General features: G+C 36.5%; 3 protein-coding genes across 4 annotated transcripts in view; 1 reads left to right on the plus strand and 2 right to left on the minus strand.

The window, feature by feature from the left end:
* The window catches only part of LOC138314411 (F-box/LRR-repeat protein 18-like), a 13,491-nt gene extending 11,228 nt beyond the window's left edge, over positions 1-2,263 (minus strand). The window contains exons 1-2 of the mRNA XM_069254727.1: positions 2,105-2,263; positions 1-321 (exon numbers count right to left, since the gene is read on the minus strand). The exon at positions 1-321 is cut by the window's left edge and continues 616 nt beyond it. Of these exons, the coding sequence (XP_069110828.1) occupies positions 1-321; positions 2,105-2,250 (467 nt within the window). The 5' untranslated portion in view covers positions 2,251-2,263. The remainder of the gene's footprint in view (positions 322-2,104) is intronic.
* Positions 2,264-10,492: 8,229 nt separating this feature from the next.
* On the plus strand, positions 10,493-48,427 carry LOC138316430 (uncharacterized). The gene is made up of 8 exons (XM_069258124.1): positions 10,493-10,792; positions 11,693-11,971; positions 19,715-19,770; positions 28,788-29,077; positions 39,548-39,615; positions 44,288-44,384; positions 46,898-47,062; positions 48,006-48,427. Exons 1-8 carry the CDS (start codon positions 10,493-10,495, stop codon positions 48,260-48,262), a joined length of 1,512 nt encoding a protein of 503 aa, XP_069114225.1. The 3' UTR covers positions 48,263-48,427.
* Positions 48,428-53,350: 4,923 nt separating this feature from the next.
* On the minus strand, positions 53,351-60,621 carry LOC138314412 (uncharacterized). 2 transcript variants are annotated; one of them, XM_069254729.1, is made up of 3 exons: positions 60,361-60,418; positions 55,499-55,576; positions 53,351-54,982 (listed from the first exon to the last, which is right to left on the minus strand). In XM_069254729.1, the coding sequence occupies exon 3, from the start codon at positions 54,926-54,928 to the stop codon at positions 53,465-53,467; it is 1,464 nt and encodes a 487-aa protein (XP_069110830.1). In that variant the 5' UTR covers positions 54,929-54,982; positions 55,499-55,576; positions 60,361-60,418; the 3' UTR covers positions 53,351-53,464. The 2 variants fall into 2 exon arrangements, with proteins under 2 accessions (XP_069110830.1, XP_069110829.1); XM_069254728.1 differs by lacking the exon at positions 60,361-60,418 and adding an exon at positions 60,521-60,621 and having other exon boundaries at positions 53,352-54,982.
* Between the last annotated feature and the right edge of the window lie 327 nt (positions 60,622-60,948).

Consider the following 60,948-nt stretch of genomic DNA (forward strand, 5'->3'; position numbering starts at 1 on the left):
ATACCCATCATTGTATGTCTGGCGGCATTATTGCTCTCTAATTCCGTATCAAACTCGTCCATGTTGGTGACAGTAAAGGCAAATGTGACTAGATTTGGAAGACCACAGAGAATTTTAACAAGCTTCTTGGCTGTTAAACTGATATCTAGGATGTATAGTTCCCGGAGATTTGAACATCTTTTCAGTGCATTTGAGACACTTCGACCTGACAGCCAATAACAGTGACTAAGGTTCAAACGGTGAATAAGAGGACCGCCGGCTTGAATGTATGATTCAAATGCCTCTTCACTTGTCCTGTAACATTCTTCAAAGTTGGAGTTCCTGTAATGATCAAATTAATGTGATAAATTATTTGCATGTTTTTCAATGATTACATTAAAAGGAATTTAGCTGTGCAACAAATGCACATCATGTTTCAGGAGGGGAGAACCAGAAAAAAAATGTGATCTGCAAGTTTTTCTCCTGAAGTTAGAGAAAACTTAAAAAGATAATAACATAAACAATTAACTTTATTTCCATTGATCATAGTGCTTGAAATGGTCCAACTGCAAAATACATTTAATTCATTTCAAAGTAAGGATTATTATTGATTGAGTTTAATTCCCACATTCTAATTTGCATATCTATGAATGATGGATACTTTTAAGTGAGTTAATCAATCTATAAAACATTGTACATGTTATTGCAGTGGACCAGGATTGGACAGGGTTGATCATCAGAATATCATAATATGATTAAAATTGGATTGTAGTGTACTGCGCAAGATCATGTGCCGTGTTTACTTCCAGTTTCAACATGGGGTAAGGACAATATGTTTTGTCTATTTTTGGTAAACTAAATACCATTTATTTTTGGAAGGTACTGAAAAACAAATGTTTGTTACTTGCTGTCACCATGATATAACAATAAATAAATATTTAACAAATTATTTATAGGCTATGAAACACTATGAAATGTGCCGGCATTGTATGATAATTTCCACAAAAAATGTCTGCGAAGGCTAGAACTAGTACTTGTGAATTGGCAAGAACTGCTTGTCTGCCAGTAGTGTTTGAAAGTCCCAAATCTCTGTCTGGCCACGGCTACTACATTTTCTCCTCTCAATCCTGTCACAATGTAATTGAACATTTCAAATTTTAGAACAGTAGGCCTACATGGCATAATTTATGTATATCACCTTCTGATCTATATATATAGCTAGCTACTGATGTAGCCAAAAAATATATTGTCTTCAGACTGATTTTTTAATCAGAAGAGGATATATTTTCCGCTACAATAGTAGCTATTTTGCTGATCATGATCATTGATATGCATAATAGAATAATTACTTAGGGTGTAATGATTAATCGCGATACAGATGAAGTGTGATATTTTTCTTGACAATACAATTTCACGATACATCCATCTTGTTTTCGATACTATACGATACATTCAAATCACAGGGCCTTGTTACTATTGATGATACATATAAGATAGGTCACGTCTATTTACATAATGTATGTAAATAGACGTGACCTATCTTATATATATCATCAATAGTAACGAGGCCCTGTGTTCAAATGATAGCACAATTACGATGATCAGTCGTTTAGAATTATTAATCTACAAATAATAATAAGAACTGATGGATCAGTTTCAAAAACTTTTCATAGAAAGGATCTTAGTATTATGATAAATATATTTGTGAGTATTAAAATTAAATACGTTTCATTTTTTACATTTATGTTTTAATGAAAACTCAATGTTATACTTTGATTAAACATAGCAAATAGTAAGATTGTAGCTTATTTGTAAAGATAAGTATATTGTATCGTAAAGTTATCGCATCGCAACCAAATTCAAAATTTACATATCGTATCGAGACATCAGTGTATCGTTACACTAATAATTACGGTACAACTAATCAACACATTACATGCCACTTAATTGTAACTGAGTAGTTTATGACCACAGAAGAGTATTAACTACAATGTCATTAAGATGTGTCGCATTCGGTTATCACTAAGTGCTCTTATCGGCTGTGGTAGCTGCCTGGTAGCTGCAGTCGCCTTTGTTTTGTCAAAGAAAACTTTATGGTATCAAGAAATAGATATATATATAATACCAGACAAGGCTCCTGTCGGAAGAGAGACGTCTCAGCATGCGATTGACATTTCGGATGGCACATAAATCATCACAGGACAGAAAGGAAAGAATATGAAGCATCATGCTATCGGGTAGAATCTCAAAAGCAGACACCTGGTCCGCCATCTTTAAAGTTGGAAGGTGCCATTCGATATTATCTACATATTTGTATTAGACTGTATAAAGTCTAGACGAGTTCCGAACAGTCAATGTGTCGACTAATATATGAGCGCGATACGGTAAGTGAAATCCGGCTAAGCAAAAATGCTTTTTGATCTGTCTTAGTTTTTGACTTAATAAACACATGTGTATATGCGAAACTGCAAAGAAACTACATGTATAACAGATCGAGGATAAGTCACTTCCGGACGATGAGTTTAAATTTGGTCGATTACGTCGAGAGCGATTTTGTGTTTGTCGGGTTATGGGGCAACTGAAGTTGGTTTTGGGGGTTCAGTTGGCATTTCTTGAAGCTTGACACTATACACCAAAATGTTCAGTGGTTATATACGTATACATAAGGGGAAAATGCCTTTCAAAAAGTTATGAAAAACATATTATATTATATCACTACGGAATCGACCAAAAGAAAAAAAAAGAATAAAAAAAATAAGGAAGAAAATGGATGCCTGACTACCGTATTTTGTGTTGTCGCCTTGTCGAGTTGTCGCGGTCTCAAACTGCGACAACCCGAGATTTAACAGTTAAAATGTCGACTAGTCGCGTTTTCGAACCGCGACAAGTCGACAACACGACAAGACGACAAGTCGACAACACGACAAGTCGACATTTCAAACACGCTAATTAGCGCGTACAGAATCTCGTGTTGTCGCGGTAAAATGTCGACTTGTCGTATTGTCGAGTTGTCGAGTCGTCGACTTGTCGTGTTGTCGCCTTGTCGTGTTGTCGACTTGTCGTGTTGTCGAGTTGTCGACTTGTCGCCTTCCTGTTACACATGCGCAAACAATGGATAACACTCGCCATATTGGATTGCTAATGAAAATAATTGTGTGCATGTGTTTGTACCTAGATGAAGAAATTTGATAGCAATTTCTTTACCGAGAGTTGTCAAAGTATTTTTCTCTGAACTATTAATTTGTTTATTATATGATAATCGTGTAATAATGGTCTGGTCACGCCGTCTGATTAGTACGCAGTAATCGTCATCTGTTAATTTTAAGGTCACTTGAACCGCTAAGGCCTAATATATATAGTTCGAAGGCCCGTTAATCCGAAAATTAGAAAATATTGCAATTTTATGGTGGCATATTTCTGCCATCGATTTCCCGACATCGTTAAGGCATTAAGTCGACATCATATCGGAATATGTCGACATAAACAGAAGAATATGTCGACTTACCACATGTACATGCCCACATAATGAATCCAAGATATTTATGTAGAAAGTCGGTAACTCGGCGATTAATCGTGTTTATGCTCGGGTGTGACACCGACTTGTCAGTTATTGATGTCGACATCTAAACTAAAAGATGTCGACATCTGGTCTTGAAAGTGGAAATCAAAGGCCACCCTTTCATAGAGCACTGTGTATATGCAGCAAAAGCCATACAGCAGAGATCGACGTTGATTTTGTTAATTCAAGTTTTTATTCATTTGATTTCAAAAAAAAAAAAAATGTGATCCTGCACATCCCGGCCATGAAACTGTAGCCTGCGTGTACGTAGCTGTTAGCCCGAGCTAAGGAAGTGTACAACGAATTATTAATATATATAACCGTGGGTTGAAAATTCGTTTCAAAGCTGTGTGTGTGTTTTGTTGATTGGCATTCGTACCAAGTCCATGTAGTACATACCGTACTATACTATATTAAAAGAATGAATGAAAATAAAAATAAAAAAATAAAATAAAAAAAAAGATTTTTTTATGTTGTATTTTCTTGTGAATCCCGAAAAAAACCAGTTACGTAATTTAAAAGCCATAAAGGTCACAGTACAGGTACACAATACACGTTGGGAAACCAGCTTTACTTGTTAGCTTGGCCTACAATATAAACTTATATAAAGGCACAACGAATTTTTGTTACGGTCTTAATGGTCAGATTCAAACTTTGGGCTAAAAATCCTCCAGGGACGCGGTTTTAAACTCCCAACTCGCGATACATCTGCATCTATTTTTCGTAGTAAAAACATGCGTTCTTTGTAGTCAAACGTAGTAAAAAAAGTCACGTGCTTATACCTCATTCATGCCATTGGCCGGAATATACAATTGTATTATGGGTAACTAGTGATCACGTGATTTTGTGTTTACTTCCAAATATGGTGATAGTTTGCTTGCCATTTCTTCGGAGAAATTGATTTATTTGAAAATATTTAGACTCCAAAATATTATTAATATTGCATGCTTATCATTTGACTTGCACATATGCACTGTTTTACTATAAATAATGAACTGAAATGAGTTGTAAAACTGCCATTTTCACGTTTTGTAAATAAATGATATAATACGAATTGACCAATTCAATAGGTCTAACCGTCTAATCTAAAATCAGCGAAGATCGGCTACTCCCGGCTAAATTCGTAGAATTCTAAATTTATATTTATATATATTATTACCTGCTTTAGGTCTCAGAACATATACATATAACACAGAGAAAATAAGGCCAAAGTATGTATAAATACCAGGTCAGAGAAATCACTATATTTGGAAGTAAACACACACTCATGTGATCACTAGTTACCCACTAATACAATTCCATATTTATTTCGGCCAATGGCATGAATGAGGTATAATCACGTGACTTGTTTTACTACGTTTTACTACAAAGAACGCGTGTTTTGTACAATTATGGGGAAAATCCTCCGCGGATCGTGGTTTCATTTCCACCATTTGAAATTGTTAGCAATACTATCATATCATAGTTTATTTTCCATATTATTTCCAAACAAATAGTTATAAGCTTCCGCATAGCCCACTTAGCTTTTTGGGAATCTAATACATATGTACACATATACTAAGAAACACGGGCTTATGTGCTTACATGGCAGGTCTCAAGGCCCTCTACCAATATTGTGAATTTCATGGCCCTGGGGTCTCGGAATTTTCCCCAGGGGAAAGGGTCTTTACCATATATAGTTTATATAGGAGACTCGGAATTCAGGTGACTGTAAGACATTCTCAACTCTCATCCATTTGTAAAAAATTCAAATTTTAACAAACTTCTTCTCCACAACACGGTTTTTCTCATTTTACAGCAAGTACAAAAACAACAACAATCAAATTACAATCATGAATATTTTGTATTGATATTATTTTTTTTTTTTGCAAATTTTCAGCAAAACAAACATGTTTCAAATTAAATTAATACACATATTTGATTAATATATTTGATCTGCATTCATTATTGAATTTAAAAAAAAAATGAAAAAAAAAACTTTATAACATAGCATAGCATAGTTTGTCATTTTAATCAAGGGAGATAAATCCGATTTGAAGGATTTTCCACAAAGTGGAAAAGTTAAAGCCGCATAATCCGTATCTTTCAGGGTCCGTAAATCAACAAAAGAAAATTAGGGTACATATATTATAAAAATTATAAAAAGTTATCAACTTTCCCCTAATTACACACCCAAAAAGTCCCGAGTTCAAAAGAAATTAATGATTAAAAATTCGATATCCAGAGTGTTTGAATAATTCACTTTCCATGCATTATTCAACCAAAATTTAGACTGGTACATTTCCTGGTCAACATCAATTATAATTTCAACACAAATTTATTCGATGATGTTTCAAGTAATTGTCGAGTATATATACATGAACTTTGTCATCTGCCATGGCACAACATGTAATCTTCAATTTATCAATGTTTCACAATCAAATTCTACTCTAAGCCTTCTGTTTCAAATGGTGGAAATGAAACCACGATCCGATGGGGATTTTCCCAATAATGGCACAAAACACGCGTTCTTTGTAGTCAAACGTAGTAAAACAAGTCACGTGATTATACCTCATTCATGCCATTGGCCGAAATAAATATGGAATTGTATTAGTGGGTAACTAGTGATCACATGAGTGTGTGTTTACTTCCAAATAGAGTGATTTCTCTGACCTGGTATTTATACATAATTAGGCCTTTTGAAGAAGATCTTATTTTCTCTGTGTTATATGTACATGTATATGTTCTGAAACCTAAAGCAGGTAATAATATATATAAATATAAATTTAGAATTCTACGAATTTAGCCGGGAGTAGCCGATCTTCGCTGATCCTAGATTAGACGGTTAGACCTATTGAATTGGTCATTTCGCATTATATCATTTATTTACAAAACGTGAAAATGACAGTTTTATAACTCATTTCAGATCATTATTTATAGTAAAATAATACATATGTGTAAGTCAAAATGATATGCATGCAATATAAATAACATTTTGGAGTCTACATATTTTCAAATAAATCAATTTCTCCGAAGAAATGGCAAGCAAACTATCACCATATTTGGAAGTAAACACACAATCACGTGATCACTAGTTACCCATAATACAATTGTATATTCCGGCCAATGGCATGAATGAGGTATAAGCACGTGACTTTTTTTACTACGTTTTTACTACAAAAAATAGATGCAGATATATCCCGAGTTTGGAGCTAAAACCGCGTCCCGCGGGAGGATTTTTAGCCCAAAGGTTGAATCTGGCCATTAAGACCGTAACAAAAATTCGTTGTGCCTTTATATAAGTGTATCGAGGGATGTAAATATTTATGTATATATATGGACAGGGCAAGCTAACAAGTAAAGCTGGTTTCCAAATGGGTATTGCGTATCTGTACTGTGACCTTTTTGGCTTTTAAATTACGTAACTGGTATTTTTCGTGATTCAAAAAAATGAAATCTTGAAAAAATAATTGTAATATAGTATAGTACGGTATGTACCACATGGACTTAGTACGAATGCTAATCCACAAAGCACACACACAGCTTTTAAACGAATTTTCAACCCACGGTTATATATATTAATAAATGATTATGGCCAAGAGGATGGAAATTCGTTGTACAAAGCAGAGTCCTTTTGCACTCTAACTTCCTCAGCTCGGACTAACAGCTTGTACGTACACGCAGGCTACAGCTGCATGGCCGGGATATGCAGGATCACAATTTTTAATTTTGTAATCAAATATATAAAAACTTTTCTGAATTAACAAAATCAACGTCGAACTCTGCTGTATGGCGCCTTGCTGCATATACACAGTGCCCTATGAAAGGATGGCCTTTGAATTCCACTTTCATGACCAGATGTCGACATCTTTTAGTTAAGATGTCGACATCAATAACTGACAAGTCGGTGTCACACCCGAGCATAAACACGATTAATCGCAGAGTTACCGACTTTCTACATAATTATCTTGGAATCATTATGTGGGGAGGTTCATGTGGTAAGTCGACATATTCTTCTGTTTATGTCGACATCTTCCGATATGATGTCGACTTAATGCCTTAATTATGTCGACATCATTAAGTCGTAAGTCGGCAACTCGATGGCAGAAATATGCCACCAATATGGTCTATGGTACAAGCACTGACTTCAGTTTTCTATATTCAAAGATAGTGGCTATTTCAAATGATTTGCGCATGAGTAACAGGAAGGCGACAAGTCGACAACTCGACAACACGACAACTCGACAACACGACAAGTCGACATTTTACCGCGACAACACGATATTCTGTACGCGCTAATTAGCGTGTTTGAAATGTCGACTTGTCGTGTTGTCGACTTGTCGTCTTGTCGTGTTGTCGACTTGTCGCGGTTCGAAAACGCGACAAGTCGACATTTTAACTGTTAAATCTCGGGTTGTCGCAGTTTGAGACCGCGACAACTAGACAAGGCGACAACACGACAAGGCGACAACACAACAACACGAGATGGCCGTAATCAGCCACCATTGAAATAGCCACTATCTTTGAATATAGAAAACTGAAGTCAGTGCTTGTATATGGAAGCAGGAAGCGTACCGGTATATTGGTCACCTGTTGTAAAGTTAATAACTATAGCTAGAAGTAGCATTGTAGACAAGGCTGTGTACCATAGTGTGGTGGCACTATTTCTGCCGGAGGGCTGAAGTTGGTTGCGAGTTCCTAGTTCCTAGTTCCGTTTAATAAACGGAACTAGGAACCAGACCCGAGTTCCGTTTAACTTAAACGGAACTAGGAACCAGACCCGAGTTCCGTTTAAGCTTATACGGAACTAGGAACCAGACCCGAGTTCCGTTTAACATACATACTGGCCAACGAGCGGAGTTCCGTTTATTAGGATTCCTATCTCTAACTGCATGTTCAATTACCTATTATATACAGGAATCGAACTTATAGCTTCCATGAATAATACAGCATAGAATTAATCTCCTAAACACAAGTTTCCTTAAACGGATCTGACACCTAGACTCCAGTTCAGTTTAACTTAAACGGAACTAGGAACCAGACCCGAGTTCCGTTTAAGCTTATACGGAACTAGGAACCAGACCCGAGTTCCGTTTAACAAACATACTGGCCAACGAGCGGAGTTCCGTTTATTAGGATTCCAATCTCTAACTGCATGTTCAATTACTTATTATATACAGGAATCGAACTTAGAGCTTCCATGAATAATACAGCACAGAATTAATCTCCTTAACACAGGTTTCCTTAAACGGATCTGACACCTAGACTCCAGTTCCGTTTAACTTAAACGGAACTAGGAACCAGACCCGAGTTCCGTTTAAGCTTATACGGAACAGGAACCAGACCCGAGTTCCGTTTAACTTAAACGGAACATGGAACCAGGCCCTAAACGGAACTAGAAACCAGACCTGAGTTCCGTTTAACACAAATATACTGGTCAATGAGTCGATTTCCGTTTATTAGGATTTCTGCATCGTATAAGATATTAAATTCAAATGATATAAAGGAATCTAGCTCTGAGCTTTCAGGAATGATACAACAGAGATTTAATCTATAACACAGATTTTATTAAACGGATCTGACACCTAGACCCCAGTTACGTTTTGCTTAAACGGAACTAGGAACCAGACCCTAGCTCCGTTTAACACAAATACTGGTCAACCAGCCGGATTCCGCTTATTAAAATTTCTACCTGTAATAAGATGTTTAATTACCATTATAATTCTGAAATCGAACGTAAAGCTTCCATGAATAATACAACACTTAATTAATCTATATAACAGAATTTCTTTAGCGGGTTTGACACCTAGACCCCAGTTCCGTTAACTAAATCGGAACTAGGAACCAGACCCGAGTTCCGTTTAACACAAATACTGGTCAACCAACCGGGTTCCATTTATTAGAATTTCTACCTCTGTACGTCCGTCCGTCCGTCCGTCCGCCTGTCCTTTTTTAGTTCTTTTTTTTGTTACCAAGAAGTCTTAAATTGCAGATGTAGGTTACCTTAGTGCACTTGTTCTGCATATTTACATTTTTGGGCCAATCGGTCAATATGATGGCCGACAGAGAAACACCTTTGATTTTGGTAGTTGAAGATATTTATCTCTATTAAGCACCAAAGGGATCTGTCTGAAATTTCAGAGGTTGGTTTCCCCTAGGTTCCTAGTTGCGTATAAGGCATTTTTGAACCGATCTATCAACAAGATAGCCCCAAATGGGCCATACAACTCAATCAAACAAAATCAACAAGATGGCCAAGAGGCAGCCATCTTGGATTTTAATATTTATTGTTTAAAAAGCAGAAAAAATATTCCTCTTTCGTCAGACATACATCATTCTTTGGTACGCGCCAAGAATCCTCTAAGATATCTTGTAATATATACTGTCATCAATCATTTCGAAATCAGAGCTTCAATTGTACATTTCATTGTCAAGATATTACTTTCCCTAATCGCAAAGCATCTTGAGCTTTGCCTATTTTGACGTGTCAGTGTTCTAGTATTTAACAGTAATCGTCTTCGGAACCTTTAGGAACATATAATCACAGAAAAAACTCAATATAGCGTAGAAACGGAGTCGAAAAACCATGCCCGAGTTCCGTTTAAGATCATACGAATCTAGGAATTAGACCCGAGTTCCTTTTAACCCAACGCAATCAAATTCCATATTCAGTTCACGTGCTTTTACTGACCAATGAGTTCGTTTATTATGATTCCCACGTGTAATAAGATGTTTAACTGGACATTTTCATTGGACAATATGACGGGTGTTTATCTAACAAGGAAAAGTGGTCAATGGCATTCATATCTTAACTCGAGTTATGAAGAAGAATTTTTCCTCATCTCGCACGCTTAAGTTAGCCCTGTTGCACCTCAGTTTTGGTCAAAGGTTCAAGCCTCTGGTTATGCAATACACGATAGACTGCCGTCCTCTTTGCCTGCTAAGCTTGAGTGTTGAACTCTGGAAACTTGGTCAATGAACCAGGTAGTGTTCGGCTCCAAGGAGCACCACACGATGGAGAGGCTGTTGCGTCTCTCCATCCAGAATGTCATATATAAACTTGAAAACTTCTGCCCTGAACAGGACATTGAGAGGATTGGCTTCTTTGAAGGTGTCATTACTCGTCAATGTCAGACGTGGTCCCTTCTGCCTTTTTTGAAGAGAATTCAGACGTTGAAGGCCATTACCTCACAGAGGTCAGCACCACCAAAAAAGAAAGCTAGAAATTCTGCTCCCACTGTTATATGCGACCGAAGTCAAAGCCTTATTTCAATGGTAACATTGGGAAGGGTAGGAAGAGTACAAATCATTGGGACAAGACGAAAAGTTCCTGATTCGTCTCTCCGTCCTTGATCGTTCCATACGAAAGGTCTGTTCTTGAGAATTCAGCCAGTCTCAGATTCAAGTCCTCCTCTCGTAAATTAGGGTTTGAGTAAGGCAACAATTCTCCATCTGTGAAGGTCTCGATATTCCTCGTTTTCATCTTCCTGTAGGAGATCGTCAGTCCACCTTCTTTCTAGAGTCAATGGAAGGATATCACCCAGGACCCTTGAGCCTTTTCTGTAGTGAAGGAGCGGTTTGGCATTCCATACTTGCGGCATCCGCACTTTGTGTCAAAGTATGTATTTTTTCCCTCCTTCGGGGGATCCGGAGATGGCAGATTCCATCCGGGAGGTACTAAGGACCATGCTTTTAAAGGGCGCGGTCGAGGAGGTGCCTATTATGGACTACACACTCGGCTTCTATTTCAGAATAATTCTGATCCGCAAGAGGTTTGGAGCTTGGTGTCCCATCAACTGCTGCTGGTTGTAGTGTGATTTCTGCACTCTAGGGAAGACATGTTCACAACTATGTCGACGAATTCCTAATGATCCATCTAGTTCGGGAATCTTTGGATCGGAACACCCGTCTGGTCATGAAACTTTTGCTTAGAGTTGGTTTAGTTCCTTAAAGAGTATGAGGTTCCCCTTCTTAAAACATTGTCTTCTTGGGAAACCGTTTCCACGCGGTTCATGGTATTGTCATTCCAACTTTGAAGAAATTCGAGAAGGCCAGAGATATTCCTCTGACCTTCATCGGCTGGCCCCTCGTTGGTATCTAAATATTCTGTGTTATCTCAACTCATGGGGTTTGCTCGGTGGTGTACTCTGAAAGGCAATTACAAATGTATTTCAGGGGGTTTCGTTGTCGTCCATGCCAGCTCCCACCGTTAACATGTTCACGGATGCGTTCATGGAAGTGTTAGGGGCTTACCTCGACATCCATTGCCAGTCGATGGAGTGGTCTGGGGAACATGCAGAAGATGATGGCTCTTCTGTTTTCTCTGCAGACATTTTAGAAGATTCTGCATTCCAATACAGTTTGAATGGCTACGGACAACTCTACAGTGGTCGCTTATCTGGAGAGAAAGGGACACCAGCTCACGTCCTTTGTGCCCTCGCTATCAGTATTTCCGTATTATTCCTATCTATAAGGAAATGCAGTTAACAATTTTAGTCAAGCATCTTCCAGGAAGCGCAAATGTTCTGGCGGATAATCTCCAGGCGGCGCCAGCTGGTTATGACAGAACGGCATCTATATCCCTCGACCTTTTTGCCTCTTTTCTCAATAATCAGTTGTCAACCTTTGTCTCTCCGTGGCAAACCAAATGGCTTGGGCCATGGACGCAGGGTTCTACAGAAGTTTCCGGAGCATTATTGCTCCTTCTTTCCGATAGCGCCACTGTTGCCGCGTCAACCCTGGTTTTCGGAGCTCTTGTCGTTTCTGGTGGCTCGTCCTCTGGTTCTCTCACCAAAAACAAATGTCTTTCGTTAGCATCGGCCCCAGACGTTACCTTCACGCTTGGACGTGATTTCAGGAGTCCTCGCTCAGACAGGCTTTTCTTCGGATATGTCAGCTCGCATCGCCCGATCAATTTGGTCTTTCTCCTCTGCCGCCTTCCAGTCACGCTGGAAGATCTTCTTTGATTGGCGTCAGGAAGATTGATCCGGTCATGGCCTCTGCCCAGCTGATTGCGAGTTTCCTTCTCTATCTTGTTTAGGGAGCACAATCATGTACTATTGCAGGCTATCACACAGCTATTGCCAGTGTACTTTCTTTCCGTGGTAAACCAGAAGTAGGATCTTCATTTCTTTGTCTGTCTTTATTCGGGGGTTCAATCTGGACAGGCCTAACGTACAGTAGTTAGCTCCACAGTGGAACCTAGAACTCGTTTTAGAGTCATAAATGGGGGCTTCGGCTTCTAATGGGCCTTTAGGATCGGACTACATAAAGTTTTTAACTTTTAACTTTTAAGACTGTCTTTCTGCTTGCTGTTGCCTCAGGCCACATGAGAAGTGATACTTATGCATTGTCTTTTCGCTCTTCGAATATTTCATGGGCAAGAGCTAGCTCTGCCGTTACCCTTTTCACTGATCCTGAAATTTGGGCAAAGAATTGGGAACCAGGTTTTTCGCCCCATTCCATTAGAATTCCTTTCCTGTCAGTCTCTATTGAGTCTGGGGAGAATTATCAGATGCTTTGTTCCTATCGGGACCTTAAAACAGGGTCAGCAGGATATCTCCTTCCAGTCCATCTCCACATTGATATGTCAGGTGATCAAGATTGCTTATGAGCCGTCTAATGATCAATCTCATGCGGAATGCAAGGTGAGGGCTCATGACGTTAGAGCCCTTGCGACTTCTTTGGCTCTCCGCAATAGGTCCTTGTACCAGGACATCAATGTCTTTTGCCGTTTGGCGTGGTCAGTCTACTTTCACCTCCGGTCCTTCCACTCTGATGGACTGTTTTCTGTCTGTGACTGTTCCTCCTCAGTAGACATTAAATGCATTTATGGTCTTTTAACCTTATGCGAGCAGGTTTCACAATGGTGCACCTCTTTCCACGGGGAGGTATATCCGTTTTTACCTTTGTTCATTCAACCCTGTTTTATATTCTCTGCCTGGGGCCTGTCCCCTACATTTACCATTTGACTGGGCTGCCTGGCTTCGGACTCGCCATTACGGTAAGAAAGACAAATTCGCATACTAAAGTTATAGTAGCGTATTACTGTAAAGAAATTGAGGTTTTTCAATGTAAAACCAGTTTACATGATGTAAAACTAACAATGACTTTATGGGGTTCCACTCTTCTGTCCTCCCTCCCTTCCTCCTCAGTCATTTGGCCTCGTGGCTACATAGAAGTGTTTAGGAAGGGACATCATTATATATACTCTCGTCGAGTACGAAATAAGGTACGGTAGGGAGACGGGATTCTCAAATATAATGTTTTCAGGGCTATAAAAATTGGTGTATGTAGTGAATTTGAATTCTAAAGTTATAGTAAGTATTATATCATGAAAGTGGCTTAACATTGAAAAAACCTCTAATTTCCTTATAAAAGACTTCTTCTCTAAAACTAAGCACGATATAAAACAACTCATATTGCAAAGGTAGTATCTGTATGGGGCGAGGATACAAAATTATAAAAAGGGTGTGGCTTATCCCCTTGGGCCTGAGGGGCGGGGCCAAAAGGGGTCAATTTGTTTATTTCCATATAAACGACTTTTTCTCTGAAATTAAGTATGGGATAGTACTCATATTGCGATGGTAGCATCCTTAAGGGAATTCAAAATTGTAAAAATGCTGGGACTGACTCTCTACCACTATTGATTAGCACTCATAATCATATGATATTGAAAGCATCATTATATGATGGAGATTTAAAATTAAGCAAATCGTTGAGTCTGTTTTGCTATTTCCAATTGTAAGAGTTTTTGTGACAATTACTTCATAAAACAGGTGATTCTTCGTGATCTATTTTGTTGACTCACGGAAGGATATTCTTAACCAAGATCAATAGGTACAATTTACATGTATATTTCGAAGGCAGTTTTGGTTTATGCTTGCAGTTCGATAAAATGCACATCAATTTAACAAGATATTAAAATATCAGAAAAATATTAATTTGAAATACTCCTTCACATAAAAATAAAAATAAATGGAGAAAAATAATCTGGAAATCTAAATATTTCGATGAAACATTGTTAGATTTAGAATTAAAAATAAAATCCTTTTACCATGGGGAATAGATAAAGATATCTGTAAAAATCGTATGTACTGGGCTTAAACGGTCTAGATCTGTTGCTAGGAATTTCCATTTAATTTCAAAAGAATTCCGGTCTCATTCATAAACATCACACGTCGCGTTATCGCATAACTTCACTCGGTCCTTTGGACCAGTTGAGCTAAAATGAGTAAATGCTATGGCAAGCCAATTTAAAATTTATTAAAGGAGCAAGGTCCATCCAGAATTTGATCGAATTATATAAGATATCATATATATTATTATATTCGATATCAGGCCCTTCAGGTCAGATGAGCTTTACAAATGTCTATACAAACGTGGGGTTATACGGAACTCAGGTCTGGTTCCTAGTTCAGTTAAAGCTTAAACGGAACTCGGGTCTGGTTCCTAGTTCCGTATAAGCTTAAACGGAACTCGGGTCTGGTTCCATGTTCCGTTTAAAATAAACGGAACTCGGGTCTGGTTCCTAGTTCCGTATAAGCTTAAACGGAACTCGGGTCTGGTTCCTAGTTCCGTTTAAGTTAAACGGAACTGGAGTCTAGGTGTCAGATCCGTTTAAGGAAACTTGTGTTAAGGAGATTAATTCTGTGCTGTATTATTCATGGAAGCTCTAAGTTCGATTCCTGATATAATAGGTAATTGAACATGCAGTTAGAGATAGGAATCCTTATAAACGGAACTCCGCTCGTTGGCCAGTATGTATGTTAAACGGAACTCGGGTCTGGTTCCTAGTTCCGTTTAAGTTAAACGGAACTGGAGTCTAGGTGTCAGATCCGTTTAAGGAAACTTGTGTTAAGGAGATTAATTCTGTGCTGTATTATTCATGGAAGCTCTAAGTTCGATTCCTGTATATAATAAGTAATTGAACATGCACTTAGAGATAGGAATCCTAATAAACGGAACTCGGGTCTGATTCCTAGTTCCGTATAAGCTTAAACGGAACTCGGGTCTGGTTCCTAGTTCCGTTTAAGTTAAACTGAACTGGAGTCTCGGTGTCAGATACGTTTAAGGAAACTTGTGATTAGGAGATTAATCCTGTGCTGTAGTATTCATGGAAGCTCTAAGTTCGATTCCTGTATATAATAGGTAATTGAACATGCGGTTAGAGAAAGGAATCCTTATAAACGGAACTCCGCTCGTTGGCCAGTATGTTTGTTAAACGGAACTCGGGGCTAGTTCCTAGTTCCGTATAAGCTTAAACGGAACTCGGGTCTGGTTCCTAGTTCCGTTTAAGTTAAACGGAACTGGAGTCTAGGTGTGAGATCCGTTTAAGGAAACTTGTGTTAAGGAGATTAATTCTATGCTGTATTATTCATGGAAGCTCTAAGTTCGATTCCTGTATAAAGTAATTGAACATGCAGTTAGAGATAGGAATCCTAATAAACGGAACTCCGCTCGTTGGCCAGTATGTTTGTTAAACGGAACTCGGGCCTGGTTCCTAGTTCCGTATAAGCTTAAACGGAACTCGGGTCTGGTTCCTAGTTCCGTTTAAGTTAAACTGAACTGGAGTCTCGGTGTCAGATCCGTTTAAGGAAACTTGTGATTAGGAGATTAATCTTGTGCTGTAGTATTCATGGAAGCTCTAAGTTCGATTCCTGTATATAATAGGTAACTGAACATGCAGTTAGAGATAGGAATCCTTATAAACGGAACTCCGCTCGTTGGTCAGTATTTTTGTTAAACGGAACTCGGGGCTAGTTCCTAGTTCCGTATAAGCTTAAACGGAACTCGGGTCTGGTTCCTAGTTCCTTTTAAGTTAAACGGAACTGGAGTCTAGGTGTCAGATCCGTTTAAGGAAACTTGTGTTAAGGAGATTAATTCTATGCTGTATTATTCATGGAAGCTCTAAGTTCGATTCCTGTATATAATAAGTAATTGAACATGCAGTTAGAGATAGGAATCCTAATAAACGGAACTCCGCTCGTTGGCCAGTATGTTTGTTAAACGGAACTCGGGCCTGGTTCCTAGTTCCGTATAAGCTTAAACGGAACTCGGGTCTGGTTCCTAGTTCCGTTTAAGTTAAACGGAACTGGAGTCTAGGTGTGAGATCCGTTTAAGGAAACTTGTGTTAAGGAGATTAATTCTATGCTGTATTATTCATGGAAGCTCTAAGTTCGATTCCTGTATATAATAGGTAATTGAACATGCAGTTAGAGATAGGAATCCTAATAAACGGAACTCCGCTCGTTGGCCAGTATATATGTTAAACGGAACTCGGGTCTGGTTACTAGTTCCGTATAAGCTTAAACGGAACTCTGGTCTGGTTCCTAGTTCCGTTTAAGTTAAACGGAACTCGGGTCTGGTTCCTAGTTCCGTTTATTAAACGGAACTAGGAACTAGGAACTCGCAACCAACTTCAGCCCTCCATTTCTGCCATCGAGTTGCCGACTTACGACTTAATGATGTCGACATAATTAAGGCATTAAGTCGACATCATATCGGAAGATGTCGACATAAACAGGGTGTGACACCGACTTGTCAGTTATTGATGTCGACATCTAAACTAAAAGATATCGACATATGGTCTTCAAAGTGGAATTCAAAGGCCACCCTTTCATAGGGCACTGTGTATATGCAGCAAGGCACCATACAGCAGAGTTCGACGTTGATTTTGTTAATTCAGTTATTATTTTTTTTATTTCAAAATTAAAAATTGTGATCCTGCACATCCCGGCCATGCAGCTGTAGCCTGCGTCAATCTAATTAAAATTAGAACTTCTATGTCGCTCTCCGTACCGTCCGCTTTCTACGATTAGATAGTAGCCTGCGTGTACGTACACATTGTAGCTGTTAGTCCGAGCTGAGGAAGTTAGAGTGCAAAAGAACTCTGCTTTATACAACGAATTTCCATCCTCTTGGCCATAATCATTTATTAATTTATATAACCGTGGGTTGAAAATTCGTTTAAAAGCTGTGTGTGTGATTTGTGGATTAGCATTCGTACCAAGTCCATGTGGTACATACCGTACTATACTATATTACAATGATTTTTTCAAGATTTCATTTTTTTGCGAATCACGAAAAATACCAGTTACGTAATTTAAAAGCCAAAAAAGGTCACAGTACAGATACACAATACCCATTTGGAAACCAGCTTTACTTGTTAGCTTGCCCTGTCCATATATATACATAAATATTTACATCCCTCGATACACTTAAAGATGCTCCACCGCTGACAAATTATATTTATTCACTATCAAAAACAGCAGCAGACGATTTAGTCTTTTTCTTCAGTTACAAAAGTTACTTACTTTACACCATTACCATCGTTGAAAAGTTTGAGCTTCTAATTTTATTTCAAGTTTAAAATATCAAAAATAATTAATTGCATCCCGAAAAAATTCCCTGGCACTATATGCTATATGGAATGATGTACTGATTGGGCATGCACCAAAGGTAAAATAATTTATTTTATATTATTTTTTGCGTTAATTAGACATATATCTACACGATTAAACACCAATTATTGCTCAAATAATGAATATCATTTATGCTCTGTCGGCGGTGGAGCATCTTTAAATAAAGGTACAACGATTTTTTGTTACGGTCTTAATGGCCAGATTCAACCTTTGGGCTAAAAATCCTCCCGCGGGACGCGGTTTTAACTACAAACTCGGGATATATCTGCATCTATTTTTTTGTAGTAAAAACGTAGTAAAAAAAGTCACGTGCTTATACCTCATTCATGCCATTGGCCGGAATATACAATTGTATTATGGGTAACTAGTGATCACGTGATTGTGTGTTTACTTCCAAATATGGTGATAGTTTGCTTGCCATTTCTTCGGAGAAATTGATTTATTTGAAAATATGTAGACTCCAAAATAATATTAATATTGCATGCATATCATTTTGACTCACATATGTATTATTTTACTATAAATATTGAACTGAAATGAGTTATAAAACTGTCATTTCCACGTTTTGTAAATAAATGATATAATGCGAATTGATCAATTCAATAGGTCTAACCGTCTAATCTAGGATCAGCGAAGATCGGCTACTCCCGGCTAAATTCGTAGAATTCTAAATTTATATTTATATATATTATTACCTGCATTAGTGTTCAGAACATATACATATAACACAGAGAAAATAAGATCTTCTTCAAAAGGCCTAATTATGTATAAATACCAGGTCAGAGAAATCACTCTATTTGGAAGTTAACACACACTCATGTGATCACTAGTTACCCACTAATATTTCGGCCAATGGCATGAATGAGGTATAATCACGTGACTTGTTTTACTATGTTTGACTACAAAGAACGCGTGTTTTGTACCATTATTGGGAAAATCCCCCGCGGATCGTGATTTCATTTCCACCATTTGAAACAGAAGGCTTAGAGTAGACTTTGATTGTGAAACATTGATAAATTGAAGATTACATGTTGTGCCATGGCAGATGTCAAAGTTCATGTACATGTATATACTCGACAATTACTTGAAACATTATCTAATAAATTTGTGTTGAAATTATAATTGATGTTGACCAGGAAATGTACCAGTCTAAATTTTGGTTGAATAATGCATGGAAAGTGAATTAATCTTAACTTTTCCACTTTGTGGAAAATCCTTCAAAACGGATTTATCTCCCTTGATTAAAATGACAAACCATGTACCTTTGCTATGATATAAAGTTTTTTTTTTCATTTAAAAAAAAAATCAATAATGAATGCAGATCAAATATATTAATCAAATATGTGTATTAATTTAATTTGAAACATGTTTGTTTTGCTGAAAATTTGCCAAAAAATTAATAGCAATACAAAATATTCATGATTGTAATTTGATTGTTGTTGTTTTTGTACTTGCTGTAAAATGAAAAAAACCCGTGTTGTGGAGAAGAAGTTTGTTAAAATTTGAATTGTTTACAAATGGATGAGAGTTGAGAATGAACAGAAGGCAATAAGGATATATATGTCTAACAGTCACCTGAATTCCGATATGCACAGTTATAAATAATGTTTTGCTTAAAAAACAAACAAATAAATATGTCTCAGCCCTGTGACTTGGCACCTAGGTCAAGATCATTGTTTTGAACAAATTTTGTATCCCTTCATCCCTTGGCCCAATAACATGTCCATGTATGAGGTTCTTGGTTATTAAGAAGATTGTAAATTGTTTACAACAGACACTGGATGATACCGGCCAAAAGACGATTGCAATAGGTCACACAGGAGGAGATTAATTCAACACACAACCATATATACTTTATATACTTTTTCTCATAAATCATTACATATAATCCTTGTACACATCCATATCAGTGGCGACGAAAACAGGAAATTAATGAATATGCAAACTGGCGTGCGAGCGTCGAAGGGTCGATATTTTGGTGTTTGGAGGTCCGGGGGTCTCTCCCGGAAAAATATTACGAATTAGAATGGCTGAGATAATTTTTACGATGTATTTTGATGATTTTGCGAACGCCGAATGATCGAGATTTTGGTGTTTGGGGGGTCCGGGGGTCTCAGCCGGAAAAAAATATTACGATTTTGATGATTTTGCGAGCGCTGAATGCGCGAGACTTTGGTGTTTTGGGGCTCCGGGGATCTCCCCCGGAAAAAAAATACGATTTTGATGATTTTGCGAGCGCCGAATGCGCGAGACTTTGGTGTTCTGGGGTCCAGGGGTCTCCCCCGCGAAAAATATTACGATTTGGAATGGCCAAGATGAGTTTTACGGTGTATTTTGAGGATTTTAATCCGTTCTTAACGTGGTAATTTTTCGATTTACATTTACCTGCATTTAGAAATTATAATTGTGAATGTCGTCATATCATTATGCAACCCTGCTCGATCTGAACATACGACTTCACACCATCAGCACATTGTTGTTTAACTACAAAAAATAATGAATTGATTTAATTGTCTTGCTTAGACATATAAACAATTTAATATTTTAAGAAACATTTTTGAAATAGTAGAATCCCTTGATGGACATTTTTAGTCTAGTTCATGTGTATTGAATTTTTATTATTAAAGGTTTGAACATTACGTGCTTGAACTTTTAGGAAAAGCGGCAAAATTTTCTAAAATGAAGTACGTAAAATGTGCAGGAGGACCCTTTTCTTCCTACGCCCCTGCAGTTGCACATTTAAAAAGTTTAATGAACTTGGTACCCACTACTGACTGATGTAAATAATGCCAATAAAAGATGGATCTTTTCTCTATTTCTGTAATTCTTTACCTTTTTCTTTCCTCTTGGAAATGTTTTATAACATGGGAAAACTAAAAATGAAGTCTATATAGCAGGAATAACAAAACACATAGCCACCTGTCAGCCATGTTTTTTTTTCTGATTGGTCACCCGAGTTCGGATACAGAATAAAACAAATACATACACTGTATATAAGCACCATATATTGGCCTATCAGGCCCATGAAATCAGCCAGTGATGATATCCATTTAACCTTTTAATATATGAAGAGTATTTGATTCCATTACATCTGTTTCCTCTGAAAATTGAGCAAATAATGCTCATAAATGTGTTTCCCTAATATATAAACTATGGTAAAGACCCTGTCCCCTGGGGAAAATTCCGAGACCCCAGGGCCATGAAATTCACAATATTGGTAGAGGGCCTTGAGACCTTTCAATCTATGAAGAGTAAATCTGACAAACAAAATGATACATTTTCGTACGGAACCTATCGAAGCATACTGAGTTAGGTCCTACATAAATTGTAGGTCCCAATTTACCAGGCGGGAAGTTGCCATGTAAGCACATAAGCCCGTGTTTCTTAGTATATGTGTACATACATGTATGTACATGTACATGTATTAGATTCCCAAAAAGCTAAGTGGGCTATGCGGAAGCTTATAAGTATTTGTTTGGAAATAATATGGAAAATAAACTATGATATGATAGTATTGCTAACAATTTCAAATGGTGGAAATGAAACCACGATCCGCGGAGGATTTTCCCCATAATGGTACAAAACACTCGTTCTTTGTAGTAAAACGTAGTAAAACAAGTCACGTGATTATACCTCATTCATGCCATTGGCCGAAATAAATATGGAATTGTTTAGTGGGTAACTAGTGATCACATGAGTGTGTGTTTACTTCCAAATAGAGTGATTTCTCTGACCTGGTATTTATACATAATTTGGCCTTATTTTCTCTGTGTTATATGTATATGTTCTGGACCCTAAAGCAGGTAATAAAATATATAAATATAAATTTAAAATCCTACGAATTTAGCCGGGAGTAGCCGATCTTCGCTGATTTTAGATTAGACGGTTAGACCTATTAAATTGGTCAATTCGTATTATATCATTTATTTACAAAACGTGAAAATGGCAGTTTTACAACTCATTTCAGTTCATTATTTATAGTAAAACAGTGCATATGTGCAAGTCAAAAGGATATGCATGCAATATTAATAACATTTTGGAGTCTAAATATTTTCAAATAAATCAATTTCTCCGAAGAAATGGCAAGCAAACTATCACCATATTTGGAAGTAAACACAAAATCACGTGATCACTAGTTACCCATAATGCAATTGTATATTCCGGCCAATGGCATGAATGAGGTATAAGCACGTGACTTTTTTATTTACTACGTTTGACTACAAAGAACGCATGTTTTTACTACGAAAAAGAGATGCAGATGTATCGAGAGTTGGGAGTTTAAAACCGCGTCCCTGGAGGATTTTTAGCCCAAAGGTTTAATCTGACCATTAATATAAGACCGTAACAAAAATTCGTTGTGCCTTTATATAAGTGTATCGAGGGATGTAAATATTTATGTATATATATATGGACAGGCCAAGCTAACAAGTAAAGCTGGTTTCCCAATGTGTATTGTGTACCTGTACTGTGACCTTTATGGCTTTTAAATTACATAACTGGTATTTTTCGGGATTCACAAGAAAATACAACATAAAATTTTTATTTATTTTTTTCATTCATTCTTTTAATATAGTATAGTACGGTATGTACTACATGGACTTGGTACGAATGCCAATCAACAAAACACACACACAGCTTTGAAACGAATTTTCAACCCACGTTTTATATATATTAATAATAATTCGTTGTATACTTCCTTAGCTCGGGCTAACAGCTACGTACACGCAGGCTACAGTTTCATGGCCGGGATGTGCAGGATCACACTTTTTTTATTTTGAAATCAAATAAATAAAAACTTGAATTAACAAAATCAACGTCGATCTTTGCTGTATGGCTTTTGCTGCATATACACAGTGCTCTATGAAAGGGTGGCCTTTGATTTTTAGTTTAGATGTCGACATCAATAACTGACAAGTCGGTGTCACACCCGAGCATAAACACGTTAATCGCCGAGTTACCGACTGTCTACATAAATATCTTGGAATCATTATGTGGGCATGTACATGTGGTAAGTCGACATATTCTTCTGTTTATGTCGACATCTTCCGATATGATGTCGACTTAATGCCTTAACGATGTCGACATTATTAAGTCGTAAGTCGGCAAATCGATGGCAGAAATATGCCACCATAAAATTACAATATTTTCTAATTTTCGGATTAACGGGCCTTCGAACTATATATATTAGGCCTTAGCGGTTCAAGTGACCTTAAAATTAACAGATGACGATTACTGCGTACTAATCAGACGGCGTGACCAGACCATTATTACACGATTATCATATAATAAACAAATTATTGAAATTCATAGTTCAGAGAAAAAATACTTTGACAACTCTCGGTAAAGAAATTGCTATCAAATATCTTCATCTAGCTACAAACACATGCACACAATTATTTTCTTTAGCAATCCAATATGGCGAGTGTTATCCATTGTTTGCGCATGTGTAACAGGAAGTCGACAACTCGATAACACGACAACTCGACAACACGACAAGGCGGCAACACGACAAGCCGACAACTCGACAACACGACAAGTCGACATTTTACCGCGACAACACGAGATTCTGTACGCGCTAATTAGCGTGTTTGAAATGTCGACTTGTCGTGTTGTCGACTTGTCGTCTTGTCGTGTTGTCGACTTGTCCCGGTTCGAAAACGCGACTAGTCGACATTTTAACTGTTAAATCTCGGGTTGTCGCAGTTTGAGACCGCGACAACTCGACAAGGCGACAACAAGACAAGGCGACAACACAACAACACGAGATGGCCGTAATCAGCCACCATAATTGAGGATTCCTGACTACTGATTTTTAGTTTGCGTACTGCCAGTAAGAGATTTTAGTATAGATATAACATTGATATGATGTTTGTTTGTTTGTTTGATTAATTAACGTCCTATTAACAGCTACTAATGGTCATGTAAGGACGGCCTCCCATGTATGCGGTGTGTTGCGTGTATGTTGTGCGCATTCGAGGTGCGTGTTTTGGGAGACTGCGGTGTATTCATGTTATGTCTTCTTGTCTAGTGGGACTATTGCCCTTTTTATAGTGCAATATCACTGAAGCATGCCGCCGAAGGCACCAAGCAATACACCCCACCCGGTCACATTATAATGACAACGGGCGAACCAGTCGTCCCACTCCCCATATGCTGAGCGCTAAGCAGGAGCAGAAACTACCTTTTTTATAGACTTTGGTGTGTCTCGGCCAGGTGACAGAACCCAGAGCCTTCCTCGCAGGGGCGAACGCTCAACGCAAGGCCAAAAGTGAGGCGGTGCCAAGGGAGGCAATAGGAAAGATAAAGTCAGTTAGGAAGAAGAGAAAAGATAATATCCTAAATATAGTCGCCTTGTACGATCGTGCAATAGGGGCAGCGTAGCTAGTTTGTGCTAACAAGTCGACTTTTAAGACGACTTGTCGAGTTATCTATCTCGGCAAGTCGTGTTAGCTTATCACTACAGACAAATTAAAAAATATCACGGATCTCGACCTGAATTCTCTTTTCGCCCATATATGTCATCTAGATAGTTTAGCCGAGTTGAGTTATAAATAGACACGGACTTCTCGGAACTCCTCGGGTTTTATAATTTAAGTTACACGCTTCATACTGGCGGCAACGTAGTCAGGTAGTGCAGCAAACACGTAAGTACAAATTAAGATGATTTAAAGATAAAGTCAGTTAGGAAGAAGAGAAAAGATAACATCCTAAATTTAGTCGCCTTTTACGATCGTGCAATAGGGGCAGCAGGTACAATTCTAAAGCCCTACCTGCAGGGCCAATTGATATGATGTTCAATACCAAGTATGATTGCGTTTTCAAGAAATTTACATTTAAAAAAGTCTGTTTTCTGTGGTCGAAATGAAGGCTCATTTTCGGTTGCTTGAGTAAAATCAGTTGCTAGGTGGTTTAATTTTGATAATTTTCTAAATAAATCGCCTGTAATGGGACTGTCATCCATATTTATTTATTTAGTTATTATTATTTTTTTTTTTTTGGCATATTTGGCACAGAATCTTCAACATTTTGGCGTAATATATATATCAAAGAAACATAATTTAACAAAGCATGACAATTTATTGACTCGTGCCCTATCCGGGCCTCGAACTCACGATGTGGATGTGGCGCAGTGGTAGAAGGCGCAGATATGTTCGGCTAGGCGATTGGGTGCCGTAGATCGTGAGTTCGGGACCCGAATAGGGCACGAGTCAATGAATTGTCATGTTTTGTTAAATTGTGTTTCTTTGATATTTTATATATATTGATTGAAATACAGAGAAAAAAAACATGCTAAAATCCTTTATAAAGTTAAATCAGGGCAGTTTTAAGATTAATTTCAGACCATTATTTATACATATGTAGTAACACATTACATATGTGCAAGTCAAAATGACATGCATGCAACATTAATAACATTTTGGAGTCTAAATATTTTCAAATAAATCGGGTTTTTTTTTCGAAAAAGGGCAAGCAAACTATCACTATATTTGGCAGTGAACACAATCACGTGATCACTAGTTACCCATAATACAATCCTATATGTCGGCCAGTGGTATGAATGAGGTATCAGCACGTGACTTGTTTTACTATGTTTTACTACAAAAATGCAAATATATACTATAGGTATTTATGAAATTCAATACGGTTCCCGACTTTGGAGGTAAAACCAAGTCCAGGGAGAATCCATAGTGATTTCTTTGACCTGTTATTTACAATTTGTCCTTTTGACTGAGATCTTACATGTAGTTATTTTCTCTGTGTTACATTTTTCTATTCCGAAACCAAAAGTAGGTAAATTTAGAGTTCTACGAATTAAGCCGGGAATAACCGATCGATCTTAGTAGTGCTAGATTGTTTGTTTGTTTGTTTGTTTGATTAATTAACGTCCTATTAACAGACAGGGTCATGTAGAGACGGCCTCCCATGTATGCGGTGTGTTGCGTGTATGTAGGGCGAGGTGCGTGTTTTGGGAGACTGCGGTATATTCATGTTGTTTGTTTGTTTGTTTGATTAATTAACGTCCTATTAATTAGTAGTGCTAGATACGGTTAGTGCGATGGAGTTGGTCATTTCGCATCATATCATTACTGGCCTCAGATTTTCTCGGAATGATATGTAGAGCTATTTTTGACTGGTCACTTCTTTTACTTACCACATAAGAGTCCAGGTCATACAAGTTTTCATGGGTATTAAAATAAAAGTTATAAAAGTACAAAAAATTACAATTAATCTTGTCAATGGTTTCTCGAGTTTCAGGCCGTAGACCTTTTCCTGATACCGCTAACTCTGGTAATAACACTCTATGATAGAAAGCAGCTTAAGCTGTCAATTTTGGTACCGTGTCGTTCGTCCATGAGTCATGATCCCGATAAATGCGTTCAACGTGGATCTGGTTGGGATTTGTTGTTCTCGCCACAAAGTCGATCCATGGCATCTCGAAGATATTTAACTTCTTGGCATTGATAGTAGAAGGGATGAATCGTTTTAAGACGTAATCCATTCCACGAAACCCTAGAAAAAAATCCATGGATATTTTCTAGGCTGCCTCTTGAAACGTCATTGTGTTCTTTGTAAGAGTGTTTTTCACCTTCAAAAGTCTAACACCATACTGTCGGTACTGGCAACTAACCACATGGAATCTGCACTAAATAATGTAATAGCCCCATCGGCTCAGCATTTACGGTGGTCCCCTGTCTGCCATGCATCGAGTGTACGCCTTCACAGTTGATGGCCCTTGGGCTAGTCCATACGCTGAATTATCACTTCCTTTGTAAGGCTTGTAAAGGAATCTCTCCACTATTTATGTTGTTGGAATGTTTGGGTTTCTCCGCTCAAGATTATGTCGTTCCTCTCTCAATGTTTGACTCAAACTTTGCTCCTTTGTCAGGGTCTCGATACGTTTACTTCTGGTATCGTCCACTAATATCTACGTTTTTAGGTACTCACTGCATTTCTGCTCCAATTCTGTAGGTGTAACGTCATCCTGGGGCTGTTCCACTACAGCACCATACGATTTCCGGGCGCGCTTACTGGACCCAACAGAAGTGGACTTCATCTTTCTCTTACGTGCCCCACCTTTCACCCCTTGCTCGGATTTGATGGAAAGACTTCGAAGGTGATGTTTCGCCGTCTTCCTGTAGTGCAAGTTAAAAGTCTGTCCTGATCACTGAGAGTTGCACCTACCAAACACAACTGGAGACCATGCCGGACCACAGGTCTTCCTGAGAGCTCCACCCGCTTGTATCTGTTGTACATTTTCCCTCCGTCGAATTTCATCCTAACCGACATCCAGCTTTCTGCCAGGTTGGTATTGTGATTTCCGATCAGGCGTTTTACTTTAGAGATGCTCATATCTCTGAGGATATTTTTCGTATAATGTGACCGGGTGGGGTGTGTTGCTTGGTGTCTTTGGCGGCATGCTTCAGTGATATAGCACTATAAACTGGACACTAGTTCCACTATACAAGAAGACACAACATGAATATACCGCAGTCTCCCACAACACGCACTTCGCAAAACATACAGGCAACACACCGCATACATGGGAGGCCGTCCTTACAGGACCATAGCTGTTAATAGGATGTTAATTAATAAAACAAACAAACATAATTACACCAGTATGACGTCACTTAAGCAGATAGAGAAGATACCTTTCGGCATAATTACACCAGTATGACGTCACTTAAGCAGATAGAGAAGGATACCTTTCCGGAGCAAAACATATAGGTTTCTTAAAATGATAATTACATCAAAAAATATATACAGATGGCATAGGATGAGGTTACAACACAAAACGTATACAAGATTTCCTGCGTAATACATGTATATGATAACAACGGAGAGTCATTCCCCTGTTTTGCGTAGTGATAGTCAACTACCGCGCGGTATTTAGGACGACGGTGGGAAACATAAGACGACCCGCGTTATGAAAATTAACATTTTATTTATTTTAATCAAATTGTACAAAAGGTGATGATACGTGTAGTATTAACGGAAAGTTAATAACTTTTGCGACTCTACAAAATTATCGATCTCGTTTTACATTCTCATTTAAAAAAATAAAAGTCGTTTCGGAAAGGTAGCGGGCCTTTGATATGTTTAATCTTAAATGTATTCATTATTTTTATATTGGATGTAAAAGGGTAAAAGAGGGAGATGTAAAAACAAGTGCTACAAAGTCGACATATCCAGTGATTCATCGACACAATATTTTAATTTATAAGTCAACAATTGATATCTGAAGATATTTTTGGCTGGCTAAATTTCAGGTAGAACGAATATACGTACCCGGCCTACTATACTGTACCTTTCGGCCAAAGACGACACCATTTTCTGTCTAAAAGTCTTTTGAGCTACAATATTGCAGCTCAATTTCAGGGGACTTGGACTTTGTCATTGTTATCAAAGCATTTGATTAAAAAGTAATCAAATGGAATTGGTCTATTTTCACGACAATTTAAACACACTGGGTATGTAAATAGAAACGAAAACCATTTCAATTGCTTTGGAGTTATCACACGATTTTTCCATTTTGAAACATGCATAGAAATGGTATAAAATGCACTCGGGAACTAACTATGCAGTGTTAAATTGTAACGCTACATTGGAGTACATCCGATCCACTGAAGAGCCTACACCAAAAACATGTATGCTTTGAATCAATGAGTCAATAATAATGCAGACGCATTTGATATATCCAATGAATAAGCGTCATGTTTTAATGATCAAGTCTACCATTATGACGAGATATATGTAACGTAACGATTCCTTTACCAAATGTCTCCAGTATCTCCGAAGTGGTACAATGTATGTTCGTATTACATGTTCTAAGTAGAACGGTAACCAACTAGGATGCGGATACACTATATTGTATGTGTTTATTTGTGTTGTTTAAAGTACAGTGTAAATGCTAGTAGTTATTATGCCGCGTTGAATGGGAAAGCAAATGAATCTGATCTGCTGAACTACACTACTGGCGTTATTGAACTACCAACTTGTGCCAAACGATGTGAGACTCCAGAATGCAAGTCTTTTATGTACGATTTTGAAACCAAAGTGTGTAGCACATTTTCCAGCGGGATTTTTTATTTTGATTCATCGGGGACAAACAATCTCAAGCAAAGGTATTTTCAGAAAGGTGAGTCAACTAAATAATAAGAATTGTTTTCGCTTCATCTTTTTAACTGTAGTGTTCTTTTAATAGTTTTCTATTTATAGATTAATATGAAATTTAAAGAAACACAATTTAACAAAGCATGGCAATTTATTGACTGGTGCCATATCCGGGCCTCGAACTCACGATCTACGGCACCCAATCGCCTAGCCAAACATATATACCTGCGCCTTCTACCACTGCGCCACATCCACATCCCCATATTAAATTTTGATTAATATAAAGATATACACGAAGCTTTTTACCAACTGTTTATTGCGGATGTCATTATTGTAAGCAAAAATAAAATACTAGAAAAAGTTAGCGATAATGTTATCTTAAAGAATAGCCATCCTCAGACCAATATGTCCAACTGCTGTCTTCATATAGAGAAGATATTAAGTTATGTTTTACAACATCATGTTATATTTCCTTTGTTCACGATTCACACACTGGTATATTCCTACACGCACACACCCTACCCCTATTCCTGTTTCCTACATATGCACTACCGAAACGTTGCCTTAGATCTAATGTGTACATATTAGGCAAGGCCATGTTTCATTAGCTTGTAAAACGTTCCTACAATTTATCGTACTCTGTAAGCTACGTACGATATGCTTATATGTCGTTGGGCAAAATAAACGGTTGTGTAAACAATAGACATCACACATGTTCATCATTGTTTATACTATAGGTAGAAAATGCACTCCAGTAAGCCAAATTAAGAACCTGCAAACTACATGTAGTTCTATCAGCATGAAATATTTGCAGGTAATGACATATATGAATTTAACATATAACGTGCAAGATAAACAATTATATTGTGTTAAAAATCTTCTGCTGGACTTTATAAATGACTGCACAAGTTAATACATGACAATTTACATGTATTCCAAAACAAGTTTTCATTTCCATAAAGTAAAAAAATTTAAATTCACTTTTATATTGAGGTCATTTAAAAAATTGGAGCATATTTGTTCCAGTACAGCTGAAATGCGTTCAAGCGTCCGGAAACTTTCGGGATCGTTCAAACCAAATCACGTGAATAGTTTCAACCAGTTCATTTTCGGCTCGGAATAGCGTCAGTCAAACTGTGGGCGGGGGGGAGTTTAGTAACAGCGATAGTCTAATGAGGGCAGAGTTCACCTGTTATAGTTGTTTACACATTCAAAAACTTACACAATTTCAATCATTAATACCGCAACAATTTGGTATCAAAAATTTTAAAATAGAAGCATAATTAACATGCATGTATGTAATCATGATTACATGTAGCATTATAGCCATAGTCACAGCTAGGTTAAAGTGAGTAAAATTTGGTATTTGGTATCTTAACTTTACAATACTACATGTATCTTATTGAAATCACAGGAGCCAGAGAGTCGGTTACAAAATGTACTTTATACATTACATATATACATGTAATATATATAGAATGCATTCCAAACGTCAAATTAGCTTTCTTGAACTACAATAAGATGTGTTTTTAGCACAACTTATCCATAGGTTTGAATACATATTTACAAGCACACTTTTTTAAACATCACAAATTACACATTCATACAGCTAGCAATGCATAATTAGTGGTGAGATGTCTTCTTCCGGATGAAACATCTTCATTAGGCCAAAAAAGTCTGTTTAGGTTACCCGACCGACCCTATTTTTTGTACCTAAAAGGATACTCCTATTAATAGTTTAACTCTATGCCAATCATGAGCTGTTACATGCAATACTTCTTCTACTTAGTCAAATCTCCAATTATTCATATTGTTAAATAAAGAGTCAAGAGTGAAAGACACTAATGTTTAATCATTTTATTAATAAATAGGAGCCACATGTGTTTAGTAAACAGCTCGCTATTGCATCTGAACTTGACAGAAAATATTTATATAAAAAGAATCCCTACCTACCGGCCGTATTTTTTTTTTTTTTTTGCCAAATGTAACCCTAAACAGATATATTTTGGTCTTATACATGTTACAATGTATTATACAGCTACAACCGTGTATGTTTCCAGGGAACGTTTTACGAAGCTGTCAAGATATAGTGTTGTTGTCTTTGATGATCATATATGGTACGATTGACTTAAAAACATGTTTGAAACCTTTTTATCTAGAGATGTATGCTAACAAATCTTTTGGTACAAAGATGTGATCGAGTCAAATCGGTAGATCCCTTTGAAGTCAACATTGTTTTGCGCTACACCACATGGAGTCTAAACCAATCGAGGCAACTTTCCAGAGTTTTCATTGGCTGTCGTTACAGAATGTTACAACATTTAAGGGAGGAGTCTAATCCGGACGCTTGAACGCAGTTCACTGTAGCATAACTCTGACATTCAAAAAAGAAATGGTTACCATTTTCACAAATGTAGCCACAGTTTATTCAAGTAGAGTCTGGTGCCAAATGTACACAGAAATGGTCATCTTTGAGAAAACTACACTGACGTCTTAATTTAGTATGGAAAGTATTAAGATTTCTTTCCCAATGATTAAAGTAATTCTTTAAGTAGTAGGGAAGAAGGATTTCGTTAATGTGGTAATGAAGTTTAATTTTCATTGTTTCTTAAAATGTAAGGATTATTATATAGCCAACTGAAGGAGGTAATAAGTTTGATATATATCTTTGAGTCATATTAAGGTTTATCTTGTACAGATATTGAATTTTTACCTCTTTTGTCTGAAAGGTATGGTGGCTGAGTTCGGCCATGTCGCACTGTTGCATTGGAGACCCCGCCAAGCGAAGAGCAACAACGTTAACGCGCCAAGCGAAGAGCGACAATGCACCCTGTGACAGTGCAACAATGCGCAAAGCAAAGAGCGACAATATGCCAGTGCGACAGAAAATGCTGTCGCATTGACGGGATAATTTTGTCGCATGGCGGGGTCATTTTGTCGTATGGCGCACTGTCGCTCTGTGCATTGTCGGACTTCGCTTCGCGGGGTCGCCAATGCGACAATGCTATAAGGCCGAAATCAGTCACCGTAGAAAGAGGTTCCAATTCTGTTTCAAAATATAAAGATTCATTTAAGGATTAACTTGAAAATATTATGTCTATGTTATGGAGATATAACAAAAAAATCTGAGTGTACTATGAATTAAACCGCGAAGTTAATCCATATAATTCAGTTTACTAATGATAACCTATTCAGAATTCTCATTTTGGGACTTTTTTGTCCAAGAAATCATTACGCCGCTGTCTCAGCCAATCAAAATCAACGTTACAAATGAAGACACCATCTTTTCCTTTATGGGCTGATTAAGTAAATTTTTAAGCCAATGAAAATGCACGTTACAAGTAAATTGAATTATTTCTTGAATATGGTTAGCCAGCTATGATCTAACTTTTCTGAATCAGCTTGAGAGCATCCGGCCCAAACTTCACAGTCTGAAATCAAATATAACAGTAGCTCTGCTGCCTAGTATTCTTTTATGTGTCAAAATGTGTACAGTACTTTCCAATATGGTACATCGTTTAATCCCATCGATTGCAGTGCATATTTTTTTCTTTTATGTATTGAGTCATATAATAAACCATTCGTTTCATATTACTAGGTACTTTTGAAAACAGTCAAAGCATGGACCTCGGTAATAGGGACGTCTATGAAACTGTTGCGCTTGACCTCCTGCTTCGAGCAACAGTTCCCTAGGTTTCCGCTTGTATATCAGGCAAATATCTTATTCCCTTAGTACAGGTACATAAAATAATTGCAAATATTCGCACGCCAACGCTTGCCGGCCCTTATTTTGTTTTCACAATAAATCATTTTCATACGTTTTAGGGGTCGGAAAAAAACCACACAAAACAATGGGCATCAAACCTTTGTATGCAATATTATCATTATCATATAAAAAAAAACTTCGGAGACTGCTCTAAGGAAATATGTTTAAATTAATTTGACCATTTACTCTATGAAAAGTACTTGATTCCATGATGTCTTTGAGTTCAGAAAAAGGAATTTTTAATTTTGAAATTAAACTCATTTTGACCCTTTTAATTATGCCCTCAGTTCTGACATGTATGTCTAATTTCTTATGGAAATTACCTACATAAACTATATTCAGAAGTAAAAATTACCCCCTCCCAAGAGAAAAATATGTGCCGATAGCCATGATTCACAATTTTTTGCAAAGGAGCAAAGGTTCTTAAGACCGTTTAAATTAAGATGACCCCCCCTCCTCTGCTCCGCTTCGCCCCCTGGGGGGTCTTTGATGAGCTTTAGGCTGTAAAAGGTCTGTGTGAAAATACATAGAATTTGCTTCAGTGGTTTTGAAGAAGCTTAGAGTATAACAAAAAAGGTTTACGTTACATTTTTTGGGGTAGGGAAAATATTTTTTGATTTTCAAAAATTAAAAGTAGAATTTGGTCACAAAGTTTGACCCAATTTCTTCACATACACAAGATTGATGTGTTAAAAACAAAATGTAATGGGAAAAATATAATTTTATTCATTTGAGAGCATTTTTGCAAAAAAAATCAATTCTGAAGTGCGGAAATGAATTTTTGATGCTAATTTGTCCCTTAATGTTCTTTTCAGCGGCATTAAATTTAATATTTAGGGTTCCTGTGACATAAGTTGTTCAATACATAATAATGTTGTTATTAAATATCATATTTATCATTTTTTTAGGAGGTAATGCAGAATTTTGTATCAGATTCAGCTGTTAAATGTTGATGACGTCATAAAAATCCACAGTCGCAGGGTTTGGAGACAAGGCATACATTTTCTGCAATACTGACAGATGTATAATAGATTACACATAGTCGCTAACTTTCCTCAGAAAATGCACACGGATTTCCCTAAGGCCCCAGACTATTTGGATCTTTTTATTCTTCTGTTTTATTTGCAAGTCTAAAAGCTCATAAAAAAAAGTATGAAAAGCCGTACGAAAAAAACAACTGTACAAACACATCTCGATATGGCTATATGACTGTAGACGCCTGACGCCACTAAGAAGAATAATAAATTACAAATCCATTTATTATTAACAATGACATTGAACAACAACAGGCGGAGTTGGAATCTTCGTAAAAACATTCCCCTTCAAATGGAATCGATTGACAATGCTTTAAGCATATTTATGATATATATTGCCCTCCAAAAGTTCTGTTACATATGTCAAAATTAGCTGACAGTTTTTTTCTACAAATCTTTAAATAATTGGCACGGATGCCTGTATAAACAAAGTTGACATATTTATTTTTTTAATATTATTTTTATATTAATTGTACTTTATGTATATTTGTAAAAATGCACATGTAACACAAATTGTGGAGGGCAGTGTACACATTGTATATTACTTTGTGGAATGATGATCTGGGAAGATATATGTTTTTATCTTTTTGTCTGGCGAGGATAACAGAAAGAGCTTACCTTTTTCTTATCCAAGCTAAATGTTATAAAATTGTGCCACAAAATTGGTAATAAGAAAATATTAATCTTTCATTGTACATAAAGATTTTAAGTAAATACAACACTCCACATTAATAATGATTTAAATGATGAAAATCGTTCAAACAGGTATGATTCACCGTACATAACTGCTACAATTATCTCTCCGTGGGTTAAAATTATTCTTTACAGATTCTTCCATCTTATTTTCAGATTTTTAAACTAAAAATAGACAGGCTTAACAATAGCAACGCCTAGAAACTTTAGATATAAATTATATTGAATAATAAAATTAACAGTTATTAATGTAATAATTTTGTTATACATGTATTTAAGATAATGTTTAAATATATCTTTTAACAATTGATTTTTTGAAATTGTTATAATGTTTTTAATTGAAATCATTAGTAGTTTTGGAAAAAATGAAAATGGTGACAGATAAACACACCAGTGACGTTTGTAGAGTTTATCATAGTGACAGATACACACATCAGTGACGTTTGTAGAGTTTATCATAGTGACAGATAAACACACCAGTGACGTTTGTAGAGTTTATCATAGTGACAGATAAACACACCAGTGACGTTTGTAGAGTTTATCATAGTGACAGATACACACATCAGTGACGTTTGTAGGGTTTACCATGGTGAGAGATAAACACACCAGTGACGTTTGTAGAGTTTATCATAGTGACAGATACAACACATCAGTGACGTTTGTAGAGTTTAGCATGGTGACAGATAAACACATCAGTGACGTTTGTAGAGTTTATCATAGTGACAGATACACACATCAGTGACGTTTGTAGAGTTTATCATAGTGACAGATAAACACATCTGTGACGTTTGTAGAGTTTAGCATGGTGACAGATAAACACATCGATGACATGTGTAGAGTTTTACCATGGTGACAGATAAACACATCAGTGACGTGTGTAGAGTTTAACATGGCGATAGATATTCACATCTGTGTCGTTTGTAGAGTTTAGCATGGTGACAGATAAACACATCAGTGCCGTTTGTAGAGTTTAACATGGTGAGAGATAAGCACATCAGTGACGTTTGTAGAGTTTACCATGGTGACAGATAAACACATCGATGACATGTGTAGAGTTTACCATGGTGACAGATAAACACATCAGTGACGTGTGTAGAGTTTAACATGGCGATAGATATTCACATCTGTGTCGTTTGTAGAGTTTAGCATGGTGACAGATAAACACATCAGTGTCGTTTGTAGAGTTTAACATGGTGACAGATAAACACATCAGTGGCGTTTGTAGAGTTTAGCATGGTGACAGAGAAAAACATCAGTGGCGTTTGTAGAGTTTAACATGGCGATAGATAAACACATCAGTGACGTTTGTAGAGTTTAGCATGGTGACAGATAAACACATCAGTGGCGTTTGTAGAGTTTAGCATGGTGACAGATAAAACATCTGTGGCGTTTGAAGAGTTTACCATGGTGACAGATAAAACATCTGTGACGTTTGTAGAGTTTAACATGGCGATAGATAAACACATCAGTGACGTTTGTAGAGTTTAGCATGGTGACAGATAAACACATCAGTGACGTTTGTAGAGTTTTACCATGGTGACAGATAAACACATCAGTGACGTTTGTAGAGTTTAACATGGCGATAGATAAACACATCAGTGGCGTTTGTAGAGTTTAGCATGGTGACAGATAAACACATCAGTGACGTTTGTAGAGTTTAACTTGGGATAGATAAACACATCAGTGGCGTTTGTAGAGTTTAGCATGGTGACAGATAAACACATCTGTGGCGTTTGAAGAGTTTACCATTGTGACAGATAAATACATCTGTGACGTTTGTAGAGTTTATCATAGTGACAAATAAACACATCAGTGACGTTTGTAGAGTTTACTATGGTGACAGATAAACATATCTGTGACGTTTGTAGAGTTTAGCATGGTGACAGATAAACATATCTGTGACGTTTGTAGAGTTTACATGGTGACAGATAAACACATCGTGACGTTTGTAGTGCTACGCATGGTGACAGATAAACACATCAGTGACGTTTGTAGAGTTTAGCATGGTGACAGATAAACACATCAGTGACGTTTGTAGAGTTTATCATAGTGACAGATAAACACATCAGTGACGTTTGTAGAGTTTATCATGGTGACAGATAAACACATCAGTGACGTTTGTAGAGTTTAGCATGGTGACAGATAAACACATCAGTGACGTTTGTAGAGTTTAGCATGGTGACAGATAAACACATCAGTGACGTTTGTAGAGTTTAGCATGGTGACAGATAAACACATCAGTGACGTTTGTAGAGTTTAGCATGGTGACAGATAAACACATCAGTGACGTTTGTAGAGTTTAGCATGGTGACAGATAAACACATCAGTGACGTTTGTAGAGTTTAGCATGGTGACAGATAAACACATCTGTGACGTTTGTAGAGTTTAGCATGGTGACAGATAAACATATCTTTGTCGTTTGTAGAGTTCAGCATGATAAGAGATAAACACACTAGTGCCCTTTATAGAGTTCAGTATTTATCAGTACATTATGAATTATTTTAAAACTTACTTTAACAAATATAGATATTTTCAACATGTACAAAATTACATCAGCAGTTTGAATCTATCTGCTTTTTAGTTTCTTAAAATGCCTGCGCAAGAATTAAATAAATGGTTATGATGATACAAAATAGCTCAAAATTGATATGATTGACCAACGTTGAATGGTCCTATTCAAATCTATGCTAAAAGTAATGTTTGATGAATCTAATCACAACCTGATTTTGGTTTTGGTTACATACCGGCTATTAGCGTTTACTTATCCAAAAATAATCATTTTCTATTGCAATATTTTCTAAGTGAAGCCTAAGTTACTCAATTAAGTGTACAATATCTATTGATTGCAAGACAAAATCGTACCATAAATAATTTGATACGCAAGTTTGACGGTAGTGCCGTCATGCTTAAATTACGAAACAGTTATATCATTAAAATTATTAATGAGTGACATCGATAATCTTTCTCATGCGTCGAACGTTCTACCGTGAATGTCTCTCATGAAGTATGGTTTGGTTTTGTGAAAGATCAGTGTGATGACAATGCGGATAAATTGTATTTCATTTATATTTCTTTTGTGGTTCATGCTACAAATTGACCCGAAGTAGTTATTATGAATATTTAATGGAAACACAAGCTATACTGATCTAATAATTAGTAATAAACTAATAACATGTACTTCACATTTTGAGAATCAAGAATGCCAGTCTTTTAAAGTTGTAATTCATGTAATTTTCATCATCGCAAACTGTCATAAAACAAACAATGTGTGAATATGGATGCTTATATATGATAGTTCAGATCCATAAAAGCACCAATATACTATTGATGTAGTGGTAAATGTCGCATGAAATATCACACGTTTTGAAAGAACCTTCACAGTCTACGCCATGTTTCAAACTTTCGGGTAATATCGGAAAACCGAGTTGCAATCACGTGACCGACATCGGCGATACCCGCAGCGATAGTAACCCCCCAGAGTCGTACAATTTTGTATCACGTGGCCAACATCGGCAATACTCGTACAGATCGGAACAGTTCGGAGACTTCCGAGCTATTTTAAACGTGTACACGTTAAAAATCAGTATTTAAACTTGATTGTTTAATAATTTCGCTAATACGAATTTCACAAATCTCGGTAAATATGGAAAGTTTAAAACTTAGAGAGGCAGGGAAAAATATGTAGAACACTTTAAATATCTTTTCTATGCCAAAAATAGTCACAGACCCTACAACTTTAAGTACAATACTGACACATAGGTGTGTTGTGCCTTTTCACGTTTTAATTATATTTTATCTGTAGCCACAAACATATATTAATGAAAGATATTTCTATAAATGTAAGAAGAAACTATAACTGTAAGCCAATGGTTGACTAATACCACGCTATTCATCATTTGAGAACATAGTAACAAAATTACGTGCCATGTTTTAAGTAAGACCAATATTAAACAAAATGGCATATTTGTAGCATATAATTATGTTACATATATTGACAAAGTTTGAAAATGTTACCGAAATAGATGCTTGAAGGCATATCATGAAATTATGCATGATTATATTCAATGGCCATAGCTTACCCTAAGTCAAATTTTATAACGTATCATTTTTTATCTCATATGATATATGAGATATTTTATATATATATAACTTCTTAAAAAATAACTTGTATTTAAGAAGATCATTGCTCCATAACGACAACTTGACGTGCCATCGAAATTACAAAATGTCTCAAAATGTTTAGGCCTGAATTTTGAAGATGATGATTTTCTTATATTAACGCGCCCCATAGAATATATTCTTAGAGGAATTGCTCCATACAAGCATGGTTAACATAAAAGCGCAATCCAATCCCTATAACAAACATACATACACGGGAGAACAAAATAACAAAAAACATATATAAATAGATAGATAAAAATAACAATAACACACACACACACACACACACACACACACACACCCACACACACACACACACACACACACAACAAAACAATTAGGACATAAGTAACAAGAGACAATGTTGGCCAGTAATGTCAGTTAACTATACGAAAAACAAACGTTTGATTTTAATTTATATTTTTCATAACTGTAACCATTCGTTTATTCGAGTAGTTATCTGAAATTCATATCTGTAGTCAATGGTCGAAATAAGACTTTGAAGTGCCTTTAACTCAAATTTGATATGTTTTTTTTTTAAAACTGGTGAGGTTAAGATTAATTTCCAAGCATTTGCTTTTATATATGTAGTGTTATATTGTCAATAAAATTACATTGTGTATGTGGCCTCCGTATAGCTAGGTGGTAGGGACAGAACGGGTTGTGGCGGACAGTGATAACACTAGAACTATGATAAATTATGATCCGTCATTCATGGCGGGGTATAAAACTAACCATGGAAATAGACTCAAACATTCCGTAAGATGAAGCGGCCTCCGCTACATTAATGACTACTACAGTATAAACGACCCTTGTTGAAATGAGTATGTTTATTTTTCAGAATGCTCTCCTATTAATGTATATGGAAAAGTGGCGAAATGTGATATCTACAAATCAAAAAGTTGGACGGTATGTATATTATGTAATGCAATAGTTTCAACCGTATGGAGTTACCGAAAAATACCAGTTACGTAATTTAAAAGCCAAAAAGGTCACAGTACAGATACGCAATACCCATTTGGAAACCAGCTTTACTTGTTAGCTTGCCCTGTCCATATATATACATAAATATTTACATCCCTCGATACACTTATATCAAGGCACAACGAATTTTTGTTACGGTCTTAATGGCCAGATTCAACCTTTGGGCTAAAAATCCTCCCGCGGGACGCGGTTTTAGCTCCAAACTCGAGATATATCTGCATCTATTTTTTGTAGTAAAAACGTAGTAAAAAAAAGTCACGTGCTTATACCTCATTCATGCCATTGGCCGGAATATACAATTGTATTATGGGTAACTAGTGATCACGTGATTGTGTGTTTACTTCCAAATATGGTAATAGTTTGCTTGCCATTTCTTCGGAGAAATTGATTTATTTGAAAATATTTAGACTCCAAAATGTTATTAATATTGCATGCATATCATTTTGACTTGCACATATGTATTATTTTACTATAAATAATGATCTGAAATGAGTTATAAAACTGTCATTTCCACGTTTTGTAAATAAATGATATAATGCGAATTGACCAATTCAATAGGTCTAACCGTCTAATCTAGGATCAGCGAAGATCGGCTACTCCCGGCTAAATTCGTAGAATTCTAAATTTATATTTATATATATTATTACCTGCTTTAGGTTTCAGAACATATATATACATGTACATATAACACAGAGAAAATAAGATCTTCATCAAAAGGCCTAATTATGTATAAATACCAGGTCAGAGAAATCACTCTATTTGGAAGTAAACACACACTCATGTGATCACTAGTTACCCACTAATACAATTCCATATTTATTTCGGCCAATGGCATGAATGAGGTATAATCACGTGACTTGTTTTACTACGTTTGACTACAAAGAACGCGTGTTTTGTGCCATTATTGGGAAAATCCCCGCGGATCGTGGTTTCATTTCCACCATTTGAAACAGAAGGCTTAGAGTAGACTTTGATTGTGAAACATTGATAAATTGAAGATTACATGTTGTGCCATGGCAGATGTCAAAGTTCATGTATATATTCTCGACAATTACTTGAAACATCATCTAATAAATTTGTGTTGAAATTATAATTGATGTTGACCAGGAAATATACCAGTCTAAATTTTGGTTGAATAATGCATGGAAAGTGAATTATTCAAACACTCTGGATATCGAATTTTTAATCATTAATTTCTTTTGAACTCGGGACTTTTTGGGTGTGTAATTAGGGGAAAGTTGATAACTTTTTATAATATATGTACCCTAATTTTCTTTTGTTGATTTACGGACCCTGAAAGATACGGATTGTGCGGCTTTAACTTTTCCACTTTGTGGAAAATCCTTCAAATCGGATTTATCTCCCTTGATTAAAATGACAAACCATGTACCTTTGCTATGTTATAAAGTTTTTTTTCATTTTTTTTTTAAATTCAATAATGAATGCAGATCAAATATATTAATCAAATATGTGTATTAATTAATTTGAAACATGTTTGTTTTGCTGAAAATTTACAAAAAAAAATAATAATATCAATACAAAATATTCATAATTGTAATTTGATTGTTGTTGTTTTTGTACTTGCTGTAAAATGAGAAAAACCGTGTTGTGGAGAAGAAGTTTGTTAAAATTTGAATTTCTTACAAATGGATGAGAGTTGAGAATGTCTAACAGTCACCTGAATTCCGATATGCACAGTTATGAATAATGTTTTGCTTTTAAACAAACAAATAAATATGTCTCCTATATAAACTATGGTAAAGACCCTATCCCCTGGGGAAAATTCCGAGACCCCAGGGCCATGAAATTCACAATATTGGTAGAGGGCCTTGAGACCTGCCATGTAAGCACATAAGCCCGTGTTTCTTAGTATATGTGAACATACGTATTAGATTCCCAAAAAGTTAAGTGGGCTATGCGGAAGCTTATAACTATTTGTTTGAAAATAATATGGAAAATAAACTATGATATGATAGTATTGCTAACAATTTCAAATGGTGGAAATGAAACCACGATCCGCGGAGGATTTTCCCCATAATAGTACAAAACACGCGTTCTTTGTAGTAAAACGTAGTAAAACAAGTCACGTGATTATACCTCATTCATGCCATTGGCCGAAATAAATATGGAATTGTTTAGTGGGTAACTAGTGATCACATGAGTGTGTGTTTACTTCCAAATAGAGTGATTTCTCTGACCTGGTATTTATACATACTTTGGCCTTATTTTCTCTGTGTTATATGTGTATGTTCTGAGCCCTAAAGCAGGTAATAATATATATAAATATAAATTTAGAATTCCACGAATTTAGCCGGGAGTAGCCGATCTTCGCTGATTTTAGATTAGACGGTTAGACCTATTGATTTGGTCAATTCGTATTATATCATTTATTTCCAAAACGTGAAAATAGCAGTTTTACAACTCATTTCAGTTCATTATTTATAGTAAAACAGTGCATATGTGCAAGTCAAATGATAAGCATGCAATATTAATAATATTTTGGAGTCTAAATATTTTCAAATAAATCAATTTCTCCGAAGAAATGGCAAGCAAACTATCACCATATTTGGAAGTAAACACAAAATCACGTGATCACTAGTTACCCATAATACAATTGTATATTCCGGCCAATGGCATGAATGAGGTATAAGCACGTGACTTTTTTTTACTACGTTTGACTACAAAGAACGCATGTTTTTACTACGAAAAATAGATGCAGATGTATCGCGAGTTGGGAGTTTAAAACCGCGTCCCTGGAGGATTTTTAGCCCAAAGTTTGAATCTGACCATTAAGACCGTAACAAAAATTCGTTGTGCCTTTATATAAGTGTATCGAGGCAGAGATTTAAATAACATTTAAATCTCTGATCGAGGGATGTAAATATTTATGTAGGCCAAGCTAACAAGTAAAGCTGGTTTCCCAACGTGTATTGTGTACCTGTACTGTGACCTTTATGGCTTTTAAATTACGTAACTGGTTTTTTTCGGGATTCACAAGAAAATACAACATAAAAAAATCTTTTTATTTTATTTTATTTTTTTATTTTTATTTTCATTCATTCTTTTAATATAGTATAGTACGATATGTACTACATGGACTTGGTACGAATGCCAATCAACAAAACACACACACAGCTTTGAAACGAATTTTCTACCCACGGTTATAAATATTAATAATTCGTTGTACACTTCCTTAGCTCTGGCTAACAGCTACGTACACGCAGGCTACAGTTTCATGGCCGGGATGTGCAGGATCACATTTTTTTTTATCAAATGAATAAAAACTTGAATTAACAAAATCAACGTCGATCTCTGCTGTTGGCTTTTGCGTATGGCTTTTGCTGCATATACACAGTGCTCTATGAAAGGGTGGCCTTTGATTTCCACTTTCAAGACCAGATGTCGACATCTTTTAGTTTAGATGTCGACATCACTAACTGACAAGTCGGTGTCACACCCGAGCATAAACACATTAATCGCCGAGTTACCGACTGTCTACATAAATATCTTGGATTCATTATGTGGGCATGTACATGTGGTAAGTCGACATATTCTTCTGTTTATGTCTACATATTCCGATATGATGTCGACTTAATGCCTTAACGATGTCGACATTATTAAGTCGTAAGTCGGCAAATCGATGGCAGAAATATGCCACCATAAAACTGCAATATTTTCTAATTTTCGGATTAACGGGCCTTCGAACTATTAGGCCTTAGCGGTTCAAGTGACCTTAAAATTAATAGATGACGATTACTGCGTACTAATCAGACGGCGTGACCAGACCATTATTACACGATTATCATATAATAAACAAATTATTGAAATTCATAGTTCAGAGAAAAATACTTTGACAACTCTCGGTAAAGAAATTGCTATCAAATTTCTTCATCTAGGTACAAACACATGCACACAATTATTTTCATTAGCAATCCAATATGGCGAGTGTTATTCATTGTTTGCGCATGTGTAACAGGAAGGCGACAAGTCGACAACTCGACAACACGACAAGTCGACAAACGACAAGTCGACAACTCGACAACACGACAAGTCGACATTTTACCGCGACAACACGAGATTCTGTACGCGCTAATTAGCGTGTTTGAAATGTCGACTTGTCGTGTTGTCGACTTGTCGTCTTGTCGTGTTGTCGAATTGTCGCGGTTCGAAAACGCGACTAGTCGACATTTTAACTGTTAAATCTCGGGTTGTCGCAGTTTGAGACCGCGACAACTCGACAAGGCGACAACACGACAAGGCGACAACACAACAACACGAGATGGCCGTAATCAGCCACCATAATAAATCGATACAATACCATACTATGATCTCTCATTTCTCTCTCTGAGTGTCGGGGAAGATATCCAAAATTTATCCAGATAGCTCTTTGAATATGCATGAAAGAAAATGTGTGAATCCGAGTAAAGGATTCTTATAAATGTTTGCAAACAGAATTTATTTCATACCTCGATGAAATTACAGTGACAATAAAAAGGGAAGTATACTGAATAAAACGTTTCTTTATTTTTAAAGTAAAAAAAACAAGGGAAGTATAAAAACATTAAATGTATATACCATCGCTGTTTCCTTGCTTCAGATTGTCCAAAGGAGGTATGATGGGAGTCTAAAGTTTGACAAAACCTGGGACGAGTATAAAGCAGGATTTGGTGACCTAGATGGAGAGTACTGGCTTGGTAGGTTTGAATTATCTATGTGACCCGGTGACATTTCATTATGATATTTGATATAAGTTGGGAAAAACAACTATAATATTATTATACATGTATTAGGTAAATTTCCACCTAATGCAATCTTGGTTTATCGTTTTTTTTTCAATATTGACCTTGTCGGATATTTGTATATGATAAAATTAATCAGCATTTGGTTGATTTAGATTTGTTGTGTATAACAACATCTCATGCAATGAGTAAGTGTTCGTGTGTTCAAATTAATTTGTGTTTAACAATATTGTTGCATATCTAGTAGCTAATTTCGGCAATGTAGCTACAGTGCGACAATGCGCCATGCGAAGAGTAACAGTGCATCATGCAAAGAGCGACAATACGCCCTGCAGGAGCGACTCGGTGCAATGCGAAGAGCGACACTGCACCATGGAAAGGGCAATGGTGTTTGCCACATGGCACATTGTCGCTCTTCACATGGTGTATAGTCGCTTTTTGCATGGCTATGTCGCCAATATGAAAGTGCGATTTTGCCACAACCAGCCACCTTGGTATGGTATATATCTATTCATGTATGTTTTTGATAATTATACTTCTGCCAAAAATAAGTATCACTCCACTAACGTAAACCGTCCCTTCTGTGACGTCATACGTTTGTAACGTCGCTATCCGGATCCCGGCAAACGTATTTTATTCCTCCGTACCCATCTATTACAACTCGCTTCTGACATCATCATTCGAGCAAATATTTCGTCTGGAAGCTTTCTGAGTGTTTACTTGAATAGTATCAATCGGAAGGTGAGGTAATCTATAGGCCTAAATGTACATGTAGTATAATTTTGAAGATTCATGCATGAAGTAAATCCGATAATCATATAGTAGTCGCGATCGCTAAACCGTCAGATGGAATACACATGGATTTACGATGACCCAAAATGAAAAACTGAATTACCGCTATCATTATACATAATTGTATGCCTATCTTTCTGTAGAATATAACATAAATTGACACAGTATATTGATGCCAAAAGAAGTTAGTGGTAATTTGAATGGAAACATTTGAGTTTCGAGCTTCAATAGACACTCATCTTAAGATACCGGTACATGTAATTTTCGTCCGGAAACTGAAGAACAAAATACGGAAATAAAATTGCTGGAAAATATTTTCAATATTTTTATCAAAAATGCTATTACGGAAAATAGCCGATGTTAATACAGTATCACACAGAGCAAAATATTTGCCTCAGAAAAGCTGATCTATTTTTTTCGAATTCATTTCAAAAAAGTGGGTACTGTTAGTAGTTAAATTGCAATAAAACGTCGAGAAAGGAAAGGAAAATGCTCTTTCGGGCAAGCCTCGGGTTTTATAACATTTTGTGAATATCGGGTAGAATATTCCTATCCTTCATATCTACATACGAAATACCTATCTACGTATGAAAGAGTCTTATAATCTATGTATCAAAACACTTAACAATCCAATACTTTCTACGTCAACGAGCTAAAACACAAAACCTATTTTGCTTAAGGTTTAGGACTTTGTTTAAACGATATAGTATTTTTTGTATGCTTATATACATGTATATCACCTCTTAGGTGTAGTTGAACATTATTACACAGTGTCTATGTATACGTCCTAACCTAAGATATTACTGTTGACTCGTAGATTGTTGTGATGTTTGTAAATTTTGGTAAAATATGCAAAAATTTGTAAATTTCAGTTTTGCAAGTCCACAGGGTCCATACGCTTCTGTCACCAAATAACCATGCTATTATGTTTATTAGTGTTCGTACCACGTAGTAGGAGCGCTGGTTTCACCGGATTCCACTAAACAAAGGCCTACGCATCGAGTCCTTTTTGACCATTTTAGTTTAAACAGTGTCTTAAACCTTATATTTGATATCAAACTCTCATGAAGAAAGAATATGCTATACTAAAATAGATCTTGTATTCTCCTGATTGTTTCTGTATTATGTTGCTTGTTTTGATAATTTTAGGCAATATACTACTGTACTCATATACATTAAGACAGATGTTGAATTTCATTTGGCCATAATGGGCCTTCGTTTGCTTTCCATTTGAGTTCAAAACATTTACAAACAATAAATACAAGAATAATTGGAAGATTGCTAACAATTTGTTGGAGAATAATCATACAAATATAACATATGATAGGTACTGTAAACCAACCTTTATTTGCGGCTATTTAATATCGCGATTTCCATTTCAAAACAAGTTCGCGGATATTAATTTTCGCGAAAAAGACTAAATATAGTTCTACTTCCATTTGATACTATACATACATGTACAATGTACTATGTCATATCGATCATAATTCGCGGAAATTAACATTCACGAATTTTAGTCGATCGCGAAAATAAATAGCACGCGAATAAAAGTTGGTTTACAATGGAAAAGGGTGTTTTCAGTAGATTCTTTTACTATCACCATACCATCACAAGAGGAAAGAAAATATACGGTCTTCATGCTGAACTAGATATAATTGTAATATATGTCGCACCAGGTAACGAGGTTTTGCATCTCCTGACACATGCCAGCAATCTATCAGCCATGTTTGTCTTGGAGGATTGGAACGGAGTAGAGAAATACGCACAATATGACAGCATCAAAGTGTCGTCGGAGGCGGACAAATATCGCATTACTGTCTCCGGTTACAGCGGTACGGCAGGTGGATCACGTGTTTAAAAATTATGCCGAAACGAATATTCGTCTAAAATGGGGGCTTGTAGATTTGATGATGGGTTTCATGCAAGCAATGTTAAAAATGTTAACTAAAAATATATTCGACAAGAGCAGTCTTTTTTTAATGATCTTAGTTTGAAAAGATGTCGACAAGAACAGCTCGCCGATAAGAAAAAGTAATATACAATGTTACAATCGCCTACATAGAGGGCCGCTAGTAAATAGAGATCTACAAGGACAGTGTACGATGGCTAATTTCGCCCATGTCGCAGTGTCGCCGCATTAATTTTGGCGACCCCGCTATACAAATGGCCGAAATCAGCAAACATACGCGGAAGGAGATGGGTGGGTTGTAATACCTTGTTTATCATTGCAGGTAGGTTTACATGCTCTAGTTATCGACACTACTTTATATGCAATTACCAGTAAAGCATCTGTTTATCAAAGATCGGAACACTCATATTAAAGATGCTCCACCGCTGACAAATGGTATTTTTTCACTATAAATAAAAGGAGCAGACGATTTAGTATTTTTCTCCATTTACAAAAGTTACTTACTTTACACCATTACCACCATTGAAAAGTTTGAGCTTCTAATTTTACTTCAAGTTAAAAATATGAAAAATAATTAATTGCATCCCGAAAAAATTCCGTGACACTATATCCTATATGGAATGAAGTACTGATTGCGCATGCACCAAAGGCGAAATATATCATTTTATATTATATTTTGTGTTAATTAGGCATATATATACACGATTAAACACCAATTATTGTTCAAATGATTAACATCATTTATGCTCTTTCGGCGGTGGAGCATCTTTAAATGTCTACCAATTCTTTGAAAACGATTTATTTGTGGTGGTTGCTTTGTTTAAAGAAATAGAAACAGAAGTTACAGTGACCATATCCATAATTCATCCATACAGGAAATTCCCTGTCATGGGTGTCTGGGATGCAATTCTCTACGAAGGATAACGACAACGATCTGCGCGACGACCCCACTTCATGTTCCGAACAATACAGCGCAGGATTCTGGTTCAGAGATTGCTTCAAAACCAATATCAACGGGAGGTATGTTGTCGACGATGGACGCTCCAATAAATATGCGTTGCTATGGTTGGCATTCTCTGGGACGTTTCAACCCTTGAAAAAGTCCAGAATGATGCTTGGTTCAGCCCCATAGTCTGTTTATTTGGTTGTGTCTGTTTGTTCGGTTTTGTGTGTGCCATGAAATTTGTTACGGGAAAATAACCTATTTTATGAAATATGCTGGACATTTTGGTAAGTTTTTTTTATACAGAGTAACTTAGATTTACATTTCATCTAAGTAAGTATTTGTACACAAGAAAGACCACGTTAACCCTCAATCTACTGCTAGAACTCGCTGTATATGATACCAGCATTTATAATGATATATTTCTGAAATATCGGGCAGGAGTAAAACCAATGATACGGCGCCCTATCACGTTATTGAAGCTTACAGGATATAATTTGAGTTCAAAGTGGTCAAACTTTTACTGATTCGATGCTCGCTTGCTTGAGATTAGTGTCCAAGTGTGCTTTAATATATTAACATAATAAACATGTCTTTCCTTAGACGGCGGAAAGGTAATTGTCGATAAGGTATAGAGAGAATGAATTGATATGGATCAAGGATGTAATATCAACAGTTATTTTCCATATAACACTGGATCCTTATAGACATATGTCTGTAGAATACAATTTACTTAAAGTAGGAAATATAGGGTAAAGAAGTAATTCTAACAGTGTGGACAAAATATTGTCGAATTTTCGAGGCGATCTGCCCCTTTGTCAAGACACAAAAAGATCAAATAAAATTTCATATTAAGGACGGTCACGGACGTTCAGAAAAACATAAACAATGAACACATATAGAACATACAGATAAACTATAGGGCCAATAGCTATGCGTATTGTCTGAATGATCTCTTCGGTCAGTAGCTATAATTCGTTGCAATCTCCGAAGGCTTATTTAGTTTATCTATTGAAAGGCATATCAAAATGGTTTGAAGCTAAAATTAGTTTTAGATTAGAAATTATTTACATTTGTACATACGTCGACACGTTATGTAATTACAACACTAGGCGTATCAAACAGGGAAGGTGTCAGTTTGTTTGTTTATAAATCTTTTATGCGTGAGAGTATTTTATGTATGTATATTGATAATCTACAGCATGATAAACTGCTATCTATGATTGTAAGGGTATGTATGATTACACATGTGAGAAAGAGTAAATATATATGAAGTATGTATGATGATCATTGATCACAGCTATCTTGTGTACATTACATGTATTGATGGAAAAAAAACTGAATAAAATGTAAATGATAAAAAACCAGTTTACAACCACTGACATTTTTGATAAAACAGTTTTTGTCTATAATAGAGAGTTCATTGTGTCTCTGCTACAATATCATTCCGAACTACACAATCAAATGTCTATCCTTACAGCAATGTATGTGTCCTCACAAGTTTTTTTTTTCACTCGTAAGTGGAATATCTACGGAAAACTTTATCTATTTTTCTAGTGTACATTTTAGCAGACCATATTCATTATCAATACTTAATTTCATAGAAAGTATATACGATGACATTGATACTATTCCAGGTCGAAGCATGAACTTGATTTTTCACCCCATTAAGGCTTAATGCAAGAAAAAATAAAAATAAAAAAGATTTAAACATAAAATATATGTAATACGACATCTGGATATTTATATTCTAATTATCGGTTGATGCTTGAGAGATGTTTAAAGGTTCACAGCCTCAATGGCAATTGTTTAAAAGTGATAAAAAAATCATAGAATTAATGAATTAACTATCCTATATAATTAGGAAATGTTATGAATGTTCATTTTTGTATAATTGTAAAAGTCATACTATACGTAACCAGCAGCGCAAAGTCAAGTTAGATTCGACCCCGATATTGTTAGCATTAGTAAATGTAGTTGAAAGTAAGTTATATATAAGAATATTGATAATGATTTCTTAATAACTTTGGCAGTTGTTGAAAGTTAATACTTGTATATATGCCTTCATTTTAAACTGGTCGCCATATTAGAAGTTACGATTGTTGTTGAACGGAAGTCGGAAATTTAAAGTTCATGACCCGTTCTCGGAAGAATTCGGAATAACCTTACGTAGCTACGGTAGTCACATGACGTTCTCGGCAACGACGTTACAATGTTGGCTATAACTTCGCGATCGGCTTGTTTGAAAAATGGGACCCACGTAGCAAGGTTCAATATTTATTTGATTTTTTTTACCAAATTGAAAAGTTTCGAATCATTATCACTCATCTTGATTTCGATTTAGTCCCGTCTCTGCATGATTTACAACAAATTTTCTAAATCACGAAAAAAAAACATAAAAGATATGCATATTGGGACTTTCATGGCATAGATATCTACCTGTAAAAGCTGGTTTCTGCAAATGTGAAATAGATATTAATCAAGATGGGCGTATTGTTACAATGTTCTAAGTTGCTTAGACAGGTAACTTTTAAGTGTAAGTGTACATGTTCAGTATTTCAACAGATAATAGTACATACCTTTCAAACAAGTTTTGGATGCCTCCGCTTTTCATTGTTTTAATCAATGTCCATATAGCTAGTTTTAAATAATCTTGTGTAGATATTTTAGTCTACATGTGCAACTCTAATAGTGTCAAATTGTAATATTGATATAACTATATAATGCATGTATCGTGCCTTTACATTATATTTATGTATATTTATCATTAAACAATGGTAACACAGTAGAAGTAATAAATATGATTATTTTTAGGACCATGATGTATTGTTACAGGATTCACTAAATAAATATAGATAAAGTCTGTTCTGTTTTCTAAGTCCACTCGTGCTTTTTAATCAACTTTTATCATCCAATATTTGTTCTGATTTTTATTTCTTTGTCAAATCATACGTTTACATTGTATTTAGTGGAAGAGATTTGATATGTGAGTCTTACTAATATTTTTCTGTATTTTATTGATTGTTGATTATTTTGTTGATATGTATAATGCTATGCTTTAGTCAGTTTGACATTTTATTTGTTTGTCTGTGATATGTTATATATGTATATATTAAAGATGCTCCAACACCGACAGACCAAAAACAAACCTCATCATTTGAAAAAAATGTGTTTAATCGTGTTGATATATGTCAAATTAACTCAAAAGAATAACATAAAATAATTCATTTTGCTTTCGGTGCATGCGCAATTAATACTTCATTCCATTTAGGACATAGTGCCATGGGTTTTTTTTCATGATGCAATTAATTATTTTAAGGTAGACCGTCCCTTCTGGTTTCCTCTCATGGATTTCGTTCATTTTTTGATATTTTGATTTTACGTATACCCTGATCACAAAAACCGCATAAAAAATCATATGTCACCGGGTTAATTTTTCTTCCAGGGTTGCTTAAATATATGTACAAATGACTTAATAATCCGGATTTTAAGGATTTTTAAATAAATACTATTTCCTCCCTGTTGCATCCCTTAACATATAAATAATATACCTGTAAACATGTTCATACCTTCAGTAGGTGATATAGAATTCATTACTGTATCCAATAAGCTGGGTTTTTCCACAATAAAACGAAATATCTTTATTTTAAAATTAAGTCCGGACCCAATTTTAGTGAAAAATTGCATAAAAATATTAATGTTTTCTTTTTTTTCTGAAAAAAAATGATCTCAAGAAAAATCGATTTTTTTTAGAATTTCCATGAAGACTGGCTTATTTGCAATACGAAAAGCCAATAAAAAGTATACTCGCATTATTTTTCAAATTATGACCGATTTGCTTCCTACAACCCCTTAAATTTTGGTCTGAAAATGTTAAAAAATAGGCGAATCTGTAGCACTTTTCAACGTTTTATGTTATTCATCTACCCTTGTTAGTTTTTACAGATTGGCACACCTTTTTATTGATACACTTCAAGTAAACACTCGAAAAGGTTCTAGACGAAATACTTGCTCGAATGCCGATTTCAGAAGCGAGTTGTAATAAATGGGTACGGAGAAATATAATACGTTTGCCGGGATTCGGATAGCGACGTAACAAACGTATGACGTCACAGAAGGGACTGTTAATTTTATCTTAGTGTGTTAACTCAACTTTTTAATGTGTTAATGTTGTAAGTGGTAACTTTTGTAACTGAAGAAAAATTCTAATTCATCTGTTCCTGTTTTTGATAAAGATGAAATACTGTTTTTCAGCGGTGGAGCATCTTGAAATGTCACCATAAGGGACCATTTCACAGCAACATATTTTTTCGTTGCTTATGTGATAAGAAGGGGATGCTTATGTGACATTTTCAAAGTTTTTTTGGCGGTTTTTATTTTTTAAACCCCACATTGGCTTTTTGGTTTATTGCTACAAATAAGTTTTATATGTATTTCACATAATTTTTGTCATGTATCATATTGGAATATCATTTGTTGTTGATTTAATAAATACTCGAAAAAGGGTTTTACTTTATAAACCCCACATTGGTTTTTTGGTTTTTTTACTTCTTGAACAAATATGTGTTGAAGATGCATAGATACTGTTATACCACAGGCGTTTGGCTCTAGACATTTTTTTCTTTATATATATATATATGTAATACTGTGTCATAGTATTACATATATATGGAGAGAAAAATGCCTATAGAGCCAAATGCCTGTGGTTATACTCGCACAAACCGCTTATGACTGTATGTAGCATAAACTCCACACTCGTAATTGTATTTTGGTCAGTGTTATGCCGTACGAGGGCACTGGTGGTGATTTCAGTAGAATTAACGCATTTAGGCTTGGCGCCTTAAATTGATTGCAATGGTTTGATGATTATTTGGCGCTAGTAGGTGTTACTCTGCCGTAAAAATACCCATATCTGCCGTAAAAATACCCATATGTAGTTCGACAACGAGTAGTTTGTTGCTGGACTACCTATAGTAAGTAGAAATGCACCGAATCCCGTATTTCCATATATAATGGAGTTATCTCCCTTGCAGGAAGGTATCCATTGTGGCGTCATTATTTCGTGAGCGAAATTCACGTCGTTTTCTCTGAAAGTTATGACGTTATGCTCGCAAACACATGACGTCACAATCAATACCTACCGTAAGGGCAGATAACTGTTATATCCCCCCCCCAAAGTGCGATTTTTTCCACGGTTTGGAAAATAACAATATCCAAACACAAATTCGCTCAACAGAGACAGTAATGTGTATAACCCGTTACAGCTGGATGCGTTTTATGTACACTATACAAATTGAAACAATCATAGGAGTAAATTACTCAGTATAATATTTAAAAAGTTTAACACAGACACCAAAAAATAATCTCTCCAATATTAACTATACTAGGTATTTAATTGTTGTATTTCTGACAGAGCAATGAACACTCCGATTCCGAGTACATTATCACCGGCGTTTGTCTTCTGTGACTACGTTTAACTTTTGATTTGTCGCGGGAGGACCTCGAACAAGAATTACGCGAGTGTGAACTACGCATGTCTCTTTCCATGTCAGATGCCCAGGACACCCTCCTTCCGGATGAAGCTTCACAGAAATCCTCGGCAGACCTACTGCTACAAGCTGAGTAACGATCTTCCAAGAGGATGTCATGGTCATGATAACTTGCATCTTGTAAATTCTCAGTTGCCGGAGAAGCTACTACATCTGGTTCACGCCGATCTGTAATTTCATTATGGTGATTATCAGATGTTCCCTCGTGCATCTTCTGCTGTTTAGATAAGTTCTCATCGACTTCAGTGGAAGCTTTTTCCGGTTTTATTTTGTTGTCATCATCAGAGAGGCCGTCTTGCAAGTGACCGATGTCTAAAACCTTTTCACTAAGTCGTGCTTTTCTCGCCACGCGCTCGTCATCAGTTTGATCAGCACTTTGACCTTTCCTTGGATCCGTTTGTGCTGGTCGCAGTTTGGCTTCTTCTGCTTTAAGTTTAGAAATAAAATTATTATAAAATTCATTGTCTGCCTTACCACGGGAAACCTTTCGTGTTCTAAGTGGTTTGTTTTCATCTGACTCTATTCGACTCTGATCTTGACGTTTTTCGGTATTAGATTTCATATCCTGTGGAGTTACCGGCTCTTTAGTTCCGACAACATAGTACGATTCCCTATCGTGCCGTGTGTATTTAGGATTAGACGTTGGCATATTAGATCGGGATGCCTCTGGCAGAATTAGGATTGGCAAACACAACTCTTGTTTGCTAAGAAAAGCTTCTACTTTTCGGTCGACCTCGGATGGCGGTGCTAAGCACGAATCCAAACTAGAAATTTCTGCCGCACTATAATTGTCTGCTATTGAAACTGTTTTTAGAATCCCCCCATTGGGATCTTCAGGCTCCTTGCAATATTCCTGTAGCTCTAGCTTCGGGTTAGGGCGCAGGGAGTTTCCCGGAAGAACACAGAGGTCATTCCATTCCTTTGCCACCGTCACACATTCTTTATCCTTTTGGAGGGTGACGCCATGTTTCCGTCTTGGAGCTGAACGCTTTCCGGCTCCAACATCTTTTTTGTGTTGTCTGCATCCGACATCAACAGATTCAACGCGCGTTTGACCTCTCTGTTTTGTTACTGGAGGCTGCCGATCAACTGACTTCGGTGCAGCTCTTTCATCGAAAGTGGTGTTTTCTCTATATAGGTCATACGCGTTGTCCTCGCTCCAGAAGTGATGAAGAGGGATGGTCCTTAGTTCGTTTAAAGAACCGTCCTTAGGGAGAGGGTATGACACCTCCTCTATACCAAGACTGGACAATGTTCTGTAGATAAGATAATTCACATCATTCTGGCATCGGACGTCCACAGGCATGGCCAGGCCCTGTCTCTCCAGGATATTGAAGACTTTCTGTATACGATAGGATATCTACAACGGAAGATATGTGCGACCGTGTATATTTTGAATAAAAACCAACTCGTATGTGAGAAATGCGACCATTGCTTTCTCATCTCTCAATCGTTTGGAGAGAAATGAAATATGATGTCAATTACATGTAATTCACTTCAAGCTTGAATGTATTTTTGATAAATCATTCGTTTTGGAGGAGTCTTCAAACAATTGCTACAACAATCCAAACTGATCCTTCAGGTGACGCTCTATTTAGAGTGATATGTTATCCCATTCATAAACATTGTCATTTAATTAATGCCGAGGGCCGATTTGGTGTTCCGATGGTTCATAGTAAATTCGATGGCTTTTTAAAACAGCCTTAAATATTTTATCATATATTGCTAGTAAATCATATCAAGCTAAACATCCGGGTTTTATTTTGCGCTACGGTATAACTGAACATTTAATCTGTTTTTCGATGAGCATGATATTGCAATTTATATGCCGTGTGTCTTAAGGTATAAAATGTCATTAATATCTAATTTCACTGACCGGTTTTTTCTCTCGCTCTTTATCCTTTTTCAACCATCTTGATCGTTTGCTTGGCGACTCGGTTCTGAACTTCTGAGGCTGAAAAAAAATCATAAATACATTACATTGCTTCCTATCTGCGTCCTCTTTTCCTCGATTTTATGTGTTGGATTTTGATCTTGCGGAGTGCAGATTCCCAGAATATTTTTTGTTGAATTAACACAGAAACATTTCAAAAACCTCTTTTAGTCTAAACAGGTTATAGAATGTATTCAACATAATAGTTAAGACACGGAATTGACCTCTCTATGGATGTGATCAAATCTGAGAATGTGGACATTTTTTCACTAGGAAACCACTTCAGTACTTTTGCCCTTTTCATCATTTTTTCATACTGAAGTATATCACCGAAGACACTAAATAATCACATCCCATCCGGTCACATTATACTGCCAACACTTAGCTGGAACTACCGGAAACAATTTTATAGATTATGATGTGTTTCGACCAGAGGCCATATAGAACCTTCCTCATACGGGCGAACTGTTGGCTAATTACCAAAATGAGGCGTTTGTCAATGGAAACGTTTGAAAGAAGAAAAAAATCTCTAATTTAGTCGCCTTTTACAATCATGCAGTGGGGGCAGCATATAATTATACAATCCCAATGTTTTATCGTCAGATTAGAAAGCACATATTATACTAGGAATACTAAATAGTAATACCAATTTAGTTCTTTCTACACGCATACTATATGTTACTTTAAGGAATAGATGTTTATTTTGTTGAGGTTATGAGAGTATAATGATAATGGAGCACGTGTAAATTATGTAACCCCGGCGAATGTTTCCTTATATATACAGTTTTTCAAGTAAATGAATATTATTTATTTCCGCAGCAGTTGCATATGTTTTTTTTATTAAAATACCCATATTTTTTCTCTCCCGTCATCGTCAACGAATTCGATTGAACAGCTGATTGGAATCGAGTCATTCATATGTTCCCGCCAAAAGTAGGGTCATGACCCCACGTTGCTACGCCATCGACTATCCACGTAACAATAAGAATCGCCGCGCGTGTTGTGGTGACATTATACACTGATAATGATAATACTAGAAAGCATGGTTATTGAGTCCATGTCAGTGCAAACTGTAAATATATCAAAGTAAACCAGTGAATTTTATAATGTACCGACTGTACACTCAATAGTACCGACTGTATACCATGTACCGACTGTACACCAATACGACTACTGTATACTCAATAGTACGACTGTACACTCAATAGTACCGACTGTATACCCAATGGTACCGACTGTACACCAATGGAGTAACTCAATGGTACCGACTGTACACTCAATGGTACCTGACTGTACATGTACACCAATGGTACTGAATACCCAATGGTTACCGACTGTACATCAATAGTACCGACTGTAATACCAATGGTACCGACTGTACACTCATACCGACTGTAAACCAATGTACCGACTGTATACCCAATGGTACCGACTGTGCAGCCAAAGGTACTGACTGAATACTCAATGGTACCGACTGTACACTCAATGGTACCGACTGTATACCCAATGGTACCGACTGTGCAGCCAAAGGTACTGACTGAATACTCAATGGTACCGACTGTACACTCAATGGTACCGACTGACAATGGTATACACCCAATGGTACCGACTGTAACACAATGGTATGGTACCGACTGTACACCAATGGTACCGACTGACTATACACCAATGTACCGACTGTACCCAATGGTACCGACTGTACCAATGTACGACTGTCACCCAATGGTACCGACTGAACTCAATGGTACCGACTGTATACCAATGTACCGACTGTAACCAATGTACCGACTGTACACCCAATGGTACCGACTGTATACTCAATGGTACCGACTGTACACCAATGGTACCGACTGTACACCAATGGTACCGACTGTACCCAATGGTACCGACTGTACACAAGTACTGACTGAATACTCAATGGTACCGACTGTACACCCAATGGTAACCGACTGTACACCCAATGGTACCGACTGTACACCCAATGGTACCGACTATACACCCAATGGTACGACTGAATACCCAATGGTACCGACTGTACTCTCAATGTATACCGACTGTACACCCAATGATACCGACTGTACACCAAATGATACCGACTGTACACCCAATGTTACCGACTGTACACACAATGTTACCGACTGTACACCCAATGTTACCGACTGTACACCCAATGTTACCGACTGTACACCCAATGATACCGACTGTACACCAATGATACCGACTGTATACCAATGGTACCGACTGTACGACCAATGGTACCGACTGTATACCCAATGGTACCGAATGTACGACCAATGATACCGACTGTATACCCAATGATACCGACTGTATACCAATGATACCGACTGTACACCCAATGATACCGACTGTACACGCAATGGTACCGACTGTACACCCAATGATACCGACTGTACACCCAATGATACCGACTGTATACCTAATGGTACCGACTGTACGACCAATGGTACCGACTGTATGCCCAATGGTACCGAATGTACGACCAATGATACCGACTGTATACCCAATGATACCGACTGTATACCCAATGATACCGACTGTACACCCAATGATACCGACTGTACACCCAATGGTACCGACTGTACACCCAATGATACCGACTGTATACCCAATGATACCGACTGTACACCCAATGATACCGACTGTACACGCAATGGTACCGACTGTACACCCAATGATACCGACTGTACACGCAGTGATACCGACTGTACACCTAATGATACCGACTGTACACTCAATGGTTTGTATATAAATAACATTATTGCGCCAATATTATCAACTAAACACCGTATGATTATGAGTGTTTACAGATGATACCGACCCTGTACCAATGGTACACAGCTTTCAGGAATAAAGACTCTTCACACAATGGTACGAAAATGAAAACATATACCAAAGTTATAATAATCAAACTTATGTGTTTTTCTAATCGACATTACTAAAAACATTCGTCATCCCTGTTTAATGTTCTGTGGATTTTAGTGTCTTCTGTGTATTATTCCTGCGTAATATATGATAACTGTGTGGATTCATTTCGATGTTTTACAATCTTGTGCAGTGATAATCAACTATATCATAGATACCGCGCGATATTTAGGACGATGGCGGGAAACATATGACGACCCGCGTTATGAAAATTAGCATTTTACTTATTTTAGTCAATTTTATAAAACAGAAGATTATGATGAGTGTAGTATTAACGATAATTTTATAATTTTTGCGACTCTAACACAATTATCAATCTCATTTTACATTCCACTTTGAAAAAATAAAAACCGCTTCGGAAAGGGAGTGGGCCTTAATTATTTTTTTCCCCTATACTTGAATAAATACAATTATTTTCTAAAAATATGCGTGATTTTACAATGTGTATAATTATGTAGATACATTGTATAATCTATTTTAATGTCTATAGTGATTTGTATATATGCATTTTATCGATATCTTTTGATACAGTATCTTTTCTTTGCGAGATATTTTGTGTATAAGTCAAATTATCTTTCATGAACCACTGCAAATATCGATCGGTAGCGATCGATAATTAGATGGGTTGAAATAGTTATCACTGTTAGGAAGATAACTGTAACTTGTTCATATGATATACATGGTACGTTGTACATACATGTACTCGTCTGTTATGAATGTAGGTATGTACATAGGAAAAAGTCAGAGTTACCGGGTTACACTTATGTAGGTTAAGTTTTAGGCCTTAACTACGATCAAAGACGCATGACAACTATAGGCCCTAGTCCATACGTATTCACTAAAGGCGATTGGGACAGACAAGTATTTTTGATTATAAGCTGGTGATCGAAACAGAATCTTTAACTGTTGTAATGCACGTGCAATGCATTTTAGGGATTCCATTAACGTTCGGTTTCATTTCGGTTGTGATACAGTTAACGTTGTTCTGGTAGTAGGGATCACTTTGAAGAAAAGTTCGTGTCATATAAACAAATACGAAAAAATCTCTCCAAAGTTATGTTTTCTTTTTGGAAAATTAGATGGTACCTTTTAAGTTAATACTCACAAAAGGGTTCATCATGGCTTCAGTAAATATAAATTCCGTTATGAAAAATACAATATTTTTCGGCAGTAGCGGATCTTTTCGGGTGTAACGGATCATTTATCGTTATCGATTGTACGCTCGTGTTATTCACTCTAAAACGCTTAAAACTAATAAGAGAAATGATACATAGTACAGCGCATATACAAATAAAAAATAGATATACTTTGAGAATTTATAGCCATGGCTAAAATTCTCAGGGATCTGAGAATTAGTTACAGATTATGTAATCATGGACCTACCATGCGTGCCTCAAGACCATTTTTAGACGTTTAAGAGGTATATATAAAGTACCATGTAGAGTATGATTTTTATCGTTTTTTAATCTATACCTCTTAAACGTCTAAAAATGGTCTTAAAATGGTCTAAAAATGGTCCATAATTATATAATCTGTAACTAATTCTCAGATCCCTGTGCTAAAAATAGGCGACAACGGCAATATAACGTTGGGATCCTCCTAACGTCAGGAATGGGCCTGAACAGGGAAGCAATCAGTCGCGTCTCGCAGATGTAGCATACGATATACCTATAAATGACAGTCATTTTGCTCCACCTCGCCGGTAAGTTTGTCATTTGACCACCTAAACAGCCATCAATTTTTAAGAGACAACGCTCTTGGAATCCAGTCAAAGATGGAGAACCTGTGTATTGTCCTGTCTTATTACTTTTTATACTCTTTAAATGTATCTAGAGTGTTAAGAGTTTCGTGCACATATGTACTTATCACTTTGACCCCGGAGAGTCATAACAATAATTCTCTTCTTGTTGGGGGATTGTAAGTGCCTTCCAAAAATCTTGCTTCTCCTGCAATCAGGAATACTACTCATACATAAAGTCTTGCCGCATTTTATAATTCTCCCAACAGAATTATTTTACCTACCGATGGTGATTCCAGGACAACGTCGGTGATAACAATATTTGGGGACGGCATCTTGGTGCAATCTGCATGGATACAAATCCAAACCACGTGATGTCGGTTCGCGTCAGTACCGTTTATGACGTCATAATCAAAAATTATCTCCCTTCTTCGGACCATTTCGTTCGGGTAACCGAACTTTGTGTGACTTTCAGTAACAGAATAAGCATTGTTTTTAAATTTCAGTATTATTTAAACAACACAATTCTGTTCTCGGTTTTCTAATGCCACAAAGTCTAAATATATGACACTTTGAGGTGACTTCAACTGATGCATGTTTGAAATAATACAAATCGCGCACGACAACCTGTAGCATATTAACATATCCTCTCCACTTCTGGGTTGCGATTTCGAATCCGATATGTGGTAGTTGCCAGGTATTGACCGCTGGT

The sequence above is a fragment of the Argopecten irradians genome, chromosome 2 (genome assembly GCF_041381155.1).
Source record: "Argopecten irradians isolate NY chromosome 2, Ai_NY, whole genome shotgun sequence".
In the NCBI taxonomy this organism is placed as follows: domain Eukaryota; kingdom Metazoa; phylum Mollusca; class Bivalvia; order Pectinida; family Pectinidae; genus Argopecten; species Argopecten irradians.

Coding starts and splice junctions, on each gene's coding strand:
- LOC138314412 (XM_069254728.1), bottom strand. CDS start 60,571: ATGCCGTCCCCAAATATTGTTATCACCGACGTTGTCCTGGAATCACCA. Junction 55,577..60,520: donor TTGTCCTGGAATCACCATCG/GTAGGTAAAATA, acceptor ATTTTTTTTCAG/CCTCAGAAGTTCAGAACCGA. Junction 54,983..55,498: donor AAGAGCGAGAGAAAAAACCG/GTCAGTGAAATT, acceptor CTTCCGTTGTAG/ATATCCTATCGTATACAGAA.
- LOC138316430 (XM_069258124.1), top strand. CDS start 10,493: ATGAACCAGGTAGTGTTCGGCTCCAAGGAGCACCACACGATGGAGAGG. Junction 29,078..39,547: donor GCAAAGGTATTTTCAGAAAG/GTGAGTCAACTA, acceptor TTTATTTTTCAG/AATGCTCTCCTATTAATGTA. Junction 39,616..44,287: donor ACAAATCAAAAAGTTGGACG/GTATGTATATTA, acceptor TCCTTGCTTCAG/ATTGTCCAAAGGAGGTATGA.